The 72,089-nt window shown below is 37.1% G+C and overlaps 3 protein-coding genes and 1 pseudogene across 3 annotated transcripts; 2 read left to right on the top strand and 2 right to left on the bottom strand.

Moving 5' to 3' along the window:
* Positions 1–14,054: 14,054 nt before the first annotated feature.
* Positions 14,055–16,656, top strand: LOC110727809 (F-box/LRR-repeat protein At4g14103-like). The gene is made up of 4 exons (XM_021907379.1): positions 14,055–14,194; positions 14,705–15,764; positions 15,877–16,041; positions 16,113–16,656. Exons 2-4 carry the CDS (start codon positions 14,709–14,711, stop codon positions 16,434–16,436), a joined length of 1,545 nt encoding a protein of 514 aa, XP_021763071.1. The 5' UTR covers positions 14,055–14,194; positions 14,705–14,708; the 3' UTR covers positions 16,437–16,656.
* A 2,814-nt stretch (positions 16,657–19,470) lies between these two features.
* Positions 19,471–23,473, bottom strand: LOC110727810 (annotated as a pseudogene).
* A 389-nt stretch (positions 23,474–23,862) lies between these two features.
* LOC110728257 (nuclear pore complex protein DDB_G0274915-like) lies at positions 23,863–28,496 on the bottom strand. Its single transcript, XM_021907932.1, has 5 exons — positions 28,037–28,496; positions 26,793–27,539; positions 26,481–26,591; positions 24,165–24,383; positions 23,863–23,891 (listed from the first exon to the last, which is right to left on the bottom strand). Exons 1-5 carry the CDS (start codon positions 28,044–28,046, stop codon positions 23,863–23,865), a joined length of 1,116 nt encoding a protein of 371 aa, XP_021763624.1. The 5' UTR covers positions 28,047–28,496.
* A 33,270-nt stretch (positions 28,497–61,766) lies between these two features.
* On the top strand, positions 61,767–65,560 carry LOC110727811 (UPF0664 stress-induced protein C29B12.11c-like). The gene is made up of 5 exons (XM_021907380.1): positions 61,767–62,035; positions 64,202–64,307; positions 64,746–64,817; positions 64,899–65,110; positions 65,195–65,560. The coding sequence occupies exons 1-5, from the start codon at positions 61,926–61,928 to the stop codon at positions 65,298–65,300; spliced, it is 606 nt and encodes a 201-aa protein (XP_021763072.1). The 5' UTR covers positions 61,767–61,925; the 3' UTR covers positions 65,301–65,560.
* The last annotated feature ends 6,529 nt before the right edge of the window (positions 65,561–72,089 follow it).

Below are 72,089 nucleotides of genomic sequence, written 5' to 3' on the forward strand. Positions count from 1 at the left end.
AATATTGCTATACTTTTACAAGTCGTAATTGTAAAACGTTAAAACAATTCAATAAGAAATTATCATGTAATACCAATAATCAATAATAGTCAATCATCAATACATCAATTAACCAGATTGTAAATGGCTTTCGCTACGTATTACAATCACGTAATTAATTTACCGGTATTAAATCTCATCTCTCGAATCTCGACTTAACCATTTATAAATTAATCAGCCTATTGAAACTAGACCTAAACATCAATTCTCATCTGTCGTATCAATATTGTCAAACTCATGCATAAAAGATCAGGTCTAATCTAGTCACAGAGCATTAAATTAATCAATAGGAAATTAATCTAGTATTTTAACAACAACAAATTATCCCTTCATATTATTTATTGATCCCCTTAAACCCTAGAAATAAAACTATTCACACATATTAAAAACTAAACTAATCAAAGCAATAAAATAAATCATGATAAAAGGAATAAAATAAACAACTAAGATTAAGGGAAGAGAAATCGTTACCAAATAATCTAGAATTAAGAGTGGATTAAGAACAAAGGTTTTTGGAGAAAGAAATCTAAGAGAACAATTAAGAGATTAAAGAAAGAGTAAAAAAAAAAGAAGAAGAGATATTAAAATCGTATCACGGAGGAGTATTTATACTCTGTACAAAAATCCTAAACTAAAACAAATTAAAACGACGTTAAGCGTCAACTAATAAATACACGCGCCCGATCGGGCGCGCCTTTTTTGCTCCCTAATACTAAACTCGCTCCCGGCCAGGCGCGTCACCGGGCGCCAGCCTAAGCTTCTCCCGCCCGGCCGGGCGCGCCTCCGGGCGCCAGCCTCTTTGGCCGGGCGGCTCATTTGGGCCAATATTTTGACTACGATTGGGCTCCAATTCTTCGGGCCAATCTGGATTACCTTTTCCGCTCTTGAATACTCGGTCCAAATGCCCCTGTATCACCTATACTGAGCCCTTAATCACCGGTTCGATGGCTCTAACTGGCCCTGGGCTATAGAATTTGGTCGTGCTTCTCCAATGTTCGTGATTGCTCCAAAATATCTCGGGAACATACTCCAAAAGCATAAATCCCTGCAAAAGTCAACCAAATCTACGAAAACACTAGAAAACACCAATTAGTAATAAAAGTGGCTTAAACCTAAATTCTAGCCACCATATTTTTCCATAATATTTCCCTTAAGCACTCCAAGGAGTCCATACTTGACCCGAGGTTCTATACTTAAACCAAGGCGTGAAAGGTATAATTAACTGAGGGTTTGGACCAAATCAACTCTACTCTTTATTTAATTTAATTTCATTTGATTTATATTTTTATTGAAATTACTAACAATTTATTCATGATGTAGCAATTTAAAGGAACGCGCGGAATGTGAGTAATTAATTAATTTAATCACTTATTTTATTTTATGTTGCTAGTATCATGATTAGGGTTTATTATTATTTGATTTGACTAACGCTATTATTGTTGAATTTATTCCAATATTAATGTTTATTCTATTGTTTTTATGATCACTATATTGCATGTTAAAGGGAATATGTAATTGAATATAACGCTTAATAAGATAATTTGGACAACCGGTTTAGGTTCCTTTAATCTTGTTATTTAATCAAGTGATCACTAATAATTAGAATTATATGTTGCATTAATATTAAACCAATTTAGCATAATAATAGTTTGGAGCAAATTGAATCTTTGTTTACATGCCTTTGAGATCGCAGGAATACTTTTCACTATAAGAATCGAGTAGAGGCCAATACGGGCGAATGTGACTCCATGACTCACTTCGTACCATCATCCCCGATCCTCCTTTCGTGGTTTCGAACCATATGGAGTTAGTAATCTCATGGATTATGAATGGGGTGTAACCTTCACGGGTCAATCGTTGTTTCCTATTGTTGTCCCTTAATCGTGGTTGCCTTTAATGATCCGTGAACGGTTTACAAGTTCCTTAAAAACTTGTTGCAATTGGCGGCTCCCTACTTTCCTTGTCCCTATTGTATATGTCAATTCCCACTTCCTATGAGTGTCAAGCATATTCACACCATGCTTTAACGTAGGCGCACTTCGAACGACGCCTATAGGTTTATACTTTTCTGAGGGTTTAGTCCCAAATCTAGTCTAAACTTTTTTAATTCTTTCTTTCAATTTATTTAATTTAATTCTTTGATTTATTATTTTCATTGAAGTTTACTAACGCGTGTATTTTGTTATTAGAAAGAGGTACAAGGCTACAAAGTAAGTAATTAGCTTACTCCCTATATTAATTCAATGTAGAAAGCATGCTTAGATTTGTTTAATTCCTAGTATCATGTTAGGGTGTTATTTATGCTTTCTAGTATCATGTTAGGGTGTTATTTATGCTTTCTAGTATCATGTTAGGATATTTTTAATGCTTTCTAGAATCATGTTTAGGGTGCCTTTTATTCTTTCTAATATCATGTTAACATGTTAGTATCATGTTAGGTCTAAAGCTTTGATTTTTATTGTTTAGTGACATGCTAGTATCTGTTATTAATCTTGTTAGTATCATGCCTAGGGTCTTGCTATTATATTTAAGCTTTATTATTACTATGATTATTATGATTATTATTATGTTTCTTGGTATATTATTGTTATTGCTTGATCACGCCTTTTATACATGTTAAAGGGAATTTGTACTTGAAATCACGCTTAATAAGATAATTAATAATTTGGTTTAAGCTAATATGATTTTAATTCAAGTGATTGCCAATAATAGATTTATTTGTGCATTAATATTCAACCAACATAGATTAAACAGGTTTGGGATTAATATAATGATTGTATGTTAGTCAGAAAGCACACATGAATACAAGTAGAATAAAGTAGAGGCCTATTTTATAGGGCTGGTCCTTTCTATTCTAGATTGGATTCGTACCCTCATCCCCGAACCCTATTTGGTTCAAGACCTTTTGGAGTTGACGATCTCATGGATCGTTAAGGGGTGTAACCTTCACCTCGTGAACGGTTTACAAGTTCCTAAAACTTTTTGGCGACTCTTTTTGCTCTCTTTTCTTTCCCTTTAGACGCCACTATACTTAAGTGTATGATCACAGTGGGGTTAAAGCTTGGGGTTATGATGCTTGAAATATTCCCTACACATAGATTTTGATTTTTAGGGTTTCGATTTTGGGGTAAAACGGTTTCGGGCCGGTGAATTTTGGCTAAGGTAGGCGGCGACGTCATGGAGGGGGACTTGGGATGCCGACGAATAGGCTTTGGGGTGGTTTCCTAATGTTTGCCTAAGGTGGAAAATCGGAGAGGGGTTTTTACAGTTGAAGAGAAGGGAAGGGGTATGGTGGTTCTGGGCGGGTTCTGGCGCATGGTTTAGAGGATGGCGGTGCCGGTGCGATGAAGAGGAGGACTAGGCGTCGGCGGTGGGGAAGATGGCTGGGTGGCGGTTGTGGGGATGTGGTTGGGCTAAGGTGGCTCGCTGGTGGCAGGTGAAGTTTTGTTTTTTTTTTTATTCAAAATTTTATAAAGTTTTTTTAATAATTAATTAATTAATCTAAACAATAACCAATAACATGCTTTCACGTGGAAAAATGGAATTAATAGTTGTTAGCTAGTCATCAACGACATGTCATGATATTTTTTTAAAAACTCAAGTGTATATGGTGAATTTGAAAAATTTCATTTTTTATGTGGTCAGTAAAAAATAACTCAAGGGCATTTGGTGAAAAATTCGTAAATTTTAGAATAATTATTTAATTAGTTATCAAAAAAAAAAAAAACCCACCCACCATGTAGGCATGTAGGGGCCAAGGAATTCGGTTCATGATTCTTGAATTTTTTTCGGAGTTGTTGAACAAGAGAAGAATTCATCATTCAAGTGCATTTGTTTGAGAGTTTGAGACTAGAAGGCATTTTAGAAAAATATAAATTGTAATAAATTGATTTTTTTAAAGTGTATAGAAATTAAATTGAATTTGAAGAGAATGAACAAAATTGTCTCATTATGGGTTCAATTTGGTTCACGATTATCGAATTTCATACAACGTATAAGTTTCTGATAAAAGGTTTCGATGTAATTGCTGAGTTTAGGCGACCTTGGGAGCGGAATGCTGGGGTGGCAATGTGTAACTGGAGATGGTGGTGTTTAAGTTACCATTGAAGGTTGAGTTTTTTTGGTGGTTTGCAAGAATGGGGAGGAGGAAAAGACGCCCGACGGGGGGATGAGATATAGGCACTTGAGTGGGTGGTGGCTGAGTGCTGGTGGGGGATCGGTGGGGGAGGGGGAGATAGAGGGGGTGGCCGACAGACTGCCGGAGGCTGGGTTTGAGTTTGTTTGTTTATTTATTTATATATGATTAATTTTAATTTCATTATTTTACTTAATTTTTGACATTAAACCAATTTTTATTTTACCTATTCATCAGGTTTTCGGTCACTTGGGACTGCTAGAAGAAAATTGAAGTTAAAGTTCAGGTTATTAAAAAATAATCAAAAGTAGGGATTTTTTTCGGTGAATGAGGAAAATTTCGGATTATTGTGGGCAATTTTTCCAATTAAAAATCCTTTTAAATATTGGGTTTTGATTTTGGGGATTTCGATTTTGGGGTTTTAGGGTGGTGGTTTAAGGGGGGAAAGAGGGAGGAGATGGGCAAAACCCCTTCGCTAGTAGCCCATACCTCTTCCCATTTCGCAGCTGTAATACCCCGTATTTTCACACGTATTTTCCTAATTAATTAATTAGGAATTATTTTATAAAAAGGGTATTTTAGTAAATTTATTATTTGGAGCCAAAATAATATTTGAATTTTGGCGCCAAAAGTATTTTGAAATCTAATTATTATTTTGGATAAGATTTATTATCCATTTATCTTATTTTAAAAACTGGATTATTTACATATTTCGGATATTTTAATTAAAGAAAAATAATATTTTATAAATTAATTATTATGGCCGAAAATTTCCAATAAAGAGCTAAGGAATTTCGGATTTTCCATGTATGGAAAATCTGATTTTTCTTGATTATTTATTGGTAAATATTTGGTATTTAATTAATTAATTATTTAATTATTTATTCTATATTATTATACAATTATTTTTATTCCTTAATCCGAGCAAAATCTTCCTAAATACTAGTAAGGGAATCTCCTATTTTCCTTAATTCTAATTCTCCATCTTTTTAGTATCCAATCATCATATTCTCTTGCCTTTTGTTAATCTTGATTATTCCCCAAGTAATTCTAATTTCCTTATTATTTTTCATGACATACATACATTCCATATTCAAGTATACACAATCACCTTAATATCCAAACTTTCCTTAATTCTTTACTCACTTCTCCAAGTAATCTCTTAAACCCTAATTACCATAATTCTTCCTATATTTTCCTACCATAATTCATGCTCATACTAGCCTATAAATACCTCTTCATACCTCTCACATTCTTCACACCAATTCTCTTCTTTTCTTCTCCTTAATTTTACACAAATCATCCCGTTTATCTTTGAAGCCAATTTTCGGGCACTTCTGTTCAGTTTTTGGGGTATTGGCGTTTCACAGAATATTGTTCCTCTCAAAAAATCCTTGAGGTTAGGCTCAAGAATCACCCAATTCAGAGTTATATCAAAGGAGTTATAGCCTCTGCAAGTTTTGCCTATTCTTTCCAACGCAAATCCAATACTTCTCTCTTTCTTGTTTACTTATCTTTTCTTCTTCTCTTCTCTTATTCAAGTATTAGTATTGTTATTATGGGGGATTTATAAAAATTATTATGAGTAGTTTTAATTATATAAAATCATTTTTTTTAATGATGTTTATGAGAAATTAATTTAAAAGGTTCATGTACATATAGTTGGAGGTTTTTAATTATTTGTTAACCTTATATTGATTAAGGTTATATTTATTTGTAGGGTGTGTTCGATCAAGATTCTTGAGGTTCTTTTGGTGTGTTTTGCTATGAGATTCTTTTGGTGTGTTTGCTAAGCAAGGATCAAGGTACGTTTAGGTGGCTAGATACCTTCAAAAGTGATTGGTTTGAATATCATGTTTTTACATGACTTGATTGGTGATTGAATTGAATTATGATTTATGAAATAAAGTATGTTTGGAGGTATTGATTTTAATATTAGTTTTAATAAAAGTTTTTTTAACGATTGATTTTTAAATCATGTTTTGAATGGTTTGATCGAATTACTTATCATGTTTAAAGGAATTGATTTGAAAAGTTTATTGAATTAAATAGAAGGTTTTTCAAGGAAGAGTTATTGATTTTGAAAAGTATTAATATGAGATTTTATTCGTTCTCAAGTATTTATTTAACAGGTTTTGATTTTGAAAGTTTGTGGAAGGAGTTTAAATTATATTGGAATTACTAAAAGGATTTATTGAACCATTGAATTATTATTATTAATGCTTTATAAGCATGTTGGTAATCCCACTATGCGGATTTGGTTTATTGATAAGACTATGGACGTTGTATGACTTAGTCTTTCCTCAAGAATAGCCTTGTAATATAAGGAGACTAGCTTGGGGGTGTGCACACTTGGGTGAGGAATTGAATTTAAAGAAATTGGTTCAAAAAGGAATTGGATTTTTAAAGGAATCGGTTTATCAATTATTTTGAATGTTGAATCATTGGAATTGGTTTTGAATCATGAGTTTTGGAATTATTGGATAATTTATTGGAATTGGTTTTAAAAGCATGTTTGCAAATAAATTGAGTTTACATTATCTTGCACTTATCGTACTTAGCATAATTTGCTAATCCGTATTTCTTATTTGTTTTGGTTCGCCCTGTTTACCGTAATGGTAAGCAGTGTTGACTATTTTCAGGTGGAGTCATGAATGAGCATATGGGAGTCCTGGGATTTGCTTCACCTAGTTTAGGAATGTTGGTCTTGTCTTTATTTAGAATATTCATGACAATGTTACTATTTTTATAATTATTAATAAAGAGGAATATTGAAGTTTCCGCTGCAAAGTTTTGTTATTAAGTTAAGTATTTTGAGTAGCCTTGCGTAATCACGCGGCAGTAACACGCCCAAGTCTATCTCTACGGTATAATTATATGTATTATACTGGTAATTCCGTAGAGGGAGATTTGGGGGTGTTACAGCACCCGCCCACCTTAGTCGTAAACCACCACCCCTAAAATTAAAAACCCCTAAAATCGAAATCTGGGGTTTCGATTTTGGGGGTTCACGGTTTTGGGGTTGTGGTTCATGGCTAAGGTGGGCATCCACCCTCGACTGTATTCACCACCTTAAATCGACCCATCCTCTTCCCCCACACCTCAAACCCTATTTCCCCACCACAAAAGGACCATTTAGGGTTTCGTTAATGGTGGTTTCGAATAAAAAGTTAGGTTCGTGCCATGGAGAGAGAAAGAACGAGGTTCGAAAGTCAAGGATTATTGGTGGGGATTATAAACTTAATAAAATCAAGATCTGAAAAGGTGATAATTGATAAAATTTCAAAATATTGAAAATTGTAGAAAAAATTTGATCATTAAACATTGAAATAGAAAAAAAAAAATTATATAGATTTTTATTGAAAACCTACACAAATTGTGAAAGAAAAATTTGTTTAAAAAAATAGAATTCAAAAACAACAAAAAATTAAAAATGAATTTGAAAAAAAATACCGAAATGTAAATAATGTGTAGATCGAAAAAAAAAAACCTTTGAATGCTCCTCTAAATTCAATAACATCATACTTATTACATTTCTCTATGGTGAATTACAAAAATTCTTATTATCTTTTTTTTTTTTTTTTGAAACCATTCTTATTATCTTTGATAAACCTAAGTTTTTTATTACCAAAGATAATACTTATTTTAATTTAAATTCATTATTAACCATAGTTAGTTTTAATATTATTTTAAATAATTAAATTATTTTTATAAAAAAAAAAAACCCCAACCCCACCCACCAATGCCCCAGCCAACCCCAACCCCCCCTTCTCCAGCGCCACCTCACTTCATTGCCGACTTGCCGGGACCCAAACCCCTTAACGCCGGCAACCATCCCACACCTCTCCACTTCCTCGAAAACCCTAAACCACTTCTATCCCCACCCTCGAAGATCGCCAGCCGCTCATCCCCCACCCCCGAAAACCACTAGCCGCTCACCTCCCACCCCCTAAAACCACCAACCTCTTATCCCTCACCTCTGAAAACCGCCAGCCACTCATACCCCACCCACGAAATTCATCATCCTCTCATCCCCCATCCCTGAAATCCGCAACCACACCTGTAACTCCTCTCCCGTTGGACTCCCCTTCCCCGATTCCCCAATTCCCGATTTCCACCCTTAACCCTAACCCTAAAAAAATCCCCAATTTTTCTCTTCCTAATATCAATTGTTTGTTTGGTCGACGGAAAAGAAATCACTCATCAAATCTCAACGAAGAGTGATAAGGACGAATTGGAAGCGAATTGATCGAAAAAGACGTCGACGATTGATGGTGAAGATCAAAATTGAGGATGGGGAAGGTGTTTGGTTGATTGATGTTGTTGCATAGTAGCGAATTTGGCTGTTGTCGATTCATGGTCGGGAGGGGAGGCCGGCATGCTGGCGAAAGAGGGGTCGGCGTCGGCGTGGGTGGGGGCGAAGAGTGGTGGCGGATTAGTTGGGGAAGGGGTGACTTTTTTTTATAAAAAAATAATTTTTTTTAAGTAAATAATAATAACAAAATAAATAAATAAACTAATTATAGTTAAATATTTAATTACAGTTTATCATTAATGTCATGGTTAGCTTAATATAAAATTTTAGGTTTATCAAAGATAATAAGAATTTTTGTAATTCACCACTGAGGAAAGTTAAAAGTATGTTGTTACCAAAGAGAATTTCCATAATAATTTTAATTAGTTGATATAAATTATAGACTTCGGGTGAAAGAGAGGACGGGTAAAATCAGTGAAAGAGAGGGAAGGTAAAATATTATCAATTTCTTTGTAAATGGAAATTTATATAATGAAATGTAGTGAAACCCAAAAGATACATATGAAAAAAAAAACTAAAAAAGAGAGAGAAGAGGACATGTGCCCTTTAAACTTCTTGTTTTAAAATAGAAGTATAGATAAATACTCCTTCCGTGTTTTAATAAGTGTTACACTTACCAAAACTGGCCGTGTTTTAATAAGTGTTACACTTCCCTTTTTTTTTTTTTTTTTTGGTAAAAAGCTACATTAATATATTTATCTATCTCCTCTCATGGTCCCCACCCAACCCAGTACTACTTTTTTTTTATTACTTCCTCTATTCTTTTAATATTTCATCACTTGCCTTTTACGAAAGTTTCACAAATATTGCACCATTTCCATTTTAAGACAAAAATTGTATCTGTTCACATTGCAAATATCCAACATACCCTTACTTTTTCACCCTTATTATTTAGTTTAAGTTTACATTACATGGACACTTTTTTATTTTTACCTTTCTCTCTCTTTCTTTTCCAACTAGGGGTGTTCATAAATTGTTCCGGACCAAAAAAATGGACCGGATCGGACCAGACCGAACTAATCGGTCTGGTCTTCGGGTCTTGAAATTATTTTTTTTGGTCTTCGGTCCGGTCCGATCCAAAACCCTATAAAAACCGGTCTATCCGGACCGATTTTTTTTTATTAAAAATATGTGTGAAACCTTAAATAATGGTGAAAATTATCATTAATAAGGTTAGAAAACTTTAATTTTATAAGTTTTTTGTACTAAACATACAAAAAAAAACATAAAATGACATTAAAATATAGGAACGATTTCCCTAGAAATTGTTTAAATCAAAATTATTTGAGTTAAGCACACAATTAGGTACTCAATTCTTTAAAATTTCACCTTTTAGGTACTCAATTCTTTTTACTTTGCTTTTGGGTACTGAGTTAAGAATTCAAGCCAAAAAAATTAAATCAACCAAAGAATTGAGTACCTTAAGTTAAAGAATTTAGTACCCTTAGTTAAGTACGTGGGCCCCACCCGATTAAAAAATTAATATTTATAAAAAATATATATATATATTTATAATAGTTTCATGTACCCTACTAACAATATATTGACATGAACACCTACATTGTAGGCCACCTTCTTTACTCAATTGGGAAGTTTGCCGACTACTCAAAATGTAAGCTAAGGGACCGATGGAGTTTACAATGGAGGTACACAAGAACACAACAAATTGTTTCATTTATCCAATCAATAGCATTGTGCCACGAGGATTTGAGGAAATTCATTTTTTTTTATTTATTTTTTTATTTTTTATGTTAAAACCTTAAAAAAAAAAAAAACCTTAAATCATAGTAGTATTAATTAGATACTGTAGTATATAAGTCCTAATATTAGGTGAATTTATAGATAGGTGTGTTATTCTAATACAAAATAAATGGTACAAAATACTGTATTTTTACTAACTAGTCTTATGGTCCTTGCAATGCACGGAATGTTTTTACAATATAGATTTTATTTTGTAATATGTTTTAATTGAAAAAAAAATAGTTTATAGAAGAGAAGAAAGGTGAAAATTAAATGCAGTTGTAGAAGATATTAAGTTGGGGGGAAAGTGAATCAAATAACATTCACATGTATTGAATTAAAGCTAGTGGGGTTTAATTATGATAAAGAGGATTAATGAATGAATTAATGAAAAGGTGAGGTGGCATGTGCCATTGGTGAAAAACTAAGTTTACATATGGCATGATGGAAATGATGGTTTGTGTTTTTAAATACTAAAGTATAGAGTATAGATATAGATTAGCTATTACAAGCTGTCCTTTTTATTTAAAAATGATTAATTAGTTGGATAGTGTAAATTTAAAGCAATTATTGTCCAAAACATGCATTTCCAATAATTTCTTACTAGTCTTGTAATCTGTGCACGCGATGCCGCCGAGGCGTGCGTGCACTGGTTTTTCGTGATTTAATTTTGACCTATGACTTTAAAATAAAAAAAAAAAAAACATTAATTAAGGGCTTGTTCACATTTATTTAATAAATATTAATCATTAATTAGTCTAATTTAATACATTTTTTTTATAAATATTAATTTTTTAATCGGGTGGGGCCCACATACTTAACCAAGAGTACTAAATTCTTTAACCCAAGGTACTCAATTCTTTGGCTGATTTAATTTTTTTGGCTTGAATTCTTAACTCGGTACCCAAAAGCAAAGTAAAAAGAATTGAGTATGTAACACCCCAATTTTCTAGTAAGTATAAACTTTAAATTTATGATTTTTTTCAAATATATATATTAATAATTTTTTTCTATTTTCGGATTTAAAAAAAAAAAAAACTGATTTTGGATAACATACAGAGATTGGTTTGAAAGCTGATAAAAACGAATTTTGAAAATCTGTTTACTGAGTTTATGTAACAAACTCAAGATAAGGGTCAACTCAATTATATAAACCCCTCCCCTTAACCTCAAATTTCAATAACGTACTTTCAATCTTTTCTCAGGTAAACTATCTCTTTAAAAAAAAAAAATCGAAGCCGAATTTGCCGAGTTCGGAAGTCACCTGCAACTCGTCACTTTCCATCTTGTTTTAGTTTTAATATTTGGTCTGTTGGATTTTTTTAGTTGATTGATTTTTTTTATAAAAAAATAATAAACTTTGGATTCATTTAGTGTATTTTAGATTACTCTGTATTGATTTAGTGGATTTGGGGTTTGGATGTCGGTGATGGTGATGACGATAATCATGGTGATGGTGATGATATAATAAGTTCTTTAACTCTAGAATTAGTTGTTTATATTTTATTTTATTTTTAGGGCGACTAGATTACGGGTTATGATAAATTAATCACACGCTCAATTTTTTTGTATAGTCGTATAATTATCTAACTTAGAATCGTTTATTTGTAGACGGAGGCTACTAGGTGACCGTTCCGGAGGTTAATTACCTTGAGTTTTACGCACGATCAAGGTAATTTTCAATGTCCATCATCTTTAGAATCCCGTTAGGAAATTGTTTTGAAATATTATGTGTCAAATACGTGCTTATGTAATCATATGTGATGAGTGTGCTATCGTATGATATTATGGAATCATATATTATATATGAGTTTTCTATTTTGTGTACTAGTATATGTGATTTCGAAAACTATGATTATTTGTTATCGTATAAGTTTTATAAAAAATATAATATTGGGTATTGGATGATTGATTATACATGATTGATGGTCTATATGTCATGTAGGATGACTATGGTCTAATAATACTGAAATTGAAGTATTGATACTTGAAATTAAATTGATTTGTGCAATACTTGTGTACAGTGTAATTGGATGATATAATCTAATAAGATGTACAGTGAAATTTAATTTAAGAAGGGAAATGAAACCCGAAAGGGTGAAGAACAGGTTGCCCACTAGTAGTTATGGTTGCTGCTAGTTGGTTTAAATTATTGTATATTGCTGTTATTCTTCCTCCTAATCACTGGGTATTAGTGAGGGGTGTGCACACTAGGGACATTCTGTTTTATTTTATGGCCAATTGGGGTTACGCGCGACCCTTTGTAAAGTAGGTGGTGACAGGGACTAGTCCCGGCTTACTGGCGTTCTCTTTCCCTTTCTTAAATAAAGTAATAATATGTTATGTGACTATTTGAACTTGGTTGAGTGTTAAAATATTTATAAGACTATATTATGTATAAACTGTTTTAAACTAAAATTTATTTATTTTACGGGATGGAGTTGGAATTACTGAGTTTATCTGATTTTTAGGAGTCTTCTCTCTTTTCTTATTTCTGATTTATTTTGCAGGTTGGTAGAAAGGGTACTCGGTTACGTGTGAGGAGACGTTAGAATAATCACGTAGCTAAGACAATTTAGTTTATCCCCGAATTTAATTTTTTCTCGTAGTTATTGGCTTCAAATAATTGCAGTTTGATGTAATGACTATTTTATTTGCCACAACTTAGACCACTTAGTTATTTTAAACATTATGTTATTTTTGCTTTGCATTTATTTTCTACGGAAAATAAGTGTAGCAGTAACACTTCCAGAGTTCGATGGTTGGGTTTTTGAAAGTTAAAGGTTACTCTTATTGTTTTTAAAGACTCGAATTTTGGGGGTGTTACAGAGTACCTAAAAGATGAAATTTTAAAGAATTGAGTACCTAATTGTGTGCTTAACTCAAATTAATTCCTACTTTGCGTCGTTTCAAAAACTTATTCCCTACATAGTGTCCACGTAGGATCGGGTATTAGCTTTGGTTTTTTTTTTTTTATTATTATTATTTTTTAAAATAAGTGTAAACCGCAATTAGTAAACACTTTACCACGTCTCCCCTGTCTTCCCATTTTCTCTCTTCTTGGTTCTCACTGAGATTCAACAAATCAATATTCAACAATGGTGGAGAGTGTGCACTTGAACTGTGCAGCCGCAAAACGTAACACAATTGATGTCTCGCAAATTCCATTATTGTCGTTGGTATTAAAACAACAACCACGCTATTTTCAAGCTACTGCCTCAACCTCTTTATTCACTCTTGTTTTTTTTTATCATATCAAACCTTTTTTTTTCTTCTTAGATCTTCTGTCCCTTCTTTCTCTCTAAAACACCAGCTTCTAATTGTAATTTTGTTTTGATTTTTTTGAGTAATTTCATACAATTATGAGTTCTGGGTAATTTTGTTTTGATATAATCTCCCTATTTTCTGGATAATTCATACAATTATGAACTACCATATAATTTTTTTTTTTAATTCCTGTTTTAATTTCATGGGAATACCTCAGCATTCTAATTTGCAACCGAACCCAGAAAAACCCATCTTCAAAAAACCTTGAAGAAAGAACCGCCAATAGCAATATTGGTTCTAAAATAAAACCGCTACTAACAATTGCGGTTATATATGTAAAATCGTTATCACTAATTGCGGTTTTACACTTGGAAAAAAAAAAAGGAAAAAAAATAAAATAAAATAAAAGCTAATATCTGATCCTACGTGGATAATATGTAGGGAATAAGTTTTTAAAACGACGCAAAGGGGGAATTAATTTTGATTTAAACATTTTTTATGGAAATCATTCTAAAATATAGTTTTTCCTTTACTTTTTACGTGTATTTCATAACTTTATTAAAAATTTAGTATTTTTATAAAAAAAATTATTAAATCGGTCTAAAGCGGTCTGGTCTGGTTTCCCATTGAAGCGCACTCCTCGTTCTCCACTGAGGCGCCTTCTGATATTTTAATCCTCCATTGAAGCAACTTTTGAGGTAAGTTTTTATTCCTTTTTGTGTAATCATCGTATCAATTTCACAATCTAGGGTTTAATCTAATATCAATTTCGTAATCTAGGGTTCGAACTTTTGAACTATTGGTTTTAATTACTGACGAGATACTTAAATTATTGATAATTGAATCAAATATGCCTTGTCTCCCTATAAAATTATGAGATTTTTCGAGCCTGAATTAAATTTCGTACTGTGATTTCCTGAATTTGAACTTTGAAACTTTGAACCAGGTTGTTTCGTCCCCAGTTTCTATTTCAAGTTATCGCTTTCATATTATAATCCACTTTTTGTTTGATTTTGATTTTGTTTTTTAAACCGTTTTGCATGATTCATCCTATTTTGTTTTTATCGCTTTCATATTATAATCCGCTTTTTATTGATTGTTAAATTTCTTACAAGCTCTGGATATTTGTTTTCTAAGCGGTTTTGCATGATTCATCCTATTTGATCAGGGTTTTAATAGTATCGTCTATTTATCTATCATGGGTGCAGGTGTATGGTCAGTATGGATAGGAGCTTGAAACCATGTACCAGTAATTATGCTACTGTATGTGATGTTCAAAATCACAACTTTACTCAAATGTTGGTAGATAGGCTCTCCAGTTTGCCTGATGAATTATTAATTCGGATCCTCTCTTTGCTTCCTACCAAGGATGCTGCTGCTACTTGTGCCTTGTCTACGAAATTGAGGCGTGTTTTCCCTTTGATTACAAGTCTTGATTTTGATGGTTCACCTATCTGTCTTTGTTTGAAACATCCCTATGCAATTGAGCGTTTCCCCACTTTTGTGAGCTTTGTTGATACCGTACTCCAAACACATGAATCGCAGCATCTTACCAAGTTTAAGCTTAAACTTACCAGCAAGGACTTTGGTAAAGTGTACTTTTTTGGTTGCGATAGTTGCTATGGGTGTAGTCAAGGTTGCCTCCCTGACTTGAGATCTCCGCGATTGAATGTGTGGATCTCTTATCCATTGTCTTTTTGTGGCCTTAGGGAACTTGACCTCTCTATACTGGTGGGAGAGTCAGGTAATTTTCAGCTGCCCCCAGCTATTTTCACCTGTGAAACGTTGGAGGTGTTGAAACTTGAGGTCAACATTGGTTTTGATCAAATTTACGCCATGCCCTCTTATTGTCTTCCAAAATTGAAACAGCTCGTCTTGTTTGCATCTCTCATTTCTGAGGATGACTTTTTGCCAAGGCTAGTATCAAGTTGCCCTCTACTTGAAGATCTTACATTCCAACCCTTTACAAGGCATGTGAACATCACGGCGACTTCCCTTCGAAGATTGACTTTAAGGATGCCTAAAGGTCCTGATTTTTTCCGAGATAACAGCGACTGTGTGCTGATCAATACTCCCAATCTGGAGTACATTGAATACTCTGATAATTTAGCAAGTTGTTACTCAATCCCTGTAATGCATGGTCTTGTTAAAGCATCTCTGACAGTATGTATGGCCTTAAAATTTGGAAGATCATTTCAGCAAATAATTAATCTCATTAGACCCTTTTCTTATTCTCAACACTTATCATTGTTTGGCATTTTTATGTGGGTAATGTCTCAATCTCTAATTTCTCTCTTTTAAGCTGAATAATCCTTTTTCTCCTTTCATAGTTGATTTTGAAATTTACCAATTGTAATAATTGTTTAACTTGTGGTTGTAGGAGTTTGACTTCATCGACGAGGAAGTCTTAAAGGATAAACTCCCCGTGTTTCCTAATCTGAAACATCTAGAGTTGGGTGGTGCTACTGAAGATAGCTGCTGGGATAATCTGTTGTTGCCTTTTCTCAACTGTTCACCTGTCTTAGAAACACTTGAATTTGCACAGGTTGGTGTGGTTTTAGTAATCATATGAGCAATGTTGTTCAACTTCTAAGAGAGTTTTCTTAATTTGCACAGGGACTCGCTGGATATCATGGCGGCACTTTGTGTGAGTACAGGAAAAAGGCGCTGGAGCAGGAACGAGAATTTTTTACCCGTACAGATCATGAAACTCCTGTATGTTGCAGGAATCGTCTCAAAAGAATAGTGATAAGGGAATACCATGGATTTGTTCAGGAGATATTAATAACCCAGTTTCTCCTTAGACATGCGTTAGTTTTGGAGGAACTGGTCATATGCTTAGCCCGAACTCCAAATTTTAATCCATGTCAGATGTTAATCGAGGTTATATTGAAGAATTTACCAAAAGCCTCAGTCACCTGTTCGATTCAAGTATTATGATCAGCATGGTCCATGTTAACTCCTTTTCATTCTTACCTACAAGTTAATCTTAGTTTGGTTGTATTTTTATTTAATATCTATTGTTAAATGCTTTACTTATGTGAAGCCGGGGTAATTCTTACCCTTGAACTGTGCTAGGATTGAGCCCAACATATATCGTCTATGTTTGATAAATTATAGTCTTTGTTAAAAATAATAGTTTATGATTGGCTTTTAGTAATCATTCGCATTCAAAGTTCCGAAGGAGTAATTTGCAAATGAAAGCAATTATATAAAAGAATTTGTTGGAAGTGTCTCTTTTGATGTTGAAATACGAAATTTCTTACTCTTTTTACCTGCTACGGAGTAGCTAGCAAGCTCAACAATGGAAATTGTGCATTACATATGTTAATATGTATGTAAATATGGAATAAACAAGGCAACAACTTGGAGGATAACACCATTTATGTAATGATTAGAAGAAAATGATAAGGTTAGGTTACAATATGAGGCATAATGGTGCTTAAACCAACCTTTTACTCTTTTCTCATCTTTGAACTCTTTTCACCCACTTTTGGTTTTGGCATACATTCATGAATTTTGCCAAATTGTTTCTCATCTAATTTTTTTGCATTAGTACCCTCCATTTATGTAATGATTAGAAGAAATGATAAGGTTAGGTTACAATATGAGGCATAATGGTGCTTAAACCAACCTTTTACTCTTTTCTCATCTTTGAACTCTTTTCACCCACTTTTAGTTTTGGCATACATTCATGAATTTTGCCAAATTGTTTCTCTTCTAATTTTTTTGCATTAGTACCCTACGTTGTGAGAGGACTTCTTAGTGTTCTTTTTACCTTGAATATATATATATATATATATATATATATATATATATATATATATATATATATTTTGGCATGGATGACAGTTTAACATTAAAATACGTAGTAATTTTGTTTCTTCATGTTCAAAAATAATTATTTTATGGAGCTTTCAAATTGCTCAAGGGTGGGGATTATTTTAGTGAAGAAAAAACCTCCATGCTATGCCTATTCAAAGCTGTATCCCGTGTGTGAGGGTCTGATTCAGAGATTTGGCTTCAGTAGAGTTTGTTCTTAACATCACAAATTCACAATTGTCATTTATATTCACCTTCCCTGGGTTCATGGCAAGCCACCTGTTTGGAGTAGCCAAGCTACCATCACAGATGTTAGAGTAGCCTCCCTCCGCAAAAATAATGCCGAGTGGGATATTGATGCCTGCAAACTTTGTTTTGATGAGGAGACGAAAGTCGAGAATGGAACATAAGGCGGGTTCTGGTATCATGGCTGCTAAAGATGATGAACTTGCAGCTGATTCCGAGTCAGAACAAAGCTGCCCCCCAGGCTTTAAATCAAGGCAGGTCAGCAGGGAAGCACACCAACAGAGTAAGTGTTACATTTAAACTGCAGGAAGTGGTGTTTGCAGGCCAACTATTCTGAAGATCAGGCAAGTAAGAAGCAAAAACAAAAATCAAAGATGGTGGTGGATACTTAGAACAATGCAGATGCCATTAAAGAGGGAGAGGGGTCCTTGCAACCAGCAGATAGTTTCATGCATGCTGGCAACGATCTTCAAGGGAGTCAAAGAAGCAGTGAAGCTGCATTTGTGGCATTTACAAATTTTTATCCCTGACAGAAGACTTCTAAAATGGTTGCAGGGAGATTTTACAGGACTCAACATGCAAGAATGCATCTTTGAAACATTGCAGATTTACTGTTAAAACTTTCATTGTGTATTTGTATTGTTACTGGGGATTATCTCTCCCTTTTTCAGTTGTCAAAAAAAAAAAAAAAAAAAAAATTGTCATTTATACTACATTGGGATGCTTGTAAATTTAAAACACTAGAGTGTACTCGTGCACGGGATATATATTTTATAGAAAGATATTACAAAGATCTTATAACAAAAATATATTTTAAATACGTTAAGTTGTTTGTGATATAGTAACTTGCTTTTTATGTGGCTGAATACACCGTGTAGCTAGCTATTATGGTTGTTTGTAATATAGTAACTTGCTCTTTTATGTGGCTGAATACACCGTGTAGCTAGCTATTATGGAAGTTATTTTGTCAATATTATAGGGATTATTCAGTCAATATTTTAAGGGTTACTCGTTCTGCGTTATAGTTGTTATCCCGCCACTGTTATAAGGGTTGTGCGTTTTGTGTTCTAGGGGGTTACTCTGTCTATATTATAATGGGTTATTCCAGTGCCACTGCTGGCTTGTCGGAAAAAGAAAAAGAAAAAAAACGTGTTGTCGCACAAAAATCATTATATATATATATTTTTTTTTCCGATGATTATTGAATTAATAGTAAGGTAATTAGCTAATTTAAAATAATATAAATAAACAATTAGAAGAATTTTTAAAAAGGAAAATAGTGGAACTTATAGTGGCGATATTATTTTAAAAAAAAAGTGCAAGCAATTTTGGAAAAAAAAATGTGCAATTATTGTAATATTGGTGTTTCTATAAAAAAAAAATTGGACAACGTAGGTAGTTTTTTGGGGTATTGTGTGTTATTAGGAAAAATAATAGTGGAAATTTTTTTTGGAGGGTTTTTATTTTTTTTTAAAAAGACAGGTGGAAGTCATTTATAGGGCAAAAAAAAGAGGAAAAGAAAAAAAGGGGGGGGGGAGTGAATGAGAATTTAGAGATTGGGTTTTGGAGTGTTGTGGTTAAAAGTTGAAAAAACCGCTCTACAATTATAAGGCAAAAAAAAAAAAAAAAAAAAAAAGGGGGGGGGAGTGAATGAGAATTTAGAGATTGGGTTTTGGAGTGTTGTGGTTAAAAGTTGGAAAAACCACTCTACAATTATAATATAGATAGATGTCATAAATATAAATATAACTTGATGGTGGTTAGATTTCCAAACCTATACTTCCTTCGTTTTTTTCATATTGCAATGTTGGGAAAAATACTCTTATGCCTTACAAACATCTTTTAAACAGGAGCTAAGTTAGAATGGAGTGAGGGACATAGAAAAGACAAATTACACAAAGTTCACTGCAGAATGAAAATTTAGTCAGTTGTTTAATTGCACTCGAAAAACCTAATGAAATGCATTCACAAATTTATCACTAGATACTGAAACTCTTTACATTCGAAAAAAGTCTTATCATCAAACCATCATTAAATCTATGAACAAACACTCAAGGAACTCGAAATTCTGAACTAAGAAAAAAACTGGGGTATTTATTTGTACCTTTAACTATTGTTTTCTTCTGACATTACAAAAAATCTACTAACTAAAAACGCTGCACACTAAACTTCCATTCCCCTTTCACTGGATCATAGGAGACAAACTCGGCACCTTGTTTTTCAGCTGCCTGCTTCAACTTCTCAATGTATTTCTCAACCATTTTCTCACAAGTATGGTGTTTTCCAATCTTGTCAACACATTTAACATTCAGAAGAGTAACTTCAGCTGCCTTGTTAAGGCCTTGTCCAACTGGAGGCTTCTCACTCTCATCATCATACACTATCACCTCTCGATAATTGAAGTGAACTAAGGAGTCAAGATTGAGTCCACGTACATTTGTCTCCCCGTAAAACTTCACCCAACCAAAGCCATCTCGGCCCACTACAAAGTCCTTTACATGGGAGCAAAATCCTGGATTAGATCTTTCAATTGATGCTAACTTCTCAATTTTGGGCTCTGTGTAGTAGTCAGAGCGTTGTAGCTTTGGGAGCAAGAGCTCCAACTCTTTTGCACTGTCATTGGTTTTAGCAAAATCATCTTTATGAGAGATGGGTTCAGAACTGCTGATTTGGGCTTTCTTAGCATTGTCTATACCTGACACATCAGAAGAAATGAAACTAGGATCTCTACGTAAAATAATTCACAGCGCAAGTGACAATTATAGAGACATCAAAACTGTAGAAATCATAAATTGGCATAAATGATACTATAGAACAAGGACACAAATTCATTCAAGTAGCTACACTCAGATGCTTAGTTTCTTATACAACACAAATTTTAGAATAATAATTGGCAATCCCATCATATTCTGAGGCATCAAGAGCATATATGGTGGCCAGAATGGCAGAATGTGATATGATCTGGAAATGGGAACATACTTTATTCAAGGCTAGAAAATGAAACCAAGTCTTAGCTTAGACCGTCTCATACTTTTTTTTAGTTGTGATACATTAACAAATTAACCTCCTTAACAAGTAATGTCACTCTTCCATAGAATTAGAATTGGCACCATCTCATGCACGAGTTTTTATGAATCCAAAACATGAACACAAAGACAAAAGCCAATCAAGTTTCTGGAAGCCTTGTCCACGAGTCCTCCAAAATACTAAAATCATAGATATATTTCCCAACAGAACAAAATCAGGAACCTCACTTATTTTAACAAAACTATGTGCTTTTTGAATATCTTCTTTGTGTTTATTTTACTCAAAATTTCCTCACCTTTGTAATAAGATTTCTTATCATAGGTAGTTTCTCATTTATCATTAATCCATTTTATACTTTGTTGCCTGTATAGTGGAAATGTATGATGCATCAAAACCTATAAAATATGTATATGCACACATAATCTGTAGATCACAACCTGGCATATAATTCTTTAAAGGATTTTATAACAAGATAGAAAAAATTAGGAAAAGCTCCTAAAACAGTCAGGCCAATTTATCAGAGCTTGACTAAAAACACACAAAATGAATGACATACCATCCTCATACTCCACAGTAGCTGCATGATTAGTGCATATGCCTCTTTTTTGGAAGCACTGTCAAAGGTTGGCTCGGTGGATGCAACAATCACTGATCTAGGATTCTCCCTTGGAATTATATAATTATATCCCTTGCTTATATTTAGACCTTCTGCAGCCCGATCAAAGAAGGGCACCTATATTGGACAATGAGTGGAAACAAAGACTTCAACAAAGTAAGGGAAAAGAAAAAGTACAGATACAACAAATTCACAGAATTTCAACATAAATAATACCCTCCTCACCTTTGTACCATCACTGCTAGGATGATATTTCCTGACACTCACTGTCAACGGCTTAAGTGAATGGTGCCTTGATGTAAAATAAGATGGAACTCTGGTTTTTGCAGGTTTACTAGACACCTATTTGGCACAATAACATAGCCCATGAGATTTTTAAAAGAAAATCATGCTAAATAAAAAAAAATGTTTATTTTCAATGTAGCATGTAAAGCGTGTGGAAATACTCACGGGCATGCTAGAGATTCCATGTTGAATAAATGAAGAATGGGCAGAGTGATCCATCACTGGCTGGAATGTTGCAGTCTCAGATCCAAAAGGATCTTTCACAGCTATAATGCTTTTCGTGACCTTGCTTGTTGCTGTGAACCTATAAAGAAATAAGATGATTGCCTCAACATTTTGTGGTTAGTCAACTAATTGATTTTTTTTAAAAAGTGTATACAGCAAAAAGCATGAAATAAAAGTATGATACTACTGAACAAATTTTTACAACAATAAAAATGAAGATAAAAACATCAGCTTACTGTTGAGGAGGATCGGGCTGAGGCGAGCCAACATCGAGTGAAACACCTCCATTATTCCCTAATGGTTACCAGAAAATAGCAAACAAAGTTATAATGCTGTGCCAAAAATAGCAGTTACGAATATATGATAGATGTTGCACGCAGAAACCATTAGTATATCTTCATAATGATCATATGAACTTTTTAAAAATACCTGCTGAGACAAGAGGTGTTGTCCAGGGAGATGATGCTTGCTGATGAGGGAAGACAAAAGGAGGTTAATAGAACAAATTAAGCAAGAAAATATTACCAAAAAAAGAAAAGAATTAAACTATCCAAGAGACAGCAATGAGCATAAAACTATAACATAATCCAAACAAGAAAATCATGTATTGCAATTTCAACCAGATCAGATGAAAAATTCTTGATGAGCAACACACAGAAAGAAGTGATAGGAAGTTCAGAAAAATACTGCGCATTACTTACAATTGTATGGATCACTGAATTTCCATTATTTGGCCATGGTTTTGTCGATCTAATAGCAGAACTACTTGCTACTTGGTCACATCCATTTCCAGCAGATGGTGAGTGGATTGACAGGTGTTTAGGTGTTGTTCTTAAGTAATCAGGCCAAAGTCTTAAATCTTGAGTTGATAACTGAGGATTCTGTAGTAGCTGATTATTAGGATCACCGGCAGTGACTTGATCACATCCAGATCCAGTAATAATGGGCGTTCTGGTGTGAAATGCAGATAGATTTGGTGATGGGATTTGGAAAGTAGGAGTATTCATATTTGTTGAGAACGCTGGAGCACTACAGGATGGAGTAGGGATTCCCAAGGAACTTGTAACTGAAGGAAGAGGGATGCTCAAATGCTGTTTGTCAATCCCTTGTGCCTGGTTACTGACTGAATTCTGCTGGACTGAAAAACATAAAAAAAAAAAAAAAAAAAAAAACAAAATTCAAAATTATTTGATAGCAATATTATCAATAGACTTCTACAGACTACAGCAGCAAGTGATGAAGGTATAAAGAAAACAAAAGATAAAAAAACTTGTAACATATTAAGCATGCATACCTCCTGATGTTAGGCCATAGTTCTCCCATCTCAATTCTTCATGGCTTTTACCAGCGTAACAAGACATGCCTGATATTGAAATTAGTCTACAATGTTTTGAATCATCCTTAATAATGGTTTGCTCATATTATTTACTTCTTCATCCTGTATATTGGCCAAAAAAAAATTGCATTTACTTTACATCACAGAGAAAAAGCTCATAAAATTTACCAGAACAAAGATGTGGCGGACTGGCGGGAAATCAGCAGTATTAGAAGAATGTATACAAAAAAATGATTCTGCATTTAGACAGCTTGTGATTTTGTTTGAATTAGATTATTACTACCCTCAACAGAGTTCAAAAGCTCCGGTGAATTGGGTGGGGCATACTCAAAATAAAGTCCCTAAGGCAGCAGGACCAAGAAATGAAAACACAGAATTGCTACCCTACATTATAGTAGGTAAAGAAAAACATTTAGTTTTAGAGATTTAACTTTATTTCTTATTCATAGTATCCACAGAACAAATTCAGTTAGGCAAAGTAGAATTGTTATCACTACAATCTGTTAGTAATCAGACATTACCTCCAAAGTTTCCAGCATACATAGATCAAGTGTGAGAGAAATTTATTGCCTCACCCCGTTAGTACAAAAGTGTTGGAGGATATATAAAATTAATCCATAGGTGTATATTATTTTAAAATAATCACACAGATTTTTAGCATATCAACAATAAATCAGGATTCCATGATTTATTGCAACTAATTATGCCCAAAACATACAAACTCTAATGACTCTGTATCACAAGTCTCTATAGGATCAACAAACCCAACCACAAGTTTCTCACTGAAAATCCAAATTCCATAGTCTCAGTCACACTTGAGACTTGACATTGATTAGAACTGAAGAATGTTAAGATGGTCAAAAGACAATTAACAAAATTCTCACAACAGTCACAAGTCAAACATTTTATCCAGTAATTATTCAGTTCCTCAAATTAGTAATTCCAAGTGATAGCCATAACTGATATTGTTTATTCACGTAGAACTTAAATGGAGCCCAAAGAACCAAAAAAAGGTGCAGGTGTTCCAACAATTTAAAGATAATGTATTCATAATGTGAAATAAAAGCAGATAACAAAGATAATAAAATAATCATAAAATTCACTATTTCACCTGCTAGTAATGATGGGGAAGCCACAGAACTGGAAGTTGAAAATGGGTTGGCAGGCATTATTCCAAGTGCATTTGATGTTTGCCCAAAATTTGACCCTGTGACATGTGAAGCTAGTGCATTTCTCAATGGCATAAACGCAGCTGCATTGCTACTATTATTACTGGTAAATCCAACTATTGCAGGTGGTCCACAAGCTCTCGCTGATGTATCTCCAATTCCTAGATCGTAAAATGAAATATTTTGAAGAAGATATTGTTTACATCATCAGTAAGATGTTTGACATGGAAGCTAAGGAAATGGAAACCCCCTCCAAAGGTAATCTATTAGGAGGTAGGGTAGTAGAACGACTCAGTGGGTCACAGAGAGCAAGAGAAAGTATAAAACACATTAAGCTCCAAAGTCTTGATCAAATAATTGAAGTTCATATAGCCTCGTGTCAGCAAACTCTATGTAATAGAATGATTTCCTAAGTTTAGGAAGCCAAAGGAATGAATTTCCTCAACAGGTGAATACTGATTTTAGACCCTGTCATCTTTGAATGCTCCACAAGCTCACAAGAAAGAAAGTACTAATTGAATAAGGGCTAAGTGCTTAATAGGAAAAAGTAAGATATAAGAGGATAATCTATTTAAAGCAATACACATCCTGTCTATTACTCGTTGTGAAACGATGAATTGTCATATACGGGATTAAAGGTCAATGTTTTTCACCGGCCATGAATTAATAAAGATTGTGGCATACTCCTATGCCTTAATGATTATTCTTATCATGTCATTGACAATCACTCAGCATACATAATTGCTACTGTTTCATTTCCCATAAAAGCATACCCTCAAGAATGATGCTTGAGAACTTTTATTAGAGATCTAAGAGTAAAGGGCTTAGGAATCTGATTAATACCGAGAGGAAACTACTATATAATGTGGATGTAATAATGAAAAAAAAAACACAGTTAGGAAGTGAAACTGTATGCACCATCATCAATGAATCAACATAAAACAAGAAGCAACAACATTCAAATGTACAGTATCATTAATGAAAAGGAAATGCAGATATTTACCACATAAAGGATGCAGAAATTAAGCAAGTACCAAATAAAACTACGACTTCTTTGATTGATATTGGCGAATAGCAGGATTTGAACCTGCATCTTCTCCTGGGTAGGAGAAGACTTACCATTTTTATTATATTCGCAAATGTACAGTATCAATGTTGAAAAGAAAAGGGAGATATTCACCAATCACCACACAAAGGATGTAGAAAATATGCAAGATTAAGTACCAGCATAATGTTACAAGTTTATGTAGTTTTGGACAAATAGTGAGGACCGGTCCTACAGCCCCTCCTCGAGGGAAGAGTATCCTAAACTATAAGAGATACTGTGGTTGCTATATGTGCCAAATAGAACATATGACCATCAAATAATCATGACTAAAGAAAGTACCAATATTCAAAATCAAAGCAACCAAATCATAAACATATTAGTTAGCTTCAACTTGTCTCCCCTTCCCAGATTCTTCATTAGGCTATTACACTAATTACAGCATAACCTATGACAAAGAGCATTGATTCAATAACTAATACTAAATAAGTATCACTCTCTTCCATATTTACCTTCACCTATCTTAAAATCTATCCAATTCAACTATTCAGAAAGCTATTATGTCGGCCATTCTAGAGGCTTGACACATGAGTACATGACACACCACCTCCCCTACGAAAAAAGAAAGAAGAGAAGAAAAACAAATGAAAGTAGAACCGATACATGTATTGAAGGTGGCAGGAGAAGTCAGAAATGAAGATGATGATGCTCCAATTATCCAGTCGAAGTTCCACCAAAAAGTGACTTCTGTATTGAGGAATTTGGGATGGCTTCACACTCTATTGTATTACAAGCAACTGAATTATGTCCAGGAATTCTCTTATTTCCAAATAAAGACAAGGTAAAAAATAAAGAAGAGGAACAAGAACCTTGTCCAAACACTGTAGATTTGAAATAAAGAATGTATAAAAATATAAATAGATAAAGGACTCAGAGTTAAAAATATCAGAAAATTGTGTGTTTAGCAAATGGCAGATGAGAATGCAATAAATGATATGCATCGGCAGTTAATATAACTTAGAAGGCCTAAGTTCTCAAACATGAACAATACAAAAGCACACGAACTACTACGGAGTAATATGAAAAATAAACTCCCCATGGAAACAAAATCATGTTAAATAGATTTGACAAGGAAGCACGAAAATAAGTAAAAGCCAAACAATAAATGCTTCAATTATGGATAATACAGAAACCAAACATGATGATGACAGACCTCCAAATGCTCCTCTTGAAGTAGTAGAACCAAATGGACCATCATTTCCAACGTTTGTGGTCCCAAATGTTGATGACGATCCAAAGAAAGCAGTTGGTTGTCGTCCAATTGCTGGCACATAGAAGCAAACAGAGAAATCAGCACAAACTGACCAGAGAGCCATGGATTTGACTTCCACTTAAATCATATAAATTCTCGAACTGCCAAGCTATGGACATAATCATATAAATTATCAAGGGAATATTCAGAAGAAAATAAAATGATCCTTAAAATACATTGTGAAAAACCTGACATAAATCATTCATCACTTACTCAAGGATGGAGAAGAAGCCGACGACACTCCAAATACACCAGTTGATTTTCCACCAATAAATGATCCCTGATTAATGAAACTTGGGGAAGCAGTACTTCCGGTTATATTAGGAGCAAACATATGATTCGAATTGCTATCCTTTCCAAACAAACTTGACATTCCCAAAGAAGATGATGTTGATCCTAATACATTGGTTGTACTACCCCCAAAAATTAACCCTTGGGACGGTAAACTTGTAGTCTTTGTTGTATTTGGAGCGAACACATTACTCAAATTGCTACCATTTCCAAACAAACTTGACGTCCCTAAGGAAGAAGATGCTTCTCTAAATACATTGGTTGTAGTACCCCCATAAGCTGACCATTGGGTAGATACATTAGGGAAATTTGTAGTCCCCAATGCATTAGAAGCAAACAGATTACTCGAATTGCTACCACTCCCAAACACACTTGATGTCTCCAAGGAAGAAGATGCTTCTCCAAATGCATTGGTGGCGTTATAGCCAAAACCAGACCCTTGGGTAGATACATTAGGGAAATTTGTAGTACCCATTGCATTAGAAGCAAACAGATTATTCAAATTGCTACCACTCCCAAACAAACTTGACGTCTCAAAAGGAGACAATGAGGCACCAAATACATTGGTGGCATTACCACCAAAACCTTGGGAAGCAAACAAATTACTCAAATTGCTAACATTTTCAAACTCACGTGGCGTCTCCAAGGAAGTCGAAACTTGCCCGAACACTGTAAAATGGAGAATAAAAAAGCTCAAAGCCATTCAAAGTACTATATCCACAACAACACCTTAAGTATGTTAAGCATGCATGATTATACTACGTACATTTTTATATTTAATAGGTATACAGAGACCAAGTCATGCAGGTACTCTAAATATCCCAAATTTTTTCTATAGTCAATGAGAAATCAGGAAAAACTTCAATTAAGCATGGCTTTTTTTTTTTTTGGGAGAATGGCAAAATTTCAAGTTTTTCTATCAAATCAACCCTTTTCCACTATTTTTGCTACAAATTCGATCATCAATTGAAACCCTAGAAGAAGAAACTCAACAACAACGATAAAAAAATTGCAAATAAGTAAAATAAATATACAGAAAACCCCTAAATATCAACAATTCAAATCCTAGATTAATGAAATTGAGCAATTATGAACAGAAACTTGTGAAATTTCAAAAAATAAATACTCCGAGTTAATTTTAAAAATTAAAAGACGTCGGAAATTACCTCCAGCCATCAATCCGGATCGCTAGAAGCTTCAATAGATCACAATGAATGCAACAAATTTGAAAGTTGGAATTTGGAAAAAAAATTAGTAACATTAAAGCAAATTAAAGGAGAAAATATAAAAGAATCCATATATATATAGAGAAGAACTTAGCTTGAAAATGGTGCAGGAAATAATATAAATTGCCCAGAATATTTGCTCGGCGTCAGAAGAACGCAAAAGATCTTCAACTCCCGCGTTTTTTTTTTTTTTTTTTTTTTTATTTTAAAAAAAACTGCAAAATCATACTCACATTCTCACACGATACATGTACTTTGTATAATGTACTTATGTACTCCTCGGATTGGGCTTGAGATCAAGTTGGGCTTATGTTTAGCAATGGTTTAAAATGCCGTTACTACTTAGAATTTGTTATAAACACTTTGGTTGCGCGCGAAGGAAAACAGGGCACCAGTCAGATCTTCTGACTGCCGTGCCACGACACAATCTGCCGTGTCACGGTACAGTGCACCGTCTGACGGTGCACAGTACCCCGTGACACGGGAATTTTGGTCGTGTCACGGTACAGTGCATCGTCTGACGGTGCACAGTACCGTGACACGGGAATTTTTGCCGTGTCACGGCAGTCCTAAAATCAGTCTGGTGGCTTATTTTCTTTCCTCACAGTCGACTTCCTTCGATTTTTCTGAAAAAACGTATGTGTTCTACATGCGTCTTAGCCCCGGGGGATTTAAGCTCTATCGACCCAAAAACGCTCATGACAATAAGGGTTCATCCGAGTTATTAAATCCACCCAAACCATGGAGTCGAGTTCGATTTCATCACGAACTCGCGGAGTCGCCCGTTGGCATACACCCTCAAGGGAGGCTGCCTTGCTAACGCGTCCAAACTCTTAACCATGGTACCCTTTTGACACCCAAAGCTTGACCAATAGTTGAACATAGATCTTGACTCTAGGTTGCGAACTTTTTACATCATCGTGCCTAAATGCTATGTGGTTGTTTGGTGCTAACGTTCATGTGTTTGCTATTTTGTTTAACCCATGACCGAGGGTTTTTATTCTCACATAGTAATTAGTACGGATCTAAAATCGGTTAAAATCTGGAAAAATCACAAAACTGACCTGGAACTGCGCACCGTGTCACGGCATGTTCTGTCGCGCCACGGTGAACAGTGCCGTGACACAGGGCTGTCTACCGTCTGACGGCAGACTGCACCGTGTCACGACAGTCTGCACCGTGACACGGTGCCCAGGAAAGTGTCCTGTCAGTCTTTTTTTTCGATTTTTGTGCGAATGCTGTGTCCAGTTTGATGTCATGTCTAGCTATACGGTCAAAACACGCGTCTATAACTTCACTTAATCACTCACATGTCGTGTTCACACACTTTTTGCTTTAAGTTGTGCACCACTTTTTTGACCGTATTTTAGGGAAGTCTTGTTTTTGTGTCTTTTTTTTTTCGGAGTAAGTCGGATGGTATCCTCCCTTTAAAAATAAACAAGTAGAATTTCAAAATTATAGATTTTTTTTTTTTAAAAAAAAAAATTGCCGTGTCACGGTACAGTGCATCGTCTAACGGGGTGCCGTACCGTGGCACGACAATTTCCATCGTGACACGGTGGATTTTCAAAAAAAAAAAAATTGTCGCGTCACGGTACAGTGCAACGTCTGACGGGGTGCCGTACCGTGGCACGGCAATTTCCACCGTGACACGGTGGATTTTCCAAAAAAAAAAAAAAAAAAAATTGCCGTGTCACGGTACAGTGCACCGTCTGACGGGGTGCCGTACCGTGGCACGGCAATTTCCACCGTGACACGGTGGATTTTCCAAAAAAAAAAAAATTGTCGTGTCACGGTACAGTGCACCGTCTGACGGGGTGTCGTACCGTGGCACGGGAATGTTCACCGTGGCACGGCAATTTCCACCGTGACACGGTGGATTTTCCAAAAAAAAAAAAAAAAATAAATTGCCGTGTCACGGTACAATGCACCGTTTGACGGGGAGCCGTACCGTGGCACGGTGGAATTTTCAAAAAAAAAAAAAAAAAAAAAAAAGAAAGCGTCAGTCAAGTTTTCCGTGTTAATTTGGTCCTCGCATCAGTCATTTTGGTTATTGTTCACATGTCTAACCGTACAATCATACCACGAGTCTTATAACATCACTTAGTCACTCACGAGTCAAGTATAGTCCACACACTTTCTTTATGTTCCGACTCGAGTCGTGCACCAGGTCGTTTATGATCGTATATTAGGTTCATGCACCCTTTTTTCGTCATAATAAAAAATGAGTGGAGTTTTCTCACCTGTTTTCAAATGTTCATTTTTTTCCTTCCTTTCCTATCTTGAGCAATGAGTCAAACAATTAAGTGAATTATTTTATTTCACAGTACTTGGTCAAGGAACAGGGATAGATCAATACGGTTCGAGCCATTACCGCAACAATCTCTCAGATCTAATAGGCGTTCAAAGAGAACTTTGTCATCTCCGTTACTCATCACCTTTCAATGGCCACTAAAGAAGACATTGAGAACATCAACAAATCCATTGAGGCACTGTCTTCCATGATGCAAACCCTTACCACTAGGGTCACTACCATGGAACAAAACAAGGTCACTGTTTCCACTCTTGACAAACTGAAGGAACAAATGAGTAAGATCTTTGAGGATTTCACTTATGTGGAACGGCCTCCCACTCCTTTGGATGTGAAGGATATACTCCCTAAAAAGTTCTCCACTGCTGATATTCCAAAGTTCAAGCCTACTGACAATCCAATATTCCATTTGAAGGTGTTCTCTGCAACCATGGCTCTTAAGGGATTGGACGTAACACTCTTCCCTACGGTGTTCCCTCTCTCCTTAGAACATGTTTTCCAACAATGGTTTTATTCCCTAGATGCCAAGCGTACTGCGACTTGGCAAGATGTCACCGACAGTTTCATGAATCGTTACAAGTGTAACATTCAAACTAAAACTTCTGAACGTGAACTCTCCATTCTCAAACAGAAAGAGAATGAAGGCTTCACCGCTTACCTAAACAGGTGGAGGGAAACAGCTTCACTCTTGGTAGATCCTCCCAAAGAAAGAGAGATGGTTCGCCTCTTTATTCAAAATCTGACTCATAAATATAGGGAACATCTCAAATTTATTCCATTGAACACTTTCGAAGCTGTATACGACATCGGCATTAATATCGAGGATGAGCTAATAAAGACTGCTGGTAGTAACAATAATAACACTTGGAAAAACAAGAAGAACGACCATCCTTCTTCTTCGTCTTCTAAGCACGAAAATACTACCAACAATATAAGCCAAGTTGATCTCAATGAAGTGTTAGCCCTTGATACTCCATTACCCAAGAAGAAAAGAACTTACACTCATTTAGGAATGACTTATGATGCGGCCTTTGATCGCCTTTACGGTCAAGGCTTGATCACGCCTATTAGACCATTTCCAGTGCCAAAACCTGAAGAAAGGGGCGCCAAATGGAATCCCAATGCCTATTGCAAGTACCATCAAGGAAGGGGCCACACTACAGAGCAATGTTGGAATTTGAAGGACGTCATTCAAGACTTGATGGATGCAAACAAACTTCCTGTCCCTCCAGGCGGCAAGAAGTAATAAATACAAGGCACGCAGATCCTTTGTGCAAGATTTCATGATTTCTTTCTTTATCATTCTTCTCCATTCCCCCATTCATGTCTAGCATAGGTTTTCCACTTTGAATTTTTTTATATGTTTAATATGTTTCGTTCACCTTTTCCATTAATAAAATGAGCAATTTTCCTTTACATCTCGATCATAGAATTTTCCCTTCATTTAGTCATTCTCAATTAAAAAAATAAATAAATAAATAAATCAATTACCGAACTAAACCCAAGGTACACCAATGACTTGAGCCACCTTTGCAACCATGTCATTCCCTGTTAACCGTTCAATCACATTCCATTTCTTCATCAACCATTTTGAGCCTCGTCTAACGTTTGTCCTTCATTTCTTCAACCCACATTCACTTAACTCTGGGATTGGAAGATGTGTAATTGTATAACATTCAAAAAGCAAGTAAAAAAAAAAAAGCAGCAAAGCAACAATAAAACAATGTCTTAAGGCAAGTGTTCCAATGTCTTTGATATGAACACGTCTCAAATTGCGTCTCTCATCGAGTGCTTGGTACCGTGCCTGAGAAACATGAATGCTAAGTGAGTGATGGACCGCATGATCTGAGATTGTCTACATTGATTCAAAAAAAAAAAGAAAAAAAAAAGAAATTCAAAACAAAAAAAAAAAAAAAGTTGAAAATAAACTTGCAAAATTCAAAATTTTCAAATTCAAAATTACACATCTTGGGATTCTCTCAGGTCTTGAGCCTTTTACCCCTTTCTTCCTTAAACCATCAACTTAACCACATTACAACCCTTGAAAGACCTCTTTGAGGTGTACATACACTTGTGCAAAGTTCGGTTAGAGCTACGTTCGGCTTGATTCCTAACGGATACGTAGGCAACCTCACATCGAGGTGCGGCCGCATTCATATTCATATCCATGCATGATCGAGTCAAAGAATATCCAATGCTTATCCCTACCCATTTAGAGCTAGACTTGGGGGCTTGTACCCAAATCATTTAGCCTACCCAGCCTAAAGAGCCATCATCTTTGACTCTTCTCACGTCTCTTTCCATCACCATAACCCTTGCAGCCAGCCTTAGTATCACATTCACACACTTCACTCACACATTCATATCCAAATCATCCTTCCCTTTAAGAGCACTTTATCATGAAATCTTGTTTCAACACTGTGCATGTTTCATCATATTTAAAGACAACATTCAGTTGAAGAAACATTGTATACTTGCTTAGCTTCCTGACCTGAGCAATGTTCATTGTTTCGCATAATGTGCTAAGAAACATTTATATATCAATGATTTTTAATCATACAAAGCATATCGTGCTTAGCTCCTTGACCTAAGCAACGTCCATTATGCAATAATCACTATACGTGCTTAGCTTCCAGACCTAAGTGACGTTCAAAATAGCTTCTTTACACCATATATGATGCTTAGCTCCATGACTTAAGTTCATTCATCTATCGTGTCACATGATGTAATTGTCCTTAGCCTCTTGGCCTAAGAACATGCATCATGCATACATTATTTTCAGGACAAGCAATTCAATCCATACGATTTATTTCGTCTTGCTCAAGGAGGAAGTTCAAAACTTCTTTCCTTTTTCATTATTTTATTTTGGGGAAGTTCAAAAACTTTTTCCAAGTTTTCATCGAAGGAAGTTCGAAAATAAAAGTTTAGTTTTCACATCTTTCTTTTTCGGGAGAAAGTCGGTACCCTCCACTCATGACAAAAATTGACGGAAAATTTTTGCTTTTGCATCTTCGTTTGCTTGTGTCTGCACACACACACATACACACACACACACACACACACTCACAGGTCATACACATGTCATGTCACATCAAGTCAAACTTGGTCAAGTTAGTGGTCAAGTCAATCACAGTGTATACGAGTCCATTGGCAAATTTATTTTTGCAAGTCTTATCTACAACCCACGTCCGAGGACAAACGGACCATTTACAGTCCACGTCCGGGGACAAGCGGACCATCTACAGCCCACGTCCGGGGACAAGCGGACCACAATCATTTCATGACGCAAGGTTCTCGATACACAGAGACTTGCAATCTCATCATCTTTCGACTTTCCACAAGCATGGAAAGTATTATCCGGTGGATTTTTCTTCAAGTATAGAAAACCGCCAAATCGGCTTTCCTCAAGCATGGAAGGCATTATCGGTGGAATTCTTCAAGCATAGAATGACACCATATTCATCAGTCGGCTTTCCTCAGGCTTGGAAAGCGTTATCGGTGGATTTTTCTTCAAGTATAGAAAACCGCCAAATCGGCTTTCCTCAAGCTTGGAAAGCGTTATCGGTGGATTTTTCTTCAAGTATAGAAAACCGCCAAGTCGGCTTTCCTCAAGCATGGAAAGCATCATCGGTGGATTTCTTCAAGAATAGAATGACACCAAATTCATACGTCGACTTTCCTCAAGCATGGAAAGTATTATCCGGTAGGTTTTTTCAGGCTTAGAAAACTACCTAACTCCTCTGTCGGCTTTCCTCAAGCATGGAAAGCATTTCAACAAACGTAATCCGGTGGATTCCTTCAAGCATAGGAAGCTACCAAGCTCATTTGCCACCAATACACTGGTGTTAGATAAGCATTCTATCCCTTTACTCTTTTATCTGTAGAACTAACACTTTTCTGCAGGTATCGGCGTATACAGAATGATTTAGGATCGCAGAACGTCTTTAATCATTTTCCGTCCCTATCGACTACTTTGACTATCGTTTTCGAAACTGACGCTTCTACAAACTCAGTCAAAGTGGGGGCTTCTGTAGACACCTAAAAATGTCTCCCCAAAACCAAACCCGTTGATGAACACCTTTCACCGCCATTATTGGTCGAGTTGAGTATTTAATCTTTGGAGTTCTTAAATCCATGTTCTATCCAATATATTTCATGAACCAATCCAATTTCTAGCTCATTTCCCTAAACCATAACCTATTTTCCACTTTTCGTGTCCACATCGCAAAACTGAGAGAAACTGATTTTATGGATATATAATTTTGATCCAATTATTATTTTGTTGGATAGGAATTTAAATAAGCTTTCCAACCATATATCATAAGCCAAATTCCGAGCTATAACGAAAAAGATATGAGCAAAACATTAAACTCGGCCCAAAACCGACACCCTTCTACTAAAACAGCCATATCTTAAAATATACAAATTATTTTGACCTGATTCCAATTGGGTTGAAAATTAGACTTGATATTCTTTCCAATGATATATTATATGCGTTATTCAAAGTTACTGATCAAAAGTTATGATGATTTTAAAAACGGGTAAAAAACTGGAATTACCGCGCAACAGCTAAAATGCCGCGACGCGGCAAGATCTGACGTGGCACGGGAGAAATTCCCGTGACACGGTAATTTGAAGGGGATTTTCATGTTTTTTTAGTGACCCGTGACTTGGCATAAGTACCGTGACCCGGCGCCATATGCCGTGACACGGTGGACTTTGCCGCGTCACGACGTTTTCTGCCGTATCACGGTGGGTTGCTGACGTGTCACGGTGCTTAAAACTTTCCCGCATCACGGGGAACTGTGTCGCGACACGGGAATTACTGCCGTGTCACAGTAGGAATTCCCGTGTCACGGTGCCAGTGCTGTGACACGGGACAACTCTGTGTCTTTTCCGCGTAATCCCTTCACGCGTTTTACTCCCGTAGGTCAAATATTTCCAGCGTCACTCTATTTTTCCCCGCATCACGCTAATTTCCCCCGTGACACGGTAGAGTCTGACCGTGTCACGGTACAGTCTGACCGTGTCGCGGTAGCCTTTTTTAGGGTTTTTATCTTTTTAGGGTTCCGTGTGTTCCCTCTGCTCATTTTCCCTACAAATACCCCCCTCCTTTCTGCAGTTCGGGGTAGCAATAATAATTCTCTCTCACCTTGCACCAAAAATCATCCTCTTCTCCCTCTTTAACCTAATTTCTAGCCTCCTTATTCTTCCATAATAATTCCCCTAAGAACTCCAAGGAGTCTATACTTAACCCGAGGTTCCGTCCTTAAACCAAGGCGTGAAAGGTACAAATAACTGAGGGTTTGGACCAAATCAATTCTACTTTTTATTTAATTTAATTTTCATTTACTTTATTATTTTTATTGAAGTTACTAACAGTTTATTCATGATGTAGCAATTTAAAGGAACGCGCGAAATGTGAGTAATTATTAATTAATTTAATTACTCTTATTTTATTTTCTTATTGCTAGTATCATGATTAGGTTATTTTATATTTGATTTGACTAACACTATTATTGTTGAATTGCTTCCAATATTAATGTTTATTTTATTATATTTATTGATCACCATATTGCATGTTTAAAGAGAATATGTAATTGAAAATCACGCCTAATAAGATAATTTGGACAACCGGTTTAGGATCCTTTTTAATCTTGTTGTTTAATCAAGTGATCACCAAAATTTTAGAAGTATGTTGCATTAATACTAAACCAATTTAGTTAAATAATAGATTGGAGCAAATTGAATATTTTATTGTATGTCTTTGAGATCACATGAATGTTTTTCAATATAAGAATCGAGTAGAGGCCAATACGGGCGAATGTGACTCCATGACTCACTTCGTACCATCATCCCCGATCCTCCTTTCGTGGTTCCGAACCATATGGAGTTAGTAATCTCATGGATTATGAATGGGGTGTAACCTTCACGGGTCAATCATTGTTGCCTATCGTTGTCCCTTTATCGTGGTTGTCTTTTATGATCCGTGAACGGTTTACAAGTTCCTTAAAAACTTGTTGGCGGCTCCCTACTTTTCTTTGTCCCTAATCGTTGTCCCTAATCGTAATGTCAATTCCCACTTCCTATGAGTGCCAAGCATATTCACCACATGCTTTAACGTAGGCGCACTTCGAGCGACGCCTACAGGTCAGGTGACAAATGCCTTTACTTTTTCCAAGCAATCAAGAAGAAGACTAGATTTGAATGGGGGGATGATGCTAAGGTGGCCTTTTAGAAATTGAAAGAACACTTGCACTATTTGCCAAGGCTTGTTAGCCCTTTTCCCTAAGAGACGTTGTACATGTACCTAGCCGTCTCAGACCATGCCCTCAGTGTTGTTCTCCTTGCTGAGATAGACTGAATTCAGCTCCCAGTCTATTTTATCAGCCAATATGTACTCAGAAATTCTGAACTCTGGTACCCAATGGTTGAAAATTTCGGCCTTGCTTTGTATGGAATTCAAGAAGCTAAAACCCTACTTCTTGGCACATCCGGTGATGATCTACACCGACCAACCCCTCAAGCGGCCAATGTCTACCTTGGAGTCATTCGACAGAATGTTAAAATGGGTTATTGAAATGCAAAGTCTTAAAACCACTTACGAACCAAGAAAGGGAGTGAAAGGTCAGGCGTTTGCCGATTTTATTGTTGAAATGATACGGCCGGTTCCTCTGGATAACCTTGATCAGGTTTGGAAAGTGTTTGCAGACGGGAGCTCGACAAAAAACGGCTGTGGTGCAGGAATTATTTATGAGTCACTTGAGGGGGACAAATTTGAATATGCACTACCAGAAGAAGTCTGGGCGGTAGGCGATTCTGACCAACCCTCCCAGAAGAAAAAGAAAGAGTTTAAACCATACGTCCCCAAGTACGAGCTAAACAAGGACTGCAACTCCATCCTCATGGAGATCAAGGACCGTCTGTCTCTTGAGAAGCCGAATCCAATGAAAAGTTCTATTTAATCAAGGAACAAAAATAAATTTTGCCTATACCATGAGGAAGTTGGCCGCGACACCAACGATTGGTTCAGCCTTCAACGGGTGTTGGACCGTCTGGATGACAAGGGGATGTTAAAGTCCTACATTTATAAGTCCAAAGGGACTAATAAGAAGAACCTGGGGTAGTCGTCTAAGACTTCCCAGCCTGCTAGTAGCTCGGTAACAGACAAGGAGCCAGTCTACACTGCATCAGGCAGGTTCTCATGCGGTGGCCCAACCATCCGGGGCACCAAGAGCCATCTTCGAAAGATGGACAATGATTATGATGAGCTGGCGTTAGCTAGCTCCACCTTCCCAGACGTTTTGATCACTAAGAAGGACAGGGGCAGCGTCCGTCACTCGCATGATGACCCGGTTGTCATTGAATGTAAGGTCGCCAATCAGTTGGTTGGGCGAATCCTTATTGACACCGGTAGTTCGTCGGACATCATCAGTTAGAGGTGCTTGCAGAAGCTGAAGTACAAGCCCAGAAGCATGCACACGGTAAACCACCCCCTGGTTGGCTTTGGAGGGGGGATGGTGTACCCAGTTGGTAGGATTGATCTACCCATCCGTCTGAGAGAAAAAGGAGAAGGACGACACCAGGTCGTCAAGTTCTTGGTAGTTGAGGAGCTGACCGGCTATAACATTATTTTAGGCCGTCCAAATCTCAACGTGGCCAAGGCGGTAATCATTCCTTCAGAAGGCCAAGGACAGGAACCAATAGACCTTGACAATGTCAAGGACGTCAACCCACCCCCACCAGCAGCTGGAAAGAAAAGAAAGGCTCATCAACTGGTGGAGGTGAAGAAAGAGAAAAAATAGCAATCACTAATCGGTGAACGGTCAGATGAGCTTCGTCCCCAGTTGGCCGGTGAGCATATTGATATGCCTCTGGATGACAGTCGTACATAGCGTACTGTTAAGGTGGGGACGGTTTCTTATGCTAAGTAGGGTGCAGATTTGCACCTCCTGTTGAAAGAATTCAAAGACATTTTTGCCTTTGAAGTGGAAGAGATGTCAGGCGTCAGCCCAGATCTCGCTGTCCCCAAATTAAACTCGTCGTGGATCCAAAAAAGAAGCCCATCCGGCAAAAGAAAAGAAATCACGGTGAGGAAAGAAATCAGGCGGTAGCTGCCAAAGTAAAAAAGTTGTTGGATACTAGGTTCATTCGGCCATGTAATTTCCCCGACTAGGTGGCGAATGTTGTGCTTGTAAAGAAGTCGAATGGTACCCGGCGTATGTGTGTTGATTACACGGACCTCAATAAGGCATGTCCAAAGGATAGTTATCCGCTCCCAAAGATCGACAGTTTGGTCGATGCTACAGCCGGTCATGCCTTGATTAGCTTGATGGATGTCTATTCCGGTTTCCATCAAATACCCCTGTGGAAAAAAGATCAAGAGAAGACGGTCTTCGCCACTGATTAGGGGATATTCTACTATGTTGTAATGTCGTTTGGCTTGAAGAATGCGTCGGCTACTTTCAAACGGATGATTAATACAATCTTCATTTATCAAATTAGAAGGAATGTGGAGGCGTACATTGATGACATGATAGTCAAATCCAAGCAGCAGACGGATCATCTTGATGATCTCCGAGAAACCTTCACCACACTCAGGCAGCATAAGGTCATGTTAAACCCAAAGAAATGCGTCTTTGGTGTTGAGTTTGGGAAGTTTCTCGGATTCCTGATCGATCAAAGGGGGATAGAGGCTAACCCCGAGAAGATACAGGCTGTAATTGACATGAAGTCACCCCGGACTGTCAAGGAAGTACAGAGACTAACCGGTTTCCAGGCGGCATTGGGGAGGTTCCTCAACCGGTCAGGTGACAAATGCCTTTACTTCTTCCAAGCAATCAGGAAGAAGACTAGATTTGAATGGGGGGATGATGCTAAGGCGGCCTTTCAGAAATTGAAAGAACACTTGCACTATTTGCCAAGGCTTGTTAGCCCTTTTCCCAAAGAGACGTTGTACATGTACCTAGCCATCTCAGACCATGCCCTCAGTGTTGTTCTTCTTGCTGAGATAGACGGAATTCAGCTCCCAGCTAGTCTATTTTATCAGCCAATATGTACTCAGAAATGCTGAACTTTGGTACCCAATGGTTGAAAATTTTGGCCTTGCTTTGTATGTCATTCAAGAAGCTAAAACCCTACTTCTTGGCACATCCGGTGGTGATCTACACCGACCAACCCCTCAAGCGGCCAATGTCTACCTTGGAGTCATTCGGCATAATGTTAAAATGGGCTATTGAAATGCAAAGTCTTGAAATCACTTGCAAACCAAGAAAGGGAGTGAAAGGTCAGGCGTTTGCCGATTTCATTGTTGAAATGACACGGCCGGTTCCTCTGGATAACCTTGATCAGGTTTGGAAAGTGTATGTAGACGGGAGCTCGATAAAAAACGATTGTGGTGTAGGAATTATTTATGAGTCACTTGAGGGGGACAAATTTGAATATGCACTACGGTTCAAGTTTCAGGCCTCAAATAACGAGGCGGAATATGAAGCCCTGCTAGCCGGAATGCACATGTGTAAGGTAGCAGGGGCTATAAAAATTGACGCCTTCTCTGATTCACAGTTGGTCGTAAGCTAGTATCAGGGTCAGCACAAAGCTACCTATCCGGCAATGATCATATACCTCTAGACAGTCAAAGAAGAGGCTGGGACACTTGAAGAGTTTCATCTAAGTCAAGTGCCCAGGTCTGGCAACAACTAGGCGGATGCCTTGTCCAAATTAGCATCTTCCGCCTGTTGTGACATGCCGCGGTCAATCTTTTGGGACGTTCTTGAAAAAATAAGCATATATGAAGAGCCCATTGGAACCCTTGACCAAATCTCTACCTGGATGGATGGCATCCTAGCTTATCTCATAGACAGCACACTCCCGGATTCACCACAGGAGGCAGCCGTCATGAAGAAACGAGCTGCAAACTTTGAGATAAGAAATGGAGAACTCTTCAAAGCAGGGTTTTTGAAACCTCTCCTGAAGTATGTTACCCCATAAAAGGGGAAAGAAGTTCTCAAAGAATTGCATGCGGGATATTGCGCCTCCCATATTTGCGGCAAATCCTTAGCCGTTAGGGCCAGGCGGTAGGGATATTTTTGGCCCACCCTTGAGTCAGACGCTAAAGAGATGGTGAAAAAATGTGACAAGTGCCAAAAATTTGGCAAGCTCATTCATTATTCGACTACTGACCTTATGGCAATCCACAGCCCAGTCCCGTTTGCTAAATAGGGCATGGAAATTTTAGGTCCTTACACGCCTTCACCCGGCGGAAAAAAATATATTCTGGTGGGTGTGGATTACTTCACCAAGTGTGTGGAGGCGGAGGCGGTCAAAAACATCAAGACAAAGGATGTCATCTCTTTCATATGGAAGAACATCGTCATCCAGTTTGGGGTACCGATGTCTATGGTGTTTGATAATGGCCCTCAATTTGAAACGCCTCAACTTAAAACTTGGTTGGGAGATCAAGGGATCTCAAATTATTTTGCATCAATAGGCCGACCCCAAGCAAATGGCCAAGTTGAAACCTTCAACAAACTCATCTCAGACGACATCAAGAAGACAATTGAAAAGTCGGTGGCTTATGGGCAGAAGAATTAATTCATGTCCTATGGGCCATCCGGACAAATGCAAAAGGGGCAACCGGCGAAACCCCATTTCTCATGGTATACGGTGCTGAAGCCGTCTTGCCCATCGAGCATTTTGAGCCGACTCTACGAGTTATGCTTTACGATGAAGAGGCAAAGTGGGAGGCCATGCGGCTAGCATTGGACTCGCTCCCGGAACGCAGGGGCAATGCTGCCTTGCGCCATGAGATATATCGTCTGAGAATGACTCGTGCCTATAACAAGAGAGTGCACAAACGGCTCTTGAAAGTTGGGGACTTTGTGCTACGAAAAATGGAGGCAACCGGTAGGGCCAATGAGCTTTGAAAGCTAACTCCTGATTGGGAAGGCCCCTACCGGATCTATGATGAAGTTAGGAATGGCACCTACCGCCTGGAAACTCCAAACGGAAGACGCCTGCCTAGAACTTGGAATGTAGATAACTTAAAAAATTACTACTTCTGAGGGTTATAAATTTTTTGTAAACAAGAAGTTTATTAATAAAAAGTTGCTTTTTTATTACAATTACATTACTGTTTTTGTTTTTATGCCGTCTGGGCAATGCACAGACGGACTTTTAATGTTTACTCCGGGTGCAATCGTCGCATATAGCACTCTATAGTTTTCTCTACGTACACATGTAGAAAACAAAGATTGAAAAACCTAATTGGTCCTGGTACATCAACCGGCTATCGACCGAAAGTTCTTACTTAGATTATTTATTCCAAAATTACACAGGTTTCCCTAATAGGGGAAAATGAGCTTTGTGTAATGGCTATGCAACCATCCCAGATGGTTGTTTACCGTCTAGGTAAGAGGTTGGGAACGCCCGCTTCAATGGCCGGCTGTGCACTTGGTTTGGGGCAATCACCATTGTGATTGATTGGCTTATAAACATCTCACACTCTTTAAAGTATCAAACATTTCCAAGCTAATCAATCAATTTAAAATGAAACCAACCACATAGCCGACCTGGGGCAAGAACAAACGAATTATTATCTGCTGCATGCTTTTCATAAGTTAGGAAAAATGTCAAGTATATATGAGAAATTCAAGTATATATGCAAAATTCAAGATTCAAACGCAAATGCAATATGTGCAAAACCGACTAAGTCGGAATACTTCATAAATAAAAATCGGCATTAAGGCCGAAAAATATTGTTAACCTGATATACATCCGGTGAAAAGAAGAGAAAAATTGTTGACCCGATAAGAAAGTTAAATGGCATACTACCGCTGAAAGAACGGGTGGCTGGCTCCGGCTGGGCCTGACCAGTTGGGGAGGGCTCCTTCAATTGCATCAGCTGCCTGGGATTGATTGGTTGGGGCCTCATCTTTGTCATTAGCCGTTTGGGGCTAGGGGGCTTGATTCCCTTGGCCTTTAGCTTCCTCCCCTTCATCATCTAAGACTTCATTTCCCAGCTCAACTGCCTAGGTTTTGAATGGAGGCAGAGCTGCCTCTCCCAGAACTTGGGCACCATACACCGCAGTGGCGTAGTCATACCTAAGTTTTTAGACTTCAAAGTCTACGACTGGGTAGAGTAGACACCAAGCAATCTTCAGGCGGGCCTCATTGTCTCGCTCATTTTCCTCCACCAGGTGGCTTTGCTCTTTGGCGATCTCATCTCGCTGTTGGTTCCTCAGGTTGATCAGCTCCACCCCCAACCGAGTAACGTCTGCTCGGAGTTTTGTGTTCTCCTGATCAACCCCCTCCAATGCCTTGAGATCAGATTGAGAATTTTTAAGTTGTTGCTCAAGGTCATTGGCCCGATTGTTGGCAGTATCGTTAGCAGTCGTCAGATTCCGGATCAGCTCCTCCTGTTTCAACTCTACTGCTTTAATCTTTAATTCGCACATATAGTTAGCATATTCAACAGAGTTGAGATTTTAAGTGGCCCTCTTTTTGGCATCATTTACCTCTTCTTGCTTCCGCCTGAAGGGGCCCCGTAACCCATCCACTCTCAACATCACCTAAAAAAGAGGGGGTCAGTCGAAAAGTACAATACTTAATGTAGACATCTAAAAATGTCTCCCCAAAACCAAACCCGATGATGAACAACCTTTCACCGTCACTATTGGTCGGGTTCAGTATTTAATCCCGAGAGTGCTTAAAAAATCGTATTTAATTAAATTAGTATTTTTGAATAGTCCATGGATTATTCTTGATGTTTGGTCAAAGCATAGTTTTTATTTCAGCCCAAACTTATTATTTAATTTTAGCCCAAACCTTTTTTTATTTTTTATTTTACTGTTTTATTATTTATTTTAGCCCAAAATTTTTATTTATTTTAGCCCAAATAATAATAAAATCAGAAAATGGCCCGAAATTATCAATCGGCACTTAAAATGCTGAACGAAATTAGGGTTAAAAATGAATTTAGACGGAAAAGCGGACTAAAAATTCCCGCGTCACGGCAACAGTCCATTGTGTCACGGGAAACTTTCCCGTCTGACGGTGGGGTTCCCCGTGACATGAGAAACCTGCTGTGACACGGGAATTTCTGTGTCCTTTCCGCGTAAACCCTTAACGCGTTTCCTCCCCCGTTCACTAAATATTTCCCCGCATCATACAAAATGTGCACCGTGTCACGGGAATGTTTCTCGTGTGACGGTGGGATTTCCCGAGTTACGGTACACTTTTTCGTGTCGCGGGATAATTTTTTTAGGGTTTTTATCATTTTAGGGTTCCGTGTGTTCCCTCAGCACATTTTTTTAATAAATACCCCCTCATTTCTAATGTACGGGGCATCAATTAATTCTCTAGTTTTTTCTCTCTTCTATGCTCTAGCCTAAACACTAGCCTAGCCTTATTCTTTCAAAATTCCTTCTTCAAGCACTCCCAGGAGTCCATACTTTACTCGTGGTTCTGTCCTTAACCCAAGGCGTGAAAGGTAGAATGTTTGAGGGTTTGGCCCTAAATCAATTCTATTTAATTTAATTTAATTATTGTTTAATTATTATTTCCTTGAAGTTACTAACTCGTTTATTGTTTTGTAGTTGTAAACAAACAGAATCAAAGTAAGAATTATGTTCCTTTTATTTCTGTTATTTTTCTAACGATTTTGTATTGTTAGAATTATTGTTAAATATCTTCCAATATTGATGTTATTCTATTATTTTTTATGATCACCATTTTGCATGTTTAAAGGGAATATGTAATTGAAATCACGCCTAAATAATAGTTTGCAGGAATCAATTTTCACTATAAGAATTGAGTAGAGGCCAATACAGGCGAATGTGACTCCATGACTCACTTCAAACCATCATCCCTAATCCTCCTTTCGTGGTTCCGAACCATATGGAGTTAGTAATCTCATGGATTATGAATGGGGTGTAACCTTCACGGGTCAATCGTTGTATCCTTTCGTTGTCCCTTTATTTGTGGTTGCCTTTTATGATCCGTGAACGGTTTACAAGTTCCTTAAAAACTTGTTGGCGGCTCCCTACTTTCCTTGTCCCTAATCGTATTATGTCAATTCCCACTTCCTATGAGTGCCAAGCATATTCACACATGATTTAACGTAGGCCCACTTCGAACGACGCTTACACTTAATAAAATAAAAATAGAAAGCATAGTGTTAAGTTAAGATCGACTTACCTCCGCCAACTGCCCCATTATCCGGTCAAAGTCCACTACTTGCAAATCATGCACGGAATTCTTCTTAGACCGGGTGAGGGTCCTCACCATTCGCTTGGCGCGTCAGATGTAACATCTGCACCATAAGAAGTACTTGGTGAGAGGGATGTAGCATAGTTGGCATTCATTCGTTGCCGGCTGCTAATTAAACCTCCAAAAGGGTCAACCTTAGTCTTGACTCGCATAAAGTCAAGCGGCCAAGGAAGTTCAATCCGATTCTTACCTTAGGTTTGAGTATAGGGTTTTGGGGAATCACCCTCCCCAGTCTTAGCCGCACCGGCTGCAACATTGGGTGGCTGGCCACCCTTCGATGCCGTAGAGGCATCCGACGCATTCTTTGAGTGTTATGATTTTTAAATCAGAGTCTTCATAGCAGCAGGAGTTTTGATCCCCGTCGTAGGACGATCCTGGTTGGCAGAAGAGGTTGACTAGGAAGGATTCTTCCTGGCAGCCTTAGTAGCGGGAGTCTTTTCCAACTCCTCACCAGGCCTCTTGATCAATTTTAAGATTGAGCGGGGCATAGTTTTGCTAATACTCTGCAGAGAAAAGAGACAATAAGATTACAGCAGGAAAAATGTTGGAGAAAAGCAAAAGTAAAAACAGGTCAAGCGGCCTTACCCCGCCCTTCTTGGCCTCCTCGGCCTCGGCTAATGCCTTCTTGGCTTGCAACTATTCCTTACGCAGCAGCGCAAAAGACTTAGCCGAAGTCTTCTCCGGGTCCTCCATTTTCAGCGCTTCTTCAGCAAGGAGCAAACAAACAGTTAGACAAAGCAATTAAAGGAATTGAAGTATATAATTATAGGGAATATTTCAAGCATTACCCCTAGCTTGAACCCCACTGTGATCATACACTAAAGTACGGTGGCGTCCAAAAGGGAAGAAGATAGAGCAAAAGAGTCGCCAACAAGTTTTAGAAACTTGTAAACCGTTCACGAGGTGAAGGTTACACCCCTTAACGATCCATGAGATCGTCAACTCCAATAGGTCTGGAACCATAAATTGTAGTTCGGGGATGAAGGTACAAATCAACCCTAAAAGAGGTTGAACTTGCCCTAATAATAGGCCTGTACTTTATTCTGATCGTATTCATGTGCGCTTTCTGACTAACATACAATCAATAGGATTACCCTAAACCTGTTTATCTATGTTGGTTGAATATTAATGCACAAATAAAACTATTATTGGCGATCACTTGAATTATAATCATATTAACCCTAAACAAGATTATTAATTATATTATTAAGCGTGATTACAAGTACCAATTCCCTTTAAACATGCATAAAAGGTGTGATCAAGCAATAACAATAAATATAAGAAACATAATAAATCATAATAACAATAATCATAATAATTATAATCATCATCATAAAATAATCATATTTATCATAATCATGTTAAAGCATAATAATAATAGCAAGATCCTAGGCATGATACTAACAAGATTAATAACAAACCCTAGCATGTCACTAAACATCAAAGATCAAATATATAGCCCTAACATGATACTAACAAAAATATTAGGAAAGAAAATAGGAAGCATCACAATAATGATACTTGATTTAAGGAACTTATTCTTTACCCTAAACATGATACTAAGAAGATTGAAACACCCTAACATGACACTAGGAATCATAATAACAACTTAGACATGATTTCTAAGAACCATAAAATAACTAAATCAATTAAAGCACTTACTTGGATGCCTCGTATCTCTTTCTAATAACAAAATACACACGTTAGTAACTTCAAGGAAAATATAAAATCAAAGAATTAAATAAAATAATTGAAATAGAGATTTGGAAAGTTTAGACTAGATTTGGGACCAAACCCTCAGAAATTAAAACCTTTCACGTCTAGGGCTAAGGCAACTTTGAACTTGCCTAGGTGTGTCTAGATCTTGTGAATGCGGAATTTTGTATGCAAAAGGCTAGTTTAGAAAAGAGAGAGAAAGAGAGAGCAATTAAGAGATTCTTGATGAAAATTGGTGAGAAGAATTGATGATAATTGATGATTGAAAACATAATTTTAAGAGGCTATTTATAGAGAAAATCAGTCAGATGGATAAAAAACCGAATCAGAGTTTCAACAAGAATAAAACACGATTAGCGCCAGACGCTGGTCATTAGCGCCAGGCGCTAATGCTTGTCATCATGCGCTAATAATCAGTTTCACGCATTTTTTGTTTTTATCATATCTTTTGATCCGAACGTCCAAATAAGGCGTATAATATGTCGTTGGAAAGATCTTGAAGTCTACTTTCTAATTCAATTAAAATCAGATTAAAATATTATGTATATAAAAATATATGGCCAAAATAGTGGAAGGGTGTCAGTTTTGGATAGAGTTTCATATTCCATTCATATCTTTTTTGTTATAACTCGGATTTAATATTATAATATATCATTGGAAAGACAATTTCAATATCTATCCAACCATATAAAATTTGGATAAAGATTATGAGGCACGAAAATAAAATCTGAATATATTCCACTTCGTACAAAACAAGGATTCTAAAAAGGAGTAGTTTTATTCAATTTCAAACTCTACATAATTATCAATCCTAACTCCATTAGGATTTACAAGAACCTTCTAGAGTATTCTAGAAGACTATAATCAATCTTAATAGCTTTAAGAATGATAATTAATAATAGGCCCTCCTCTAGATCATTGGGCCGCATATAAAAACCAAACCGAGCCCAGTTTAGTATTTTGGCCATAACTTCCTCATTATTCATTGGAATTGGGCTTATAATATATCGTTGGAAAGGTCTTTTCAAAACTCATCCAACTCAACCATTATTGGACCCTTATCATGGGCAAAACTAAACTAGAATGAACGTTTTTAAAAAATAAGGTAAAAAAAGAAATATTTTAAAAAACAGAAAGAAGAGATATTTTAATAAAAACATCCTCATCGCTAGACTTTTCACACTTTTGCTTTGTCAGATAATCAAATGACGTGAAAGATATTCATCACTGGATTTGGTTTTGGGGAGACACATTTGGGTGTCTACAATAAACAGAGACGACAATTTGCCGAATGTATAGTGGGTCTACCTACCCTTGGTGAACATCGTGCTAAGTCCGCAGGCGAACAGGAATCCCTCATCCTTGAAAAAATTCAGATGGGGGGATTGTAGGGAATAATTTCAAGCGTTAAACCCCTATCTTGAACCCCACTATGATCATACACTAAAGTACGGTGGCGTCCAAAAGGGAAGAAGATAGAGCAAAAGAGTCGCCAACAAGTTTTAGGAACTTGTAAACCGTTCATAGGATGAAGGCTACACCCCTTAACGATCTAAGAGATCGTCAACTCCATAAGGTCTAGAACCAAATAAGGGTTCGGGGATGATGGTACAAATCTAACCTAAAAGAGATTGAACCTGCCCTAATAATAGGCCTCTACTTTATTCTGATCGTATTCATGTGCGCTTTTTAATTAACATGCAATCAATAGGATTAACCCTAAACCTGTTTAATCTATGTTGGTTGAATATAATGCACAAATAAAACTATTATTGGTGGTCACTTGAATTATAATCAAATTAACCCTAACAAGATTATTAATTATCTTATTAAGCATGATTACAAGTACGAATTCCCTTTAAACATGCATAAAAGGTGTGATCAAGCAATAAAAATAATATCAAGCAACATAATAAATAATCAATCATTAGAATAAACATGAATAATAATAATCATCATAATAATAATAATAATAATAATAATAATAATAATATTCATAATCTTCATAAATTATAACAATTATAATAAAAATCATGTTCATGTTAATATTAAAGCATAATAATAGCAAGATCCTAGGTATGATACTAACAAGATTAATAACAAACCCTAGCATGTCACTAAGCAATAAAAATCAAAGCTTTACCCTAACATGATACTAACAATCATAAATATTAGGAAGAACATAGGAAGCATCGCAACAATCATATTTAATATTAAAATTACCCTAGACATGATACTAGGAATATCATAATAACAATATAAACATGATTTCTACATCATAATATCAATTTAAACCATTAAAGTACTTACTTTGATGCCTCGTACCTCTTTCTAATAACAAAATACACACGTTAGTAACTTCAAGGAAAATAATAATCAAAACAATTAAATTAAATAATTGAAATAGAGATTAGGGACCAAACCCTCAGAAACTAAACCTTTCACGTCTAGAGCGAAGGCAACTTCGAATATGGCTAGGTGTTTCTAGATCTTGCGAATGCGGAATTTTGTGTGTAAAAACAAAGTTTAGAGAAAGAAAGAAAGATGAATGAATGAAAGATTATAGGCGAATGCTAATTAAAACTGATTGTAGATGAGAACTCGTGAATGATGAGAATTGGTGATAATTGGTGAATGAAAACAGAGTTTTTAATACGTTATTTATCGAGAAAATCAGCCAAAAAGATAAAATATCAAAACAGAGTCTGACGCACGAAAAATAGAGCTGGCGCAAACCCTGGCTAACTGGTGCCAGGCCTAGTTCCAGGCGCCAATGCCTGGGGTCAGGCTCCAAGCCTGTTTTTAAACCATTAAAGTACTTACTTTGACCAACACTAGCGCCAGGCACCAACGGCTGGTGCCAGGCGTAGTTCCAGGCGCCAATGCCTGGGGTCAGGCTCCAAGCCTGTTTTTAACGCGTTTTCGAAAATTAGATAAGTTTGTCGTACTGTAGGATAAAATCATATAATTTCCTCGAAAATGCTATTTGATTTTGATTAAAACTCTGAAAAGTCAACAAAAGTCAATTTATCAATGCTAATTGAATTAGGAATGAAAAGAACCTTCTAGAAGAATCTAGATGACTAAAACCATTCCTAATCGCATTAGGAATGATAAATCATATTAGGCCCTCCCTTAGATCATTGGGCCGCATATAAGGCTCAAAACGGGTCCAGTTTAGTAAATTGGCCATAATTTCCTCAATATTCATCGGAACTGGGCTTATAATATATCTTTGGAAAGCTCTTGGCAAGCCCCATCCAACTACACTATTATTAGACCCATATCCTGGACCAAACAAACTAGATTGGCTGTTTTATTAAAATAAGTTTTCAAAAACAGAGAGAAAAGAAAAGAAATTAAAACTATCCGCAACACTAGAGTTTCCACACTTTCACTTCATTCGATTATGATTTGACGTGAAAGGTACTCATCACCAGGTTTGGTTTTGGGGAGACACAAATGGGTGTCTACAGAAGCCCCCACTTTGAATGAGTTTGGAGAAACGCAAGTTTCGAAAACAAAAGTCAAAGTATCGATAGGGACGGAGAATGATTCAGAACATTCTGCGATCCTAAACCACTCTTGTAACACCGATACCTGCAAAACTAGCGTTAGTTAAACAGATAAAAGAGTTAAGAAACGCGTATCTTGCACCGTCGAGCACACGTCTCTAAAAGTAACCGATTTGCTGTTGCTTTACTGTTTTGATGACCTTCTACAAGCTAGAGAATGCCATCCCGCTTGAAAACCGCTACGCCCGTAATTGCTTCCAAATTAGAAGATTGCTTCGCCTGAAATGATCCTCCTCCGCTTTGATAATATTCCACGTACAAGGGAAATCATCGAAGATTATTTCTCTTGAAACAATCCTCATCTGCATTGATAATATTCCATATCCAAGGGAATACTATCGAAGACTATTTCTCCTGAAATTACCTTCAGTTGTTTGTTACAACTCTCCAAAATCTAGGGAACGCCACCTTGCTGTTTCGATGTTCACTCGTCTCTGAACAAAGAGCTTCTTTTTGATATGTTCACGTGTCTTTGAACAAAGAGCTTCTTTTTTTATATGACTCCAATTTCCGCTGTGATAGTCTTCGAAAAGATCATTGCTTCTTAATGTTTTCTATGCCAGTATGTCGGCGCTTTGCTGCTTGTGAACCAGTATGTCAGTGCTTTTGCTGTGATGACAATCCTCTTTTCTTTGGGAATAATTGCCAACACAACTCTTGTATGATGTATGACAATCCGATTTAGGGAAAGTTGTCAATGTTTCGTAATAATCTGTCATAAGAAATTTGCTACGATCGACAATCCACATCTTGGAATATAACTCTTGAAAGCAATCCACTTTGGAAATTTGCCAACGCTATGCGACAATCCTTTTGGGAAAATATTGCCACAATTGACAATCGGCGTCTTGGAACATTTGCAAGAAAGAGTCGACCGACAATCCACTTCGGGAAAATTTGCCACTTGCTGAAGACAATCCACGTTGAGGAACTTTTGCCGAAATTTATGATGAGTAGAGACCTACAACAATCCTTTGGGAAATTTTGCCATAGGGAACTAGGTGTATGACAATCCAACCTCGGAAAACTTGTCAGCGATCTATGAATGTATGATAATCCGAACTTGGAAAAACTTGCCAAACAAAGAAGGAGCATGAAAATCCACGCTTGGAAACTTTGCCAGAGATGACAATCTAATCTTGAAAAAATTGCCATTGAAGAAGATGCACGACAATCCATTTTTGGAAATATTGTCCGTTGGGGATGACAATCCAATTTTTGGAAAACTTTGTCGTTTAATAAGAATGCGTGACAATCCATATTTGGAAATATTGTCGTTTAAGTGCTTGCTTTTGAACCGATTGTAATGAGCCGGTGTTTTAGGCGCTTAAGCTAAGTGAGTCGATCTTTCGTCAAGTCGATCACTTAGACTGTATCAAACCGACTACTTAATCATGTCAAATCGCTTATAAGGGGTAACTGGCGTATCAAGGAACTCGAAATTATTGTATGAGGTCAAAATCACCTTTCTGAGAGGCTTCAAACTCTGTCGCTGCTGAAATATCTCTGGCGCCAAGAATTGGAGTAGGGTCTTCCCTATTTTGCTGCACCTGTATTTATTTTTGACTATAGAACTTTGCCAATCTCTTTAATCATCTTAGGGTTGACCTAAGGTTTAATGTCGCTTGACTCATTGACTTGACACGATTCAAAGTATAAACTTGATTCGCTGTGATTGACTGACTTGAGGTTGACTCGACTCGAAGTGAAATGACACATGTGTTAGACTCAAATCAAAGTGATATGACATGACATGACTCAATGTGTACATGACTCGTGTGTGCATTGTAATGTGATCGTGCGACTCGAAAATGCAAAAAAGCAAAAATTTTCCGTCATTTTTGTGGTGGGTACCGACTTTCTCCCGAAAAAAAAAGACGCGAAAAAGAAAGAAGTTTTGAAGGTGCATGTTGAATGACCTTAGTCAAATGTTATTTGATACTATCTCTCAAGGTGCAAGGATTAATCCATCCTAGGCTATCTCAATTGTTGACTCAATGATGAAAGCATTTGGGTCACTTAGGCACGGAGGCTAAGCACTTCATACTTTGTGATGCAATGATGAGTGATGTTGATATGACAAGGCAGGCTTCAATGTTGTGTTAAGATTTCATGACAAAGGGTTCCTAAGGGAAGTATATTTGGTCATGTATCTGTGATGTGTGTGAAAGTGACACTAAAGTTAGGCCGCAAAGACTAAGTGTGTGGAAAAATATTATTATTAGAAGAGTCAAATAATGGTGACTCTTAGGCTAGGTAAGCTAATGATGTAGGGATCAAGCCCCCAAGTCTAGATCTTAGTGAATAGGGATGAGCACAGGGGATCCCTTGATATGATCAATTGTGAATGTAAATATGAATGCATTTTTATTACGGCCGCACCTCGATGTGAGGTTGCCTACGTATCCGTTAGGAATCAGGTCGAACGTAGCTCTAGCCGAACCTCGCACAAGTGCATGTATACCTCAAAAAGGTCTTTTTAAGGGTTGTAACGTGGTTAGGCTAAAGTTTATAGAAGAAAGGGATAAAGGCTCAAGACCCTCGATAAGCCCCCAAGGTGTGCAACCTTGCTTTTGAATCTTTGTATTTTTATGCTTGAGTTTCTACTCTCTTTTTATCTCTTTATTTTGCTTTAGCATTTATTTTATTTTTATAAGTGTGGGAAATCCCGATCATGCGGTCTATCACTCACTTGGCATTCATGTTTCTCAGGCATGGTACCGAGCACTCGATAAGAGACGCAATCTGAGACGTGTTCATATAAAAGATATTTTCATATCAAAGACATTGGAACACTTACCCTTTTGTACACTTTTATTTATTTTTTGCTATTTTTGCTATTTTAATTTTGATCTTTTGAATTACTCTAGCTCTTTTTTAGAATTGCATAAGTTACACACCATCCCAAAGGTTAGGTAGATGTAGGTTGAAAAAAAAGAAAGGTCTATCGTTAGACGAGGCTCAAAGTGGTTTATGAAGAAAGGATTTGTAAATTAGAAAGGCGAAGGGAGATATGATGTGGCTATAAGGGGTGCCTCAAATCATTGGTATACCTTGTGCTTTATTTGACATGGATTTTATTTTAATGCAATTTAATGCAATGATCATATGCAAGAAAATAAATTCTCATTTTATTAAAAGGGGGGAAAGGAAAAAAGACTACAAAATTAATCTAAAGGAAAAGAAAAGGTGCCTATGCTAGACTTATTGAGGAAAGGAAAAAATGAAAAATAAATAGAAAAAGAGGTCATGAAATCTTGTCGTTGAAGCTCGGCTCTTGTCTTGTGCTGTTCGCTTCATCATCACCCGGTCTTCTCGCTAGCTAGAGGCAATGGAATCTTGTTTGCTTCTATGAGATCTTGAATGAGATTTTGAAACCTATAGCATTCATCAGTAGTATGACCGCGCCCTTGATGGTACTTGCAATAGGAGTTTGGATTCCATCTCGAATATCGATTTTCTGGTGTTGGATCCTCGGTAGGGCCAATAGGTTTGATTAATCCTCGGTCATAGAGACGATCGAAAGCAGCATCGTAGGTCATTCCAATGGGTGTGAACTCTCGCCTGGGTTTCCTTTTAGATCCTTGATTGTCCATGGCTAAGACACCATTATGGTCAAAGGTACTAACATTATTACTAGAGTGCGCGTTTTTGGAAGAAGAAGGATTGTCGCTCTTCTTTCCTTTGCAGCCACCGTGGTTACTATTGTTAGTAGCTTTTTGCTTTGCGAGGTCGTCTTCGATTTCAATTCCGATGTCATAAACAGCCTTGAAAGTATTCAAGTTGTGTTGATATTTTAAATGCTTCGAATACTTTTCTTGGAGATTCTTGATAAACATCCTCACAGACTCCTTTTCGGTGGGGACCTCAACCATCTTGGCGAAAGTTTCCCTCCATTTATCAAAGAAAGAAGTAAATCCTTCATTCTCTTTTTGTCTTAGCATCTCAAGTTGTCTATGGTTGGTTTCAACTTGGATATTGCACTTGTACCTATCAATGAAAGCGTTTACTATCGATTTCCAGGTAGAGGTCTTTTCTTTCTCGAGAGAAAAGAACCATTGTTGGCAAATGGTTTCAAGAGATAGTGGGAACAGAGAGGGAAAAACCTTCTTATCAATACCCTTAATGTTCATTATGGTTTCAAAAGCTCTTAGATGAAAGTAAGGGTTATCTATTGCCTTGAATTTAGTGATGTCAGTGGCATTGAACTTATGTGGAAGAAGTTCCTTGTCCAGCGAGACCCCTTGTGAACTCATGCCCTGAAATTTATAGTCACTAGATAGCTTGCTTAGACTCTCTTGCATGAGATCCATCTGTTGTTGCTTCACGGTATCATTGATCTTGAGTGTGAGTAGCTTTAGTGTCTCAGACACGGTAACCAATTGGTTCCTAAGCTCATTGACTTCTTCTTGATTTGCCATTATCTTTTTAGCCTTCCTCTTTTGACGAATTGGTTTATCAAAAAGTGAGACTTGAACAAAGAGGTTGTCCTTGATTAATTGCCCTTTTCTCCTCGACCAAGTACTGTGGAAAAGGAAATTGGGGATATTTATTGTTAATTATTTGACTCAAACTTTATTCAACATGTAATGGATGGAGGAAGTGAAGAAAGATTGGAATAGAATGTGAAAGAAGATTTAGATGGAGGGATATGAAGAATTAGGAATAGAATGTAACCCCCCAACTCAAATGACGGAAAAGACCGACTCATGCATGAACCTAGGACATGGTCACGGTGACATATAAAAAGTGTGTGCTATGATTAGTGGGTGTATGTGACATGTTAAGACTTGTGTCATGACCATGTGGCTAGACTACGTGACTAGACTCAAGCAAAGACTAAATTAAGACCTTGCGTATATGCATTAAACTGGACAGACTGTGGTATTTTAGTTATACTTTTTTATCCGTGACTATGATTTGGATGAAACCAACGCCAAATTAAATATAAAACTCGGGGCTACAGATCCATAGGTTGTAAGACTCGTAGTTCTTCCTAGAACTCTGGCTTTGACCAAAACAAATTGACGTTTGTGCAGTATAAGGGAATAAAAAATCTGGGTTGATTTAAAGGAACTATGACTCGATTTTAGGTATATTTATTAGCTCCAATTAATTAATTAATTAAACAAAGTCCTTTAGTCATTAATCAGTTTATTTAGTTTTAACACAAGTCAATCAAATGGTTAGGAAAAATCACATAGAGTATGCACAACAAATAATGCACAATTAGTCAAGTAGGCACAATATGATGCAATGAGTTTGCAACCTAACCATGGCTCTAGTTCTCTAAAGTCTGGGATATGGTTTAGTCAATAGAGGGTCCATGGTTAATTGTCCGGATGCACCGCGCGGAAGCCTAACCGTGAAGGGTTGGCGCGAGTGGATGGAACACCGCGAGTTTTAGAAAAAAACTCGCTTCCATGGTTTGGTGAATTCAACAATCTCGGATGTACCCTTTGTTGCACGGAGCGTTCAATCGGGTAGATGGAGCATGAATTCCCATAGGGTTATGTCCATATGTAGAACACATATGGGTTTCAGAAAAGTGAGAAAAAATTCAATCAGGAAGTAGGATCGAGCAAACAATACGAAAAACCGGTCGAAATTAGAACGCATATTTCTGGCTCGGTATTGGGGGAAATTGGCGCCAGCAAACAGAGACTGGTGCCAGCTTTTAACTGTAGCGCCTGGCGCCAATACTGGAGTCTGGCGCTACGGCTAAAATTCTGGCGCCAAGCTCTGGCTCCTGACGCTACTTCCCACATGCCTCAGCAGCTTTCTGTGCTCGATAAAATTTTCCAGTTTCGCGCGGTGTTATTACGGTCCTAGTTGTGAAAGATATTTCTTAAATTTCCTACGTGTAAAATCATATGTTTTTAACTCATTACGGATGGTTGACAGGGTAAAGTCGTATCCCCTAATAAAAAATAATTACCTAAATCACTAACTAAGGTAGATAGGGAAGTAGGGTCGAACTCCACAGGGAAACATGTCTTTTTAATTCTAATTAATTATTATAATCTAAATTATCTAAGTAACCAATATTTTTAGGTATGAATTCTATACTACGAAGAATAAGTTTAGGGAGAAAAGAATCAATAATAAGGAAACCTAGGGTCACAGGTTCATCAATAATTAATATTCCAGGATAGAACGAAGTAATTAATAATTAACAATGCACGGATAACATGATTAACAGGCTCTCGCAATTTATTAATCAACATAGATCTAACAGGCTCTGCAATTTACTAGACCTAAGTTCCTATTAAAAATAGCCTTTAATATTAAATCAACATCTGCTCGATTCATCAATTCAATATTGCTAAACATTCACAATCAAATTACATCTGCTCGATTCATAATCTAATTGCAAAGAATTAAAACAATTCAATAGGAAATTATCATGCAATATCAATAATCAATAATAACAAACTACCCTTCATATTAATTATGGATCCCCATAAACCCTAGAATGGAACTACTCACTAATCATCATAACTAAGCCAATCAAGTAAATAATTAAAAGCATAATCAAGAAAACAATTAAAATAGCTGAAATTAAAAAGGGAAGAAATTGTACCAAAAATAAATCTGGAATTAAAGGAAGTATTAAGAACAAAAGTTTAGAGAGAATTTAAAAGAGAGAAAAATACTAAGTAGAAAGAGAAAGTCTAAGAAAAAGGTAACTAAAAATTCCGTACAAATCGTATTTAAACCTCTCCTAAAAACAAGAATTAGAACTAAACTAATCAGCTACTAAGAAAAAACGCGCCCGATCGAGCCCGCCTTTTTACAACGCCCACTGCTGACATGCCACGCCCGATCGAGCCTACGCTCACCCGATCGGGCGCGCTTCTTCCTTAAGGGTGCCTTTGCGCGCATCCGCCCGATCGGGCATATGCTTGCCGATCGGGCCCGGTCTTCTTTTTCGAGGCTTGGACTTTGATTGGGCTAGATTTCTCGGCCCAATCCGGATTTCCTCTCGGGTGTTGAATACTTGGTCCAAATGCCTCGTGATCCCAATTAACGAGCCCTTAATCACCGGCTCTCACCGATCCTGGGCTCCAAAAGTGGTCGTGACCTTCTAGCTTCCGTAGTCGATCCATAAAGCCCGGGAAAATACTCCAAGAGTGCAATTTCCTGTAAAGTACAACTAAAACTACAAAAACACTAGAACACACAAATTAGTAATAAAAGTGGCCCGAAAGAGCCAAAAACACTACTAATAACGACCAAGGGACGGGGATAAAACACTATATAAAATAGACATATCAATGGTCTTTCCAATGAGATCTTTTTTATGCATATGACAATAATGTTAATCAAAATTACGCACATGAAATACTTAGAACTTTTCGAGTCTCATCCACTCATTCTAAATCATTACCGAAACAAATTCAGGAATTAAAATAGAAATCCTCCCCAGTGGAGTTGCCAAAAACTGTAGGAAATAATTTCAAATGTTAAACCACTAGCTTGAACCCCACTGTGATCATACACTAAAGTACGGTGGCGTCCAAATAGGAAGAAGATAGAGCAAAAGAGTCGCCAACAAGTTTTAGGAACTTGTAAACCGTTCATAGGATGAAGGCTACACCCCTTAACGATCTAAGAGATCGTCAACTCCATAAGGTCTAGAACCAAATAAGGGTTTGGGGATGATGGTACAAATCCAACCTAAAAGAGATTGAACCTGCCCTAATAATAGGCCTCTACTTTATTCTGATCGTATTCATGTGCGCTTTTTAATTAACATGCAATCAATAGGATTAACCCTAAACCTGTTTAATCTATGTTGGTTGAATATAACGCACAAATAAAACTATTATTGGCGATCACTTGAATTATAATCAAATTAACACTAACAAGATTATTAATTATCTTATTAAGCATGATTACAAGTACGAATTCCCTTTAAACATTAATAAAAGGTGTGATCAAGCAATAAAAATAATATCAAGCAACATAATAAATAATCAATCATTAGAATAAACATGAATAATAATAATAATATTCATAATCATCATAAATTATAACAATTATAATAAAAATCATGGTCATGTTAATATTAAAGCATAATAATAGCAAGATCCTAGGCATGATACTAACAAGATTAATAACAAACCCTAGCATGTCACTAAGCAATAAAAATCAAATCTTTAACCCTAACATGATACTAACAATCATAAATATTAGGAAGAACATAGGAAGCATCGCAACAATCATATTTAATATTAAAATTACCCTAGACATGATACTAGGAATATCATAATAACAATATAAACATGATTTCTACATCATAATATCAATTAAAACCATTAAAGTACTTACTTTGATGCCTCGTACCTCTTTCTAATAACAAAATACACACGTTAGTAACTTCAAGGAAAATAATAATCAAAACAATTAAATTAAATAATTGAAATAGAGATTAGGGACCAAACCCTCAAAAACTAAACCTTTCACGTCTAGAGCGAAGACAACTTCGAATATGGCTAGGTGTTTCTAGATCTTGCGAATGCGGAATTTTGTATGTAAAAATAAAGTTTAGAGAAAGAAAGAAAGATGAATGAATGATTATAGGCGAATGCTAATTAAAACTGATTGTAGATGAGAACTCGTGAATGATGAGAATTGGTGAATGAAAACAGAGTTTTTAATACGTTATTTATAGAGAAAATCAGCCAAAAAGATAAAATATCAAAACAGAGTCTGACGCACGAAAAACAGAACTGGCGTAAACCCTGACTAACTAGCGCTAGGCACCAACACTAGCGCCAGGCCTGGTTCCTGGTTCCAGGAACCAATGTCTGGGTCAGGAGCCAAGCATGTTTTTAACGCGTTTTCGAAAATTAGATAAGTTTGCCGTACTGGAGGATAAAATCATATAATTTCCTCGAAAATGCTATTTGATTTTGATTAAAACTCTGAAAAGTCAATAAAAGTCAATTTATCAATGCTAATTGAATTAGGAATGAAAAGAACCTTCTAGAAGAATCTAAAAGACTAAAATCATTCCTAATTGCATTAGGAATGATGAATCATATTAGGCCCTCCCTTAGATCATTGGGCCGCATATAAGGCTCAAAACGGGTCCAGTTTAGTAAATTGGCCATAATTTCCTCAATATTCATCGGAATTGGGCTTATAATATATCGTTGGAAAGCTCTTGGCAAGACCCATCCAACTAAACTATTATTGGACCCATATCCTGGACCAACCAAACTGGATTGGCTGTTTTCTTAAAATAAGTTTTCAAAAACAGAGAGAAAAGAAAAGAAATTAAAATTATCCGCAACACTAGACTTTCCACACTTTCACTTCATTCGATTATGATTCGACGTGAAAGGTACTCATCACCGGGTTTGGTTTTGGGGAGACACAAATGGGTGTCTACAGGGATCCAGTTCTTTGGCACGACTATGTAAGTCCCATCCCCTAAGGGCTCAATCGTGGTCTCAAAAAATCCCGGCTCCATTATTTGTTCGTAAGCTTTGGGAGAGAGGCGGGGGAGGGTACACATCCTGCCTAGAAGAACCGGTTCTCTATTATACCGGCGCAGGTCCAGTTGTGACTCAACCTTGTGGAGGAGAACAGATAAATTTCTCCTTCTAGCCGGTCCATTTGGACACTTTATCCAAAGACATTAAATATTGGGGAAGTGTGGTAAGAGTATACCACGCCCCATGACCGCCTTGGGCTTTGCTCATGTAATGCATGTGAGAAAAGACAGAAAAGCTGGGCTCCAAATCCTGAAACTCGTAGGCGGCGATGTAGCTCAGAATATTGACCCACGAGTTTAGGGTGAGCTGCCAGACGCCTACGTCGTACCCCCTTGAGAATTTTTCTAATTCCCTTATGAAGAGGGAAGCGGAGGCCGGCTGAAATAACCGCCTCGTAGCAGACGAAGTAATTGTCAGCATTTTCTATTCCATTGTCCCTGGCCATTACCGCATCCCTAGGCAGGACCTCAATTATCCACCCCTTTCCAAAGGGGTACTTCTCCTTGAAAGACTCAAAGCCACTCTATAACAAGGCAATATCACCCAGCAGTATCCTAGTCTTTTTGGGGTCAGGGAACGTTGAAGCTTTAGCCAGCTGCTGGTAGTCAGCCGCAAAATCGTCTTGATCGGAGCCAAATGCCTCTACCCTCGATCTTATGGCGGCCTCGTCACCGCATGACTCTTCACCTGACTCGTGAGAGGAGGCGGCCTCTTCACCGCCTACCCCCCTTACACTTGAACTACTTGGGGAAGAGGGAGCCCCATCATTGAAACCACTTTGCCCCTCCGACTCCTCCTGTTCCCCATCCAGAACAACCTCGTCTGCGGGCACTTTCCTAGCGCACCGGCTTCTCGGCTTAATAGTCGTTTGTTTAACTCTTGCCATTGTGTCCTACACAGACACAAAGAGGGAGGAATTCGGGGATGAGCACAACAGTTGCGACAGTTAAGAAAAGGCACCCCATGTTCTAGATTCAGCCGTATCGAGAGACCGGCTGAATGTCCTAGGCAGTGCCGAGTGTGTGGATTGAGAGTCCATTTTTATTTTTAGAATATGTATACAGACGGAACAAGAATGTATACAGAGGAAAAAGAAGAAAAAAGCTAAAAGAGGGTACGGGCGGTTACCTTACTTTAGCTTTAAACTTTCTGAAAACTGCAACAGACGGTGACCAGGTGTAGTAAGTAACCACGCGGAAATCTTGAAAGATCTAATGCAGGCGGGATCAAAAGTATCTCTCACTAAAATCTCACTTTCTCTTTCTAGAAAACTTATCAAAGATTGTAAATGAGGGGAGAGAAGGGGGGTAAAACCCTATTTATAGTGGGGTAAAATTGGGGCATCCCCGTCATACCCCAGAAGGTTAATAGCCGTTATTACTGTTCACCACTCACAGGGGGACGCGTGTCACAGGCGTCACGTGGCCCGCCACGTCGCCCTTATGAGGAGCAAGTGTTTAGGGTAAAAATACCCTAGACATGTGGACCAAGAGGTCCACGTGTCAAGTCTGGACAGGTCATCTAAGGCCACTCACAAGCTGACACATGACAGCCTCAGATGGATCAGAAGAATTACGCCCTTCATGGCCCAATTCCCGAGAAAGCCGCAATTGCGGCGCAACCAACAAAACCTAGGTCAGAGTGACCCAATAAATAGGGAGATATTTCCCCATTTTGGGGACACATTCAATCATTTATTAAATCCATTTTCTCTCTCATCAGAGAACACTTGATCTCGGAATCCGAGAAGATCCTACCTAAATTTCCGCATCTTTTCTTTTCATTCAAGTTCTAACTTGGTCTTCGGAGGCGAAGATCCTACCACTCGGAGTCTCCGTTGTTTTTGTAGGTACAATTCAAGCTGGACCAGTCTTAGAGCTGTAACTCTCCCGAGGGACAAAAACACCCAAAACAGTTGAGACAACATTGAGTATTGTTGGTTTTGTTGATGATGTGGCATATTGAGGTATCGAGTGGATGACGTGACATAATAAGAAGTCGAGTAAGTGATGTGGTGAAATGAGGAGTATACGTAGCATATAGACGTTTTTAGGAACACATAAACTTTATTTTCATTAGGATAATATCTAGAGATGCCAATTCAGATAAGGTCGAGTTCGATGAGATCGAGTCAATTTTAAAATTGAGTCTTCTTAAATTATTGTATTCATACAAGGAGAGATTATATCGAATTTTCAAATTAGGGTCAGTCAAATTAGTTTTGATTTGACACCTACTAGTACTAGTACATTCGATGATGCGCACACACGTACACGCAAGTATATAAATACATCTCACAAAACAAAGCTAAATCAAAAAGAGGTAAATTGATCTGTCGAGAAGCTGGTGGAATACCCCTTACAAGAAACACCCAGAGTGTTAATTTTTCAGATCATAATCTGAAAACAAGAGAGAATTTCATACTAATCCAAAAAATTGAAGAGAAATTAAACATGGCTCAAAATCCTCAATTGTTTCCTAATGGTATGCCTGTCCCTTTTTATGCCGAATTGTTCGTCTTGGCTAGAGATGGTGTTGAATTTGAGATCGATAAAATCCCTGGGTTAGAACTTCTCCTTCTTTAATTTCTGTTTTATAATGTTTTTTTTTTTTTTTTTTTTTTTTTTTTTTTTTTTTTTTTTGGTATTCTGATGAATTTGAATTTGAATTTAAGGGTTAATTTGTTTAATTGAACGGGTGATTTGTGTATTTTAAGATTAGGAATTGGTTAATTGATACGAATTGTTGTGTTTGTGGTGTCGAATTGTGCATTTATTTTTTTCTATTTCAATTTTTGCTTAATTTCTTCTAAATTATGCGATTTTTTTTTTTTTTTTTTTTTTTTGTGTTATTGAATTGGATTTTTGGTTGGTTTTATAATTGCAGATATGTTATTGTTTAAAGAAAATTCGAGCTTATAAATTGCTTTTTTAAAAAAAAAAAAATTGGGGTGGAGCATCAAATTTGGATTATAGAGGACAAGAAGAGAATTGAGTAATTAAAGCAAGTATTTTGAAAATACCATAAGCAACATTTAACTATACTTTTGCTTTAATGTGTTACATAGTGAACCGCTGTAAATTTGATACAAGCAAGTTTATGGGAGATAATGAGAGAGAGAATCTTTGAAGAATAATGAAGGTGATAGTATATGAGAGCATAAGGGATAAGATGAAGTGTTAGTCGAAATCACTTAAGCTTTCGACTATGATTTTGGGGACGATTCTGAACATGTAGTTACCTCGGTTGTTTATATAATTTGTTAGTGAATTAGATTTTATAAATTTTCTTTCCCTACGGTTGCCATCTATGAACAAAATTCATGAAGGGTAGTGTGAATATGCTCTTGGAATTTCAAAATTCTCTTTACCTACATTTGTTGGATATGAACAAAGTTAATGTGAATGTTCTTTTGAGGTAGGACTTTAAGAGATGAAAGAAATGCTTTTAGTCATGATCAATAAGAAATTGCACATACGAGTGAAGCTTGAACTTGGCAGTGGTTGTTTGCAAGAGCAGTGTAAAATATCATGTATTTCTAAGTCCTTTAAGTACCGCTAATATTTGATGAACTCACTTTTAATATGATCAATTTTTTTTATTAGTAGTAGATCGGAATGTGCCATTATTCAAACTTTTATGTTTTAGCCTTTTAGGATGTATCCTTCACAAGAACTTATTGTTAGCTAAGTATATAGTAGAGTGTTGGGGTTTGTTATAAATTTCCTTCAAAGACTTTGTGGTCTTGTATCATTGTTAGCATTGTACAAACTACAAAGATTTTAGGTTAATACTTTGACTGCTGGAATCCTACTAGTAACCAAACCACGATGCTTGATCATGAGTTGTATCCTGTAATGTGCCTCATGCAAGTTTCTTGAGGTGTTAGCTCCACTAGCAATTTTTTTTTTCTTCACAATTCTGGAAGATGCGCTGCAGTAATACAATGTGCCATTAATTAATAGTGGTTTAAGTGACTAAGAAATTTGTAAATATGTATTACATTCAGCACCAACGAATAATTGGTAGAGCCAAATATTGAGGCACTCCATATTGCATGTGGGCAGGTTCATGACCAGGTGTTTGTGTAATTTAGTTGCTATACGTTGTTTCCTAGTACCGTCACGAGATTAAAAATTAAATTTGATCTTATATTTATGCCTTTAAATTTTGTTTTTGGAAATGTTAAGGTGTGTATGGTTATGGCTTTCATGTGTGCTGCACTGCTACTATATGGCTATATAAGGACCTCATCAATTATATAAAAAATGTATCCTTTTGGCTAGAAATATTATCAAAATTTTAATGCATCTTTTTTGCTTTATAAATGACATCTCCGTCTGGAATGAGTGATGAATGGAAGACACAACTGTTACAAGATTTTTTATTTTTTATTTTAAATCATGTTAAATCCTTGAACTTTAAAGTTATAGAAACGTGACAATTACTTTTAGATGGTGGGAGTATCATTTTTTTACCAAAATCTTCTTTGTACATGCACAAAAGGAAGACTAAGATGTAGATGGAATTATATTTTGAAGTTGAGTTGAATTACTTAAATAGGATTTGCTGAACTAGTTGATAAATAAAGATTATAGCTTTAGGGAGAAGTTCTGCAGCTTTAAAATTGCTGTCTCTTTTAGTTCTGCAATTATTACCTTGTCTTCAAGTTGATTAATATTATCCAATGCACTATTGTTTGTCTCACTTGTGTTTTACTGGTTTCTAGGAGCGGAAAAGTGAAAGCTAAGGGGACTATCTACTTGTCAAATGTGCGCATGGTATTTGTTGCAAGCAAGCCAGTTGGGAATTTTTATGCATTTGATATGCCTCTGGTATACGAACCTTCCCTTAGTGCATAGTTATGTGTTGTATTTTTCCTTTCTAGTTGATCCAAAAAAGCTAATCCATTAACTACTTTTTATTATGTGCTCAGCAATTGTTTATCGTTTTATTTTGTGTCTTTGTCATTCCAATTTTAAACCTTTTTTCGTCCTTCCCTACCTTCCTCTATTGATTTAGAGTTGTTTCTAGCGATTTTCTGGTGCCAAGTGTTTCTTTCTTGCCAACAGAAACTGTCTTATGCTAATAGTGTAGCATTTTATTTATTTATTTATTTTGGAATTGAAGAAGAATTCAACTATTTTTAATGAAAAGCTTCATCTGAAGTGGAAGTCACATACGTATATGTATTACTATTTTGTTTTTTGGGTATTTTGTATTCTGTATTTTGATGGCTTAACACTGTGGTGATCTATCTTGCCTTTCTGCAGTTGCATGTTCATAGTGAGAAATTCAACCAACCAATATTTCATTGCAACAACATTTCCGGACATGTGGAACCAGTGAGTTTTCAAAAATTTGCACAATTATCACACTTTTTAGAGTTTGAACAGTCCTTGTTTTCTGACACTTCTAACGCACAGGTTATACCTGAAAATGAGAACAGGGCTTTATACTCAACCCACTCATTCAAGATTTTGTTCAAGGAGGGCGGCTGTGGTACCTTTGTCCCATTGTTCTTTAACTTGATCAATTCCGTAAGGCGCTACAATCAGCACGTTGCACCTGCCCCTGAGCCTCGTATTGATCCTCTACGTGCAGCACAAACTCCTGTGGATGAAATGATGAGACATGCGTAAGTATCTTTTTAATGTTTTGAGTCTTCGAGATAATAGTCGACCTTAAGGTAGTTTACTAAACTAGAATTATATGTCTGCAGGTATGTTGATCCAAATGATCCTACAAAGATCTTTCTGCAGCAACCTACACCGGAGTCAAATCTGAGACGGCGTACCTACCATTCTCAAGGGGACACCACCATGTAGTACTAACTTGTTTCTTTTGTGGAAGGTCTACCAAGTAAAGAGAATAACAGTATGCTTTCAGTTCATATTCGTGATGACTAAGGTGCTCTCATGGATTGTTAATACCTCTTGTATTTTCATCATTTTATGGAGTTCAGGACCTTGTATTATACTAACATCGTTGGCTTTATAATGATAAATGTATTGTATATTACTGCAGTAAGATTTATGAGTTTTCGGGTTTTATATATATATTGATTATATTCTGAAGGTTGCAGTCATGTTATATGTATATGATGTTATCTACAGACAACTAATACATAAGTATGATTTTTCCTACTTATTGAAAATGCCACCAAATTACGATTGCTAGGCATTAACCCATGCCTACACATAACAAAAGCATGCACGACTGCATAAGGCAGAGGCTGTAAGGAGCGATCATATGAGGGATTATGAACCACTAATACATGTCTTCCTAGCTAGATGACACTTGACACTTTTCTTTGTCTTTTTTTTTTTTTTTTTTTGAGTTTTTCGTTGGTATTTATAACAAACCTTTTGATACCTTATTAGCTTATGCCAATAACTATCTTAAGTATCTTTAGAATACCAGTTAAATCAACAAAATATAATAGTAGTTAAAAATAAAGCTTTACAAGATTGATGATCATTTGTTCTTAATTAATGGCTAATAGCCCACCATGCTATGGAATAACTATTTAGTTAGAGAGTTTTGACCAATACATGAAATTAGTTTACAATGGAATCTATGGTGTTTTGAGTTTCCGGCTTAATTAAAGTAGTTAACCTTAATCTTGTTTTCCTTAGATTAGGTACAACATAGGTCTAATTCGTTTTTTACGTTTGATCGTAGTCTCTAATTAAACAATCTATATTGTGTTTATGATGAAGCTTTTAAACAGACAAATAACTCATTTGAGATATAAGGTTCAAATACATAACATTCCCTTTCGGGAGAAATTTTTACTAAATTTGAAAATATTACGACACTCTAAACTTAAAGTTTAAATAGACATGACAATAACTAGAGTAGTTTTTTTTGTTTTGTTTTCTCTACTTTATGACACTCGAAAATCAATCTTTCTCTTAAGGTGAGGATTTTCTCTAGAGGACTCTCTAAGAATTTAGAAAGACTTTATGAAACTCTCTTCAAGTTTGCCTTAAGGCATGTTCTCTTCAGATTAATTTTAGTTCAGTTCAGTTGCAACCAGTTCAGTTCAGTTCCTAATTTCATCCTCTCATAAATATTTCATTTCAATTCAATTCATTTCAGTTCAGTAAATCAGAAAAGGCCCTTACTCACCTTGCCTACAAATCCTTATGTAGAGGAACTAAAGTTATATACTCCGTAGGATTCCTATCTACAAAGTGAATAATGGATTGTTATTGTGGGCAGGGGCGAACACACGAAGGAATAGGGGTAGCGCCCTAAAAAAATAAGATTGTTAATAAAAGTGACCGATTGTTATAGACAACAGGAATCTTATGTGCCACCATATGGAATTAATGCCAAAATGTCACTGCTTTCTGTTTTAAACTAAAAGAACTCGGTTAACGCTCTACGGAGCATATAACAAAGGGTGTCTTAGGTTCTCTCTTTTGCTTCTATATGTGTGCATGATTAATTTTGTACTCATCCAAAGTATTGGAAAAATAACTGTTGAAATCAATAACAAACAAAAAGATTAGAACTTTCCTGAATTGAAGATCCCAAACTCATAGTCGCGCCGTGGAACAAAATCCACTGCCTTAGAAGCGAAATACGCCACCACCGGTACAAGTTTCCTAGTGACGCACGCCCCCCAAGTTTAACGCAACTCTTTCCGTAATCCGTGCACCCGAACTAGAAGAGTGGAATTGCTCAAGAACTGTTCAGATCTCAAAAGGTAGGTTTGTGTTTTCGGCTAGAAAAGTGAATGATCTCATGAAAAGGTAAGACTCGTATTTATATGAGTCCCGGAAAAAGGAAACACGCAAAGCAAACCGACCAAGGAAAAAGGCGGGCCCGATCGGGCGAGCTGCCGCCCGATCGGGCGCGAGATCAAGCTTTTCCAGACGTAGTGTCGCGCCCGGTCGGGCGATCTGAAATCCCTATCCCGGGCGAGCCATCGGGCGAAGCCGCCCTATCGGGCTCGTCAAAAACTCGAGTCCGCCGCTTGTTCGGGCGAAGCCCGCCTAATTGGGCGCGAGGGTTCTTGTAGAAAAACTCTGGTCCGTTGCCCGGTCGGGCGAAGCCCGCCCGATCGGGCGCGAGAGTTCCCTATTTTTCCTTGACCACCTCCGCCTGATCGGGCGAGAGCCGCCCGATCGGACGCGAGTCATCCGTTTGCATTACCTATTTCCAACAATCCCCCACTAATGCGAGCGGATCTTCAACATGAAATCTGAACAGTAAATGAAAGTCTTAGTACTTAAATGCTATTATCCAAAGGTTTGAACTAACACATTAGTGCACAAGGTTTTCAACACTTCCCTAGTGAGTATCCTAAGATTTGAACTCCTAGGAGCGAGGAAGGGACCTTGAAGGCACATACCTTGACTTTAGAGCTTAAGCAACTCCGTCAATCTTGGCCAACACTTGGGCTCTAATGAGTACTTCAGGAAAACAATACTCCAGTCTTCCCTTGAGAGAGGCCACCTCTCGTACTCACGTAGGTGTTCATCCTATGTGTTACTCACACACGTTCCCAGCAAATTCAAAGGTCTTTCCCTGCAGGCTTAAACATGTTTAAGCACCTTGCAAACCAAAGAATTACATGCAATGGAACTAGAACATTAAGAACATAAGTTCAACCCTTCAACTTTCGGTGTCATTATTTATCCTGTTTTAAGAGCTACTGGGACAAAGGCCTTAACTCTCTTAAGAACCTCCATCTACCCCTGCTCAGAAAATAACTAGACTAATGAAATTAAGAGATAAACACATCCTAGCAGAATCTAACTGGTAAAACTTACCACTCTTATAGAGTAATATATTCAAACACATGATACACATATAACAAATCCACATGATTCATTCCAATGAAACAAAATAACCAAAACAGGTTCCGGATTTATTAAAACCAATGTATCATGTCACATAGCTAGAATAACTACCATTCCAAGTCATTACAACAAAGGTCCTAAACCTATACCAGTTGATGACTCCACCACTAGTCTACGACTCAATCCCTTAGTAAAAGGGCCTGCGAGGTTTTTCTCTGTTCGAACATAGTCCAACGAAATAACCCCATTCACAATAAACTGCCTCACAGACTCGTGTCTGACTCTTATGTGCCTTTTCTTACCGTTGTAAACGCTATTTTTAGCAACACATATAGCGGCTTGTGAATCACAATGCATAGAGACAGGTGGTGACGGATTCCCCCACAAAGGAATATCAATAAGCAAATTTCTCAACCAACCTGCCTCTTGTGTAGCAAGATCCAATGCGATGAACTCTGCTTCCATAGTTAATCTAGCTATGCACGTCTGCTTACCAGACTTGCATGAAACTGCACCCCCACTAAGAGTAAACACATAGCCACTTGTAGAGCTTGTTTCATCACTATCCGTTACCCAATTTGCATCACAATACCCTTCAAGAACCAAAGGATGACCAACAAAATTCAATCCCCAAGACATGGTTCCACATAGATATCTGAGCACACGCCTCAAAGCAACCCAATGTTGCTCACTAGGACAATGAGTATAGCGACTAAGTCTACTAACAGCAAAAGCAATATCAGGGCGAGTGCAATTCATCAAAAACATCAGACTACCAAGCACCTTAGCATATTCAGTTTGAGACACACCGTCCCCCACATTTTTCTCCAAAGTTCCAGAAGGATCAAAAGGAGTTCTAAATGGAGGCAAATAAAAAACAATTAAAGTTCTTCAGAATTTTCTCCACATAATGAGACTGAGACAGAAAATACCCTTTCTTGGTTTTAGTAACTTTAACACCAAGGATCACATTTACCTCTCCCAAATCCTTCATCTCAAACTTTGAATTTAAATATTTCTTAGTTTCATTTATGACATACATGTTTGTGCCAAACAGGAGCATGTCGTCAACATACAGGCATAATATCACACATTGCGCACCAAACATCTTAGAGTACACACATGCATCACTACCATTGACAACAAAACCAAAACTAAGAATAGTTTTATGAAATTTTTCATACCATTGCTTCGGAGCTTGTTTCAAGCCATACAAGGATTTTTTTAGTCTGCACACCTTATTCTCCATCCCAGGAACTACAAAACCCGGAGGTTGCTCCATGTAGATCCCCTCCTCCAAATCGCCATTCAGGAAAGCTGTCTTAACATCCATTTGATGCACAATCAAGTTGTAAGATGATGCTAAGGCAAACAAAACACGAATAGTAGCAACTTTAGTCACCGGAGAATAAGTATAAAAATAATCAAGGCCAAATTTTTGAGTGAATCCTCTTATCACCAATCTAACTTTGAACCTTTCCACGGTGCCGTCGGTTCTCATCTTTCTCTTGAAAATCCACTTGCACCCAATAGCTCTGCTCCCTTTTGGCAGGTCCACAAGCTCCCAGGTTCCATTTGACATGATTGAGTCAAGCTCACTATTTACAGCTTCCTTCCAGAATGTTGCATCTACTGAACCCATAGCTTCTTCAAACGATTTCGGATCTTCATCTGTTAGGAAATCAGGTCCAAAGCTTGTCTCCACTCTTTGCCTTTTACTTCTCCTAGGTTGAATCTCACTTTCAATCCTAGGGGAAGTATTTTCTGGCTCTGCAGATGAAGAAACATCGTTAGAAACTAATATTTTCTTCAAAGGAAATACCTGTTCAAAGAACTCTGCATCACGAGATTCAGATATAGAGCGATCTTCCAGACTCATAAACCTGTATGCGGCACTATTCTCAGCGTAGCCAATGAATACTGTATCATAGGTCCTAGAACCTATAGTTGAGCGCTTGAACGATGGATAGCCCACCTTAGCTAGACACCCCCACACTTTCATGTGATTCAAGTTTAGAGCATAACCCTTCCATATTTCATATGGAGTCTTGTCTAACTTCTTGTGAGTTACTCTGTTCTGTACATAATTAGCTGATAGAACCGCTTCACCCCACAAATTGTCTGGCAACCCGGAACTTAGGAGCATTGCATTCATCATTTCCTTCAAGGTCCTATTTTTCCTCTCGGCCACACCATTTTGCTGCGGAGTATACGGGGCCGATACTTCGTGAATGATTCCCTCACTTTAACATAAGTCCTTGAGGAAACCGGAGCCATACTCTCCACCCCTATCTGAGCGAACTCTCTTTATTTTCCGTTCCAACTGATTTTCTACCTCTGCCTTATACACAAGAAACTTGGACTCAGCTTCATCCTTCATCCTTAAAAGATACACCTTTCTATATCTAGAATAATCATCGACGAAGGTGATATAGTAGCGTTTCCCGCCTCTACTTTCCAAGTTCTTAAAGTCTGCTAAATCTGAATGAATTAGCTCAAGTGGTGTGGTCTCTCTCTTCATGACAGATTTGTAGGGTTTCTTCACGAATTTAGACTCCGCACACACTTCACATTTTTCAAATCCATCTAATGACATATTTGGGAGCAAATTTAAACTTTTCATTTGTTTCAATTTAGTTGCACCAACATGACCCAACCTACTATGCCATAAATCAAAGGACTCAACAATATAAACAGAAGTAGAAATCTTATTCATTGAAGGAACAATTACAATCTCAAGAACAAATAGGCCCCCACTAAGGTAACCCTTTCCAACATACTCCCCATTACGGGTTAACACAAGTTTATTAGCATCAAAATCTAACTTAATTCCTACTTTGTTCAACAAAGAACCAGAAATTAAATTTCTACGAAGAGAAGGAACATACAACACATTGTGGAGAGCCAAGGTCTTCCCTATAGTCAGCTTCAGAACCACTTTGCCCTTTCCAAGTACCTTAGAGCTGCTTGAATTTCCCATGTAGACTTGTTCACCTTCCTTTGCATCTTCCATACTGACAAACAGGTCCTTGTTAGCACAGAAGTGCTTAGATGCGCCAGTGTCCACGATCCATTCACTGTTGTTCTCAACCAGGTTGACTTCAGAAACAACTGCAGCAATGACATCCTCATCCTCATTCTCAACCAGATGAGCATGACCCTTGGATCCTCCACTCGATTTTAGATTTTTCTTCTTCTTGTTTGTGCATTGAGAAGCAAAGAGCCCCACTTCACCACACGACCAACATTTGACAGACACTTTCTTCCCAATCTTTCCCTTAGCTTGGAGATTCCCTTCTTCTCAGAGCTCCCCTTCTTGGCACGATTATCACTTGTTTTCTTGTCAGAGTTAGCACCAGATTCAACAAGGTTAGCTTTGATTGCTAACACATTCTTAGGCTTAGAGGAAACATCCTTAAGCCTGTTGGCTTCCTCAATCTTCATGTGGCTCACAAGTTCTTCTAGGGTTAGATCCCTCTTTTTATGCTTAAGGTGATTTCTATAATCAGACCAAGAATCAGGTAATTTTTCAATCAAAACATTAGCCTGAAGGATTTCACACATCTTCATACTCTGAGCAAGAATTTCAGCAATATAATTTTCATACACATGGACTTGGTCCATAATAGGCTTTGTATCAACCAGTTTGAAATTCAACCAATTTCCAGTCACGTACTTCTTTTTCCCAGCATCATCAGCACCATATTTCTTCTCTAAAGACTCCCACATCTCTTTAGCAGATTTCATATTAACATACAAATCAAATATGTTGTTTTTCATGTTGTTCAAAAGATGACATCT

The sequence above is a fragment of the Chenopodium quinoa genome, unplaced genomic scaffold, assembly GCF_001683475.1.
Source record: "Chenopodium quinoa cultivar QQ74 unplaced genomic scaffold, ASM168347v1, whole genome shotgun sequence".
NCBI classification, from domain to species: domain Eukaryota; kingdom Viridiplantae; phylum Streptophyta; class Magnoliopsida; order Caryophyllales; family Amaranthaceae; genus Chenopodium; species Chenopodium quinoa.

Bases quoted from the DNA above. Each gene is read 5' to 3' on its own strand.
- LOC110727809 (XM_021907379.1), top strand. From the start codon at position 14,709: ATGGTCAGTATGGATAGGAGCTTGAAACCATGTACCAGTAATTATGCT. The intron at 15,765-15,876 runs GTAATGTCTCAA...TTGTGGTTGTAG, and splicing joins TGTTTGGCATTTTTATGTGG to GAGTTTGACTTCATCGACGA. The intron at 16,042-16,112 runs GTTGGTGTGGTT...TAATTTGCACAG, and splicing joins AAACACTTGAATTTGCACAG to GGACTCGCTGGATATCATGG.
- LOC110728257 (XM_021907932.1), bottom strand. The intron at 24,384-26,480 runs GTCTGTCATCAT...TTTACGATCTAG, and splicing joins TTCAAGAGGAGCATTTGGAG to GAATTGGAGATACATCAGCG. The intron at 23,892-24,164 runs GTGAAATAGTGA...AACATTCTTCAG, and splicing joins TTCCCCATCATTACTAGCAG to TTCTAATCAATGTCAAGTCT.
- LOC110727811 (XM_021907380.1), top strand. From the start codon at position 61,926: ATGGCTCAAAATCCTCAATTGTTTCCTAATGGTATGCCTGTCCCTTTT. The intron at 62,036-64,201 runs GTTAGAACTTCT...ACTGGTTTCTAG, and splicing joins GAGATCGATAAAATCCCTGG to GAGCGGAAAAGTGAAAGCTA. The intron at 65,111-65,194 runs GTAAGTATCTTT...ATATGTCTGCAG, and splicing joins GATGAAATGATGAGACATGC to GTATGTTGATCCAAATGATC.